Consider the following 72,089-nt stretch of genomic DNA (forward strand, 5'->3'; position numbering starts at 1 on the left):
TCAGCAATGAGATATCTACTGAAACAGTAGAACAATCCCACCATTTTTCCTTGGCAATGAAGTTGATGTTCAGAGCGGGGCATAAATACTGCTACAAAATAAAACTAAACAAAATAATTAATTACAAAACACAATTACAGAAAATGATTAGCAAATTCGGAAAGAACAATCAAATCTCCACACTAACGTAATGTAGTTGCAATAACTCTTATCCCTGAGTGGCTTCCGGGCCTTGATAAGTGGTGATCACTGTGTAAAACAAAAAAAAAAACAAAAAAAAACAATATGGCGTAAGTATTATTCAAAATGTTTTCCTTGAGCTTCCACTGCACAACATCTAAGGATATTTTCTTCCAGCATTTGTTCAATTTTTTTCTTAAAAGCTTAAATTTTTTGTACGAGGAGCAGAGCAGGTTTCACTCTCCGAGATTGGCCACAAAAAATAATCAAAAGCGTTTAGATCAGGTGATAAAGGAGACCCTTCTTCTTTGCTTAACCCGGATGGACAGTTGGTTCTACACCATTGCTGCGTTACATGAGCAGTGTGGGTTGTCACACAATCTTGTTGGAGAGTCCAAACTTCATCACTGTACACAGAATTACACTATAAGGTCAGTGCACCTTCAAGAATGTCCTTCAATATAATGTTCTTAGTTAATCTTGACCTCTTGAGGGAGAAAAACGAGTGAAGATTTCACTCTCTCAGAAATGGCTGGTCAGAACATCACTGATGCTGGTTTCTGCATTCTAAAACCTTTTCCTGCACTATCATGAATTGTCTCATGACTTCTCGCAAGGACTATATCATTCTGATGAGTATGGAACTGTTAAAGTGAGAATAGTTTTTCATGATTTTAATGAGCGTGACCTCTCTGATAAGGTTTAACAAGAGTTGACTTCTAATAAGTCCCTTTGCAATTGTAGGTGCAGAGAGAAGCTGTCGCTTTTGGAGCTTACAGTGTAACATCTGTAGGTCACTTTGATATATTCTTTGCATAGTCCTTAGTGATGTTTGTTCTTCTTTTGCCATTTGTTTCATGGATCTTCTTGGATTTCGCATTTTGATGTTTAGGTGGTCTGGAGGTGTGGGGACAGCCTGATCTTTGTCTATCTTTTCTCAACGAAGGTCCCAGGTAATAACAAATCGTCCTTTTTTTTTTTATAAATATTCCGCCCGTTTTGAGATTTTTCTCTAACATCAATATTTTTGGTGGACGCAAGCCTTTCTTATGCTGCCCTTTGATGAATCTTCGTTTCAATTCAACAGACATTGTTAAAAGTTAATACATTTTGTTTCTGAAAAATAAGAAATCTTATATTACATTATCATATAATGCCAAAAAAATTATATTACGTTATCTTATAATGACAATAAAATTATATTACATTATCATATAATGATAATAAAATTATATTACATTATCATATAATGATAATAAAAATATATTACATTATCATATAATAATAATAAAATTATATTACATTATCATATAATAACAATAAATTTATATTACATTATCATATGATGACAATAAAATTATATTACATTACCATATAATGATAATAAAATTATATTACATTACCATATAATGATAATAAAAATATATTACATTATCATATAATAACAATAAAATTATATTACATTATCATATACTAACAATAAAATTATATTACATTATCATATACTAACAATAAAATTATATTACATTATCATATAATGACAATAAAATTATATTACATTATCATATAATGATAATAAAATTATATTACATTACCATATAATGATAATAAAAATATATTACATTATCATATAATAACAATAAAATTATATTACATTATCATATAATAACAATAAAAATATATTACATTATCATATAATGACAATAAAATTATATTACATTATCATATAATAACAATATAATTATATTACATTCCCATATAATGACAATAAAATTATATTACATTATCATATAATGACAATAAAATTATATTACATTATCTTATAATGACAATAAAATAGTAAATTTATTTTAATATTATCTTAAAAATAGTTCTAAAATTTTGTAACAGAACTTATGCGCCACGTGTTCCATCTCAGGCCAGGAGTAAAGGTCAGACCCAGAAGCTTGTCAAAACATGGAGCCTCCCCAAGACGAGAGCCATTCATTTTAATTGATGCCAGACGGGATCAGAGTGTTAATGATGTAAAGATAGAAGCTTGGTTTTAGATGCATTACAATAAATCAGCCACCTCTTTCCCCATTGCACCACGTGCTCAAGATCAAAAGAGAGAATATGAGAGAGAACGTGGTCGTTTAAGGCCTTTGAAGTGTGCCATGGTTGGTAGTGACGTCAGCATAAATGTCTACGAATGATCTTAGGATGTCATTTGGGAGATCTATCATATTTATTATTGATATTTCCTTCTTAGATGTATTTTTATGGAGTATTTTTCACCTTTTTTTATCAAATACTTTATTTATCATTTATTTGGATTATTTGGATTAATATTCTCGTTGTGGATGTCATTCTCACAACGTTTCAGCCGATGTAAGCTTTGTTTTTACATGCGTCTTGCTGAACTTGGGAATCTGTACAAAATTTGGAACAGAACACTTTATTTATATATATTCAAGCAAACATTATTAAATGCAATGGAGACAGCTTGCTTTATGATTTTTTGTTTTAATTTTTCGATTTTCCGTAAAATCTTTTTTATATCAAAATCGAAAATATTAATAAAGGTTCCATAGTTGTTATTGTCACGAGCGTTTTCGATTCGTCTACGAATCATCTTCAGGTGGTGAGGAAGTAAAAGTGCGAAGAAGAGAAAATGGAAATTAAAAAGCAAAAAGTAAAATATACGTTAGGCGATGGTAAGTTTAAATATAAAAAGTCAATAAGAAGTTGATTAAAAATATAGGTCGATTAAAAATTCGAGTATTAAAATCAGCAAGTTCGTGAGCACTATTGGCAAAGTCCATCTATTACGCGCTAACGCAATACATTTTAACACATTGCTGCTTTTCTCGAATACAATATTATTTACAGTATGGAAATGAGTTCTAATGTATGACGCTTCAAGAATTTTAATTTTTAATATTATTGTTTTCGTTGTATAATTTTTGTGTTGTCGACGGGGACCTTTCTAAAAGCGGAGGCGGGGGGGGGGACAGTTGTGTTCTTTTATCAAATGTTGATATATAGCGCCAGTATTGTTTAAATGCATGGTGATTCGCCGGGACAACGTTGTATGCCCAATGTATGTATCAGTCATATATTTATTTTTGGAGTTACACACTGGCCAAGATCAAAGTGTAGTATCTGTTCCGGCAGATACTGCACTTAAGATGATTTGTACCAGTCAATGGAGGGGAAACCCTCTATACTGGGACAATTATTATTTTTGGTAACCAGAGTGACCCCTTTTAGGGGAGCTGGTTTTTACCTCACATTAAAAACGGCCTTGTGCCTAATTTGCTCAGTGGGGGAGCAAATAAACACCATCTGTCCGGCAGATGCTGCACTTAAGATAGTTGGTACCAGTCAATGGAGAGGAAACCCTCTATACTGGGACAATTATTATTTTTGGTAACCAGAGTGACCCCTTTTAGGGGAGCTGGTTTTTACCTCACATTAAAAACGGCCTTGTGCCTAATTTGCTCAGTGGGGGAGCAAATAAACACCATCTGTCCGGCAGATACTACAAGCAGGGACCATATGTGGGGGAAACCCCACATATAAGACCTTGGTCAATGTAGGGGCGACCCTTCATACCAATTGTCACTATCCAGCTCCCCTACTCCCCGGGGAGTTGGTCCCCCATTTCCCCTTCACTCCTCACTTTAAAAATCGGCCTTGTGCCTAATTTGCTCAGTGGGGGAGCAAATAAATACCATCTGTTCCGGCAGATACTGCAAGCTATGACTAGCTATGACTAGCAAAGACCAGATGTGGGGGCAACCCAACATGCCTGACCTTTAACCAGCTCCCATTTCCCACCTCTCGGGAGCTGGTCCTCTTTTTCCCTTCCCCCTCCCTTCACTCCTCACATTAAAAATTGGCCTTGTGCCTAATTTGCTCGGTGGGGGAGCAAATAAATACCATCTGTTCCTGCAGATACTGCAAGCTATGACTAGCAAAGACCAGATGTGGGGGCAACCCCACATGCCTGACCTTTAACCAGCTCCCATTTCCCACCTCTCGGGAGCTGGTCCCCTTTTTCCCTTCCCCCTCCCTTCACTCCTCACATTAAAAATCGGCCTTGTGCCTAATTTGCTTGGTGGGGGAGCAAATAAATACCATCTGTTCCGGCAGATACTGCGAGCTATGACTAGCTATGACTAGCTATGACTAGCAAAGACCAGATGTGGGGGCAACCTCACATGCCTGACCTTTAACCAGCTCCCATTTCCCACCTCTCAGGAGCTGGTCCCCTTTTTCCCTTCCCCCTCCCTTCACTCCTCACATAAAATATCGGCCTTGTGCCTAATTTGCTCGATGGGGGAGCAAATAAATACCATCAAAGTGTAGTATCTGTTCCGGCAGATGCTGCACTTAAGATAATTTGTACCAGTCAATGGAGGGGAAACCCTCTATACTGGGACAATTATTATTTTTGGTAACCAGAGTGCCCCCTTTTTGCCTACTTTAAGGGGAGCTGGTTTTTACCTCACATTAAAAACGGCCTTGTGCCTAATTTGCTCAGTGGGGGAGCAAATAAATACCATCTGTTCCGGCAGATACTGCAAGCAAAGACCATATGTGGGGGCGACCCCACATATAAGACCTTGGTCAATGAAGGGGCAACCCTTCATACCAATTTTCACTATCCAGCTCCCCTACTCCCCGGGGAGTTGGTCCCCATTTCCCCTTCACTCCTCACTTTAAAAATCGGCCTTGTGCCTAATTTGCTCGGTGGGGGAGCAAATAAATACCATCTGTTCCGGCAGATGCTGCACTTAAAATAATTTGTACCAGTCAATGGAGGGGAAACCCTCTATACTGGGACAATTATTATTTTTGGTAACCAGAGTGCCCCCTTTTTGCCTACTTTTAGGGGGGCTGGTTTTTACCTCACATTAAAAACGGCCTTGTGCCTAATTTGCTCAGTGGGGGAGCAAATAAATACCATCTGTTCCGGCAGATACTGCAAGCAAAGACCAGATGTGGGGGCAACCCCACATGCCTGACCTTTAACCAGCTCCCATTTCCCACCTCTCGGGAGCTGGTCCCCTTTTCCCTTCCCCCTCCCTTCACTCCTCACATTAAAAATTGGCCTTGTGCCTAATTTGCTCGGTGGGGGAGCAAATAAATACCATCTGTTCCGGCAGATACTGCAAGCTATGACTAGCTATGACTAGCAAAGACCAGATGTGGGGGCAACCCCACATGCCTGACCTTTAACCAGCTCCCATTTTCCACCTCTCGGAAGCTGGTCCCCTTTTCCCCTTCCCCCTCCCTTCACTCCTCACATTAAAAATCGGCCTTGTGCCTAATTTGCTCGGTGGGGGAGCAAATAAATACCATCTGTTCCGGCAGATGCTGCACTTAAGATAATTTGTACCAGTCAATGGAGGGGAAACCCTCTATACTGGGACAATTATTATTTTTGGTAACCAGAGTGCCCCCTTTTTGCCTACTTTTAGGGGAGCTGGTTTTTACCTCACATTAAAAACGGCCTTGTGCCTAATTTGCTCAGTGGGGGAGCAAATAAATACCATCTGTTCCGGCAGATACTGCAAGCAAAGACCAGATGTGGGGGCAACCCATCATGCCTGACCTTTAACCAGCTCCCATTTCCCACCTCTCGGGAGCTGGTCCCCTTTTCCCTTCCCCCTCCCTTCACTCCTCACATTAAAAATCGGCCTTGTGCCTAATTTGCTCGGTGGGGGAGCAAATAAATACCATCCGTTCCGGCAGATACTGCAAGCTATGACTAGCTATGACTAGCAAAGACCAGATGTGGGGGCAACCCCACATGCCTGACCTTTAACCAGCTCCCATTTCCCATCTCTCGGGAGCTGGTCCCCTTTTCCCCTTCCCCCTCCCTTCACTCCTCACATTAAAAATCGGCCTTGTGCCTAATTTGCTCGGTGGGGGAGCAAATAAATACCATCTGTTCCGGCAGATACTGCAAGCTATGACTAGCTATGACTAGTTATGACTAGCAAAGACCAGATGTGGGGGCAACCTCACATGCCTCACCATTAACCAGCTCCCATTTCCCACCTCTCGGGAGCTGGTCCCCTTTTTCCCTTCCCCCTCCCTTCACTCCTCACATTAAAAATCGGCCTTGTGCCTAATTTGCTCGGTGGGGGAGCAAATAAACACCATCTGTTCCGGCAGATACTACAAGCAAAGACCATATGTGGGGGCGACCCCACATATAAGACCTTAGTCAATGTAGGGGCAACCCTTCATACCAATTGTCACTATCCAGCTCCCCTACTCCCCGGAGAGTTGGTCCCCATTTCCCCTTCACTCTTCACATTAAGAATCGGCCTTGTGCCTAATTTGCTCGGTGGGGGAGCAAATAAATACCATCTGTTCCGGCAGATACTGCAAGCAAAGACCATATGTGGGGGCGACCCTACATATAAGATCTTGGTCAATGTAGGGGCAACCTTTCATACCAATTGTCACTACCCAGCTCCCCTACTCCCCGGGGAGTTGGTCCCCATTCCCCATTCACTCCTCACATTAAAAATCGGCCTTGTGCCTAATTTGCTCGGTGGGGGAGCAAATAAATACCATCTGTTCCGGCAGATACTGCAAGCAAAGACCAGATGTGGGGGTAACCCCACATACCTAACCTTTAACCAGCTCCCATTTCCCACCTCTCGGGAGCTGGTCCCCTTTTTCCCTTCCCCCTCCCTTCACTCCTCACATTAAAAATCGGCCTTGTGCCTAATTTGCTCGGTGGGGGAGCAAATAAACACCATCTGTTCCGGCAGATACTGCAAGCTATGACTAGCAAAGACCAGATGTGGGGCAACCCCACATGCCTGACCTTTAACCAGCTCCCATTTCCCACCTCTCGGGAGCTGGTCCCCCCTTTCCCTTCCCCCTCCCTTCACTCCTCACATTAAAAATTGGCCTTGTGCCTAATTTGCTCGGTGGGGGAGCAAATAAATACCATCTGTTCCGGCAGATACTGCTAGCAGAGACCAGATGTGGGCGCAACCCTACATACCTGACCTTTAACCAGCTCCCATTTCCCACCTCTCGGGAGCTGGTCCCCTTTTTCCCTTCCCTCTCCCTTCACTCCTCACATAAAAAATTAGCCTTGTGCCTAATTTGCTCGGTGGGGGAGCAAATAAATACCATCTGTTCCGGCAGATACTGCAAGCAAAGATTATATGTTGGGTCGACCCCACATATAAGACCTTGGTCAACGTAGGGGCAAACCTTCATACCAATTGTCACTATCAAGCTCCCCTACTCCCCGGGGAGTTTGCCCCCATTTCCCCTTCACTCCTCACATTAAAAATCGGCCTTGTGCCTAATTTGCTCGGTTGGGGAGCAAATAAATACCATCTGTTCCGGCAGATACTGCAAGCTATGACTAGCTATGACTAGCAAAGACCAGATGTGGGGGCAACCCCACATGCCTGACCTTTAACCAGCTCCAATTTCCAACCTCTCGGGAGCTGGTCCCCTTTTTCCCTTCCCCCTCCCTTCACTCCTCACATTAAAAATTGGCCTTGTGCCTAATTTGCTCAGTGGGGGAGCAAATAAATACCATCTGTTCCGGCAGATATTGCTAGCAAAGACCATATGTGGGGACAATCCCACATATAAGACCTTGGTCAATGTAGGGGAAACCCTTCATACCAATTGTCACTATCCAGCTCCCCTACTCCCCGGCGAGTTGGTCCCCATTTCCCCTTCACTCTTCACTTTAAAAATCGGCCTTGTGCCTAATTTGCTCAGTGGGGGAGCAAATAAATACCTCAAAGTGTAGTATCTGTTCTTCAGATGCGGCACTTCCATTTCCCGTTCTCTTTCAGTGGAGGAGAAATCCTTCATGACTGAGACAATTTTTATTTTTGTACCTTTTCTCCACGTTAAAAAACGACCCTGGTGTCTAACTCTGTCCCGTGGGGAGGCATTGTAAATAGGTACACCCACACACACACACTCTCTCTCTCTGTATGCAAAATCCGATCCCGCATTTTGCTAATTTCCTACCCTCTGATGAGAAGGAAAGTATTTCTTCGAAACTCCGCGGGTTAAGGACTATTCACTTATTAAGTGTTTCCTTTTCAGATTAAATATATTTTTAATTCTTTTTCAAAGTGTTTTTTAACATTTTTTATAAACTATTTGCTCTTTTATATATATATATATATATATATATATATATATATTATTTGTTTTGCGATACTTTTTGCATGAATTTAATTATATATACGAAAGTGCATTTTTACCTAAATGCGAGTTGGGAATGATTCTTTCTTTGATCAAATGGTACCCCCAAATGGGAGCGGCATATGTATTATTTTTAATATATATATATAAATATATATATAGTCGTCCACATATAGTACTGTTTCGCTGTCTCACAGCTCATCAGTGCGACTAGACAGGCAACTACCTCAAGCCAGGATTGAAACCCGACTGCCTGTACGACAGTCAAGGCTCCTAACCATTACGCTAATCGGCGGCTGCTGTGCAAGTCGTGAATTAACGATGTTTTGACATCGTCCAAAATACATAAGCTATATATTAGTGATGGGACGATTCTAAAATGTTTCCCAATTCCAACACAATTACTGATCTTGTTCTAAATTCCTGAATCCAATACAATTATCGATTTCGATTGTGATTCTTTTAAAATTTTAAATTAAAGATTTGTTGTTTTCTTTGATTTTTGAATTACTGTAAACCTTTGTGTAATGTCTGTATATATTTTCGCAAGCATCAAAAATACACTTCATAGGGAAATGCGTGTATTACACGAGTAGACCTTTCTAAATATTTTTTCGTAAATGTTTTTTGTAAATTTTTTTTCGTAAATGTTTTCCTTTTTAGTTGCTTGAAACTGGTGAAACAACTTAAGATTTATTTCTCTTGCATTTGGACGCTAGTTAACTAAATGTCATTTGAATATTTTCATAAATAATTGAAAATACTTGACAGTTTAGAAACAGAATGGTTAACAAATAACAGTCAATATTTAGAAAACCACTGTTAACATCAGAAGAACGGGGCGGGGATGTATTGTTAACTATTCTGCACGTTCCCTCTACCCTCTACCAAAGAATGTTCAAGTCGTTACAATGATGAAATATTTGGTTAGTTACTGCCACTGAAAATATGACAAATATGTAGTAGATTGATTTGTTTTAATGTAAAAAAACACAAAAAACAAAATACAGATACAGAACCAAACACAATAGACCACTTGGAAGATAACATTGGACGCGTTATTGCCGAAATACAGCCTAATTTAAAGTGTAGAGTTTGTTATAATTGGATGTCTAGATTATACCATATATGTATGTGCAACCACGAGGTCAGATGCCCGAAATTGTGTTTAAATTATAAATGCCAAAAATTAATATTTTAAATTAACCACATATTTGTATAATAAAAATATTTTATGTAATTTATTTTAATTTAAAGCTCACCACCTCCTAAAAAATACCTTATATTTTTTGTCTTAATTTTCATGTAATTTTGTTTTCATGGGGATGTTTTTTTTATATCATTTTGTTTTCATGGGGATGTTTTTTAATATCATTTCGTTTTTCAATATATATACATGTGTGTGTGTATGTGTGTATGTGTGTGTGTGTGTGTGCGTGCGTGTGTGTATGTGTGTGCGTGTGTATGTGTGTGTGTTCATAGTAAAATTATCTCTTTAATATGAGAGCTTATTTTATCCTTGAAACTTAACCATTTCCAAAGGCATAACTATTTTCAGAAAACTGTACTCGAAGTCTCTCTGCAAAACGAGGACAGTTCTGTGAGAGTTGCAATAAAGCAACGCATTCTTCATCCAATGCTCAAGCCTCGTAGAAAGATGTTCCAATTAATTAACTCTTCCAATTTAACTAATTAATTATTGACACTAATTTGCGAAAGAAAGATAGCATTAAACTGATTATCTTCGTCCTATTTTTTTTTTCATTTTTTTTAAATTTTATTCCCTACCATTCCTTAAAATAGAGCAAAGAATTTCTTTTTTTAATTTTTGGAAAATGTTTCTTTACGAAAAGGAACAAAGTTGCCAATACAATAGTATTTGCACCCTGGGCAAGATCTAAGGTGAACCTCAACCCCCTTGAAAATTTTAATGATTCTCTGTAAGAAGTGCAATTGAATGGGATTCAAATGTCTGATAATACTGTAATGGTTTCTAGGAACAACTCTTTATTGTACACCATAAAGATAAGTATAAGTCCTAGTATTGAGAAATATTATGATAAAAAAGAGAGAGTGTGAATATTATTGGATGCCCCAAATCCCATTGCCCCATAATTTTAATCTAAACCATTCCACTTTTTCATACTAAACCTGACAAATTTCAATGATGATATTATTCTGACCCTTAAAAACGTCACTTATGACTTCACTCTAACCTTTAAAAACGCAAATCATGACATCATTCTAACCCTTAAAAGCACAACTTATAACTTAATTCTAACATTTAAAAACGCAATTTATAACATCATTATAACCCTTACAAACTCAATTTATGATATCATTCTAAACATTAAAACATTTATTTATGACACCATTCTAACCCTTAAAAATTTCAAATTATGACATCATTTAACTCTTAAAAACGCAATTTAAGACATCATGCTAACCCTTACAAATTTCAATTTATGACATCATTCTAACCCTTAAAAACTCAGTTTATGACATCATTCTAACCCTTAAAAACTTAATTTATGATATCATTATAACCCTTAAAACTCAAATTATGACATCATTCTAACTCTTAAAAACTCAATTTATGCCATCATTCTAACCCTTAAAAACTCAATTTATGACATCATTATAACCCTTAAAAACTCAATTTATGACATAAATCACAGTTTTTTTTTTACTCTGGTTCACCCCAAACAATGCACTGACATAAGGGGCTACTACTTACCATGCCAGCTAGCGGCATTCACCATATACAGATTGAACCAACTTCAATGTGATGGAATTATGGAATTCACAAGCAGTCCCCAGTCGCATGTTTATCCCGGTCACAGAGTTGACAATGTTAGGTTTTAAGTGTTCTTAAAGGAAGGTGTCGACATCCTCTTACATACAGCGCCTGGTATTCCCAAATTGGCCACCAATCTGATACTGACCAGGCTCAACATGGCTTAACTTGGGTGATCTAATGAAAGAACTGCAAAGACGTAACATGGTCATCTTTCTTTACTGGAATATACAAATGACTGGGGATCGCTTGGGAATTTAATATTCTCATGACACTTTCTCCTAAGGAGGAAACCTGTTCATATCACTTAAGGTGAATGCTGCTTGCAAAAAAAAAAAAAAGATAAGACATATCTCTCAATAGGATTACACAAGAATCTCCATAATCAGGCAAGAATAGGTAGGCATAAAGATGTGGATTCTGAGGTCATGTTACACGTGATAATCTGGAGCTTAGTATCAGAAAAGTTTAATATCTTGCAGTCCAGTGTAATTGGTCAGCTTCACTCTCTTCACAGAAGTTTCTGGAAGTTGCTGAATGTTTTTAATGTTTTTAATTAATAAATACATTGTCTTTATTCATGTGTTATATAAAATAATCAAACAAAGCATTTTTCTCACATTTTCCAGTTTTTCTTTCAGATACAATGCACATGCGCACATTACAATGCAGCCTAGACCTTTCAGGCCAAAATACTCAACAAACGCAACAAGAGCAACTAAACAAGCGACCACATATGCACATAGCTTACTGAACTCGTATATACACAATACCATACATGGAAATGTTAATATACACCCACATTTACAATGCATATCCCATCTACACACCGTTTAACATGCAAATACATGTGAACCAAAATAAAGGTGTCCATTCGAGTTCTTAGAGATTAAACACTTTACATCACTTAGTACTCTCAGTTTTTATAAACCATTCATTTTTTACTAGCCAGGTGGTGGCACCTGGCCTTGACCAGTCGTAAAATATGCTTAAATATATTTGAATTCATGCAAATTTGAATATTATATTGTACCTATTATATAGTAATGATTACAAAAGATTAAAAAGAAAAAGGACTTAGGTGCTATGAGCTAGAATCAAAGCCAAAACATTTAGTGCTCCAGTTGCATTTCCCACTGTTTGAGCTATCAAGAGATAGATAAGAAAGGTTTAAAATTAAACCACTTCAATCTAAGAATGAATTTGCGCATGCGCAAAAGAAATAGAAATATGTTGGGAAGTTGAAATGAACATTATTTCAACTTGCTAACGTATTTCTGTATGCGTTATTCATCCATCCAAACAAAAATTTTACTCGTTATCCTTGGTGTGTGATTGTTATTTTCTGTTAATTTCAATGTTATGTCACCAGTAGTTAAAGAGTTTATCGGTTAAATATTTGCAGACATACATACATACATCTACTGTTTTATTTATATGGATTGCCTTAATAAGATGTTGATAAAAATAAATTATTTTTGGGTAGATATGTTTTTCTTAATAAATCAAAGTTTAATACGGGGTGGTACTTATACGTGGGTCTTTTTTAGTATCACTTCTTTTACAGTTACTTTTATATACATGATTTTCACTTCTTTTCATTGTTGAAAGAAATACGGAGACGTCTGCTGGGAGTTTCTTTAAAGTTATATTTTTGCAAATAATTAACTCACATAGGAGAGAGAGAGTTCTCTTAGTTACTTATTTAGTTAACTAAGACGAGTGATGCACAGACGGATATTGGGGTAACATTGTGCATTTGGTGATTATTAAGTTTCTGACAGCATTATCGACAGTGTGTCTCGTAACAGCTTCCACATACAGATTTGAAAACCTTTATTTTTTCTCATCTCGAAAAACGTGACGTCAGTCATTAATTCTACTCATATCTTTGTTTTGTCTAAATGATCTGACCTGCTGTCCATTGCCCATCTTTACGTTGCCCATATTTGCCCATATTTCATTCAATCCTGAAAATGATTTGGGTCATCATGACATGTACTGAATGTGAGCCTTGTCAAAATTCACACTAGCTGACTCGATCGCTATTGGCATAGGGCCCCTAATATATGACGTTATATCAAAATATTTAAAAACTTGGCACTTCTACAGAATTAGGACGAGATTTCAGAGTTGATAAATAGAGCGTTCAGATAAAAAACAATGGTTTCAACTGATTTTTTTTTCAATTCTAATAAGTTACAATGGTAGTTTCCAAATTATGCAGTCGAAATTACCTGAATATTACTAAATTATTAAACAAAACAACCTTAATCATGTTAGCAGATGAAAAATTGCCGCCAACTTAAATCAAATAAAACCGGAAAATTACCTCCCTTTTGAACTCTCCTGTGTCTTACGATCGTTTTCATCAAATTCTATTTTTTATATTTTTTAATAAATAATTTTCTACCTTATTGATTTTCGTAATTTTTGGATATAATCATCTTAAAAATACGAAGAATACATAGATACAATTGTTTTCATGTGAAAATCAGTATTACGATTTCCGAAATTTCGTCCCAATAGTGTAGAAGCGCCAATACCAGATGCTCTATATCGGAGATTGGCTAAACATCTTTGCTAAAAAATAAATGGAATACAGATATAAAGATGACTTTAAGAAGTACTTCAATAAAACCTACTAATTTACACACGTGTGGATGCAATGGAACAACCACTAAAATTTTGTTCTCAATCATGTAGACAAGCTCTCTGAAGAGAGACTGTGCAATTTTTTTTTTCAATAAATATAAAAAAGTCTGTTCGATTTTTAGAAATTATTAAATATTTGGAAATCTTAATTAAATTCCTCTTCGTTCTAGTAACATAGTTTTACCTAAATACTCCAATATTGTTCTTTGTGTTTTATCTTACGGCATATCAACCCTTTTTGATTTATTTAATAAGTAGAGTAGAAAGTGCACCTTTGTTTTACATTTGTAACTCTTGCTTTTCTTATTTAAGAAAATGTTAAGTCCTCATATTCCATGTGCAATGTTTCTGACAAAGGAGAAAAACTGCTGTTTTGTAGATTAATCACTTATTGTTGACAAGTATTATTTTTTTTTTTACTTTTTCGTATTATTTTGGCTTCCAGACTTGGAGCGATTTCCAAAATAAAATTACCATACTTATTTTAAACGACTAATTGTATACAATTTGTTGAACATAAAGTGCTATTTTACCTATAGATGGGGAAAACTGCAGTTTCGTACATTTATCAATGTTATAAGTGCGTAATTGGTATAAAATAAACTCAATGAATTCAATAGGAATTGGACTTGTATAATAACAATGTATTTTCTTTTGGTGACTTAAAATCAGGTACTTTTGTTGATGACGACAATAGGGAGAAAAAGTAATTTGCATTAAAAGTGTCAATGCTTTGAAGTCAATTGAGTGTGACACTTGTTAGGTCATTCAGGCGGACTCTCCTTGAAATTGCTCCCATGTTTGCTGAAAGACATTGGAACATTCAATTTGGATTCATCATACCGAGTGCCAATCCAACTGACTGGCTTCTGCCTGGCAGAAAAGGGGCACTCAAATGCACGAACAATCAATTTGTTAAGCAATCATGATCGACAGTTCTTCAATGCGACGAACGGTTCTATGGTATTTTCAGATAGAGATCCGAACTCAAAAGCGGCGTTAACAAAGAGGATAATCTCCCTTGAAAGCTGCAATAAATCCTTCATTTTTTTATTATCTTTTTTTCTATCATTCTTTTTTTTTTCTCTATCTCTAGTTCTTCAATTGGCCTTTGTTCACTGTACTTAGTTAGAGAAGTCTGTAATAAGAAAGCATTAGATGTCTGTTTCCTCAGGCCCGGTTGAGTATAGCAAAGATTTACAGGGAGGAGAGGGAGGAGAGAAATTGGGAGAGGAGAGGAGAAAGAGGAGGCGGTCAGTTGTATACACAAGCAGAAAGGGAGATAGCTCCATCATTTCTGTTTGATCAGTTGTGTGCTGGTCAATGAAAGGAGATAAACCCTTCAGGTTTGTGGCATCAATGATGGAATTCTCTCCACGGTTGTTCCACCAAACAAGCTTGCATGAAAGACTCCCCAAGAGCATTGTCCACGTATCGTAACAAACCATACAATCAATCAAATATGGCAAAGATATGTTAGATTATAGTCAGGGTAATGGGCAAACGTTGAAGAGAGAGAAAGAGAGAGAGAGAGAGAGAGAGAGAGAGAGAGAGAGAGTGTGTGGGGGGGTCATTAGGTTTTTATCACACAAACAATCTGTCGGTAATGGTAATCTAACGCGAAAATGGCCATTCTACAAGAGTTCTTCCTTTTTCATGAACCCTTTTAATCAGTGCAAAGAGATTGATTTTTGCAATTATATATATATATGTAATATATATATATATATTACATATACATGCACATATATATAGCATATACATGCTTATGCATAATTATATATATCCATATATATATATATATATATATATATATATATATTATATCCATATATATAGAGAGTACTAAATGATATATATATATTTATACATATATATATTTATACATGTATATATATATATATATATATTATATATATATATATATATATATGTTTCACATATATATGCATTATATCTATAGACTATAGAGAAAGCGAGAGAGAAAGAGAAAGAGCAAAAGAGGAAAAGGGATGAGGAGAGGAAAGAGTAATAAGGATAGAAAAAGCAGAGCGGGTGGGAATTCCCATTTTCTATGATTCTTTTTCCTCCTTACTTTTCTATTTCTATGAATGGAAAGAGTTATTTGCTGAGTCAAATCCAGGAATTTTTATCATGAAGATTCATTAGTAATGTTGTGGGATATATGGCTAATAAAGGTGGGTATTTTCTCTATTGTGGAAGTACTAAATTGGTCACTCACTGTTTTATATCTAAAACGACCAAATAGTTTGGTTTGCTTTGACTTGATTTCTCTACTTTATATTTGCCTTCTCCAATGATATCAGTTTATAAAAGAAAATACTTTATCATTGAAAATTGTGTTATATAATTGCACGTGATAATCTCTACTATTAATAAAATTCTAAATGTTTATTTAATTTATATGTGTATATATACCAATAAAACTTTCGAACGGATGCACCGAATTGAAAAATTCTTTTTTCCCTGAAAGGTGTAAGTCCCTAGATTGTCCGTATCTATATATGGTTCGTAATGAACAACGCTCAATCACACAAAAATACCAAAATAAGGGTTTGGGGGCCATTTCGTTTTCGTCGAAAAAGTTACCTGCCCATGTCAACAGAATTTAGCACTGTCTGTATGCAGTCACGGTAACATCTTTCAGCATATGGACAAGACTTGTGGCGCAATGGATAACACGTCTGACAATGGATCAAAAGATTCCAGGTTCGAATCTAGCTAAGGTCATAATAATTTTATCCAATGTTTAATCTTAGAGTATTTTTGTTTTTTCAGTGATTTTTTTTTTTACATATGGGAATTTGCCATACTCCGAGTTCACAGGGTAAGCGTTGACGGTAAGATGATGTTGAGTGTACTTGATGTTGAGTGTACTCGATTTTGTGTTTGACTTGGTGTTGTGTGTGCCAATGCGGCACAGCGGCTAACATTTAATAATACACACACACACACACACGCAAACTCACACACACACACACACACGCAAACTCACACACACACACACACATATATATATATTAGTGATGGGACAATTTCAATAATTTCCTGATTCTGATACAATTACCAATTCCGATTCCGCTTTTTATAAATCTGTAAATATTTAATTATAAATTTTTTTTCTTCTGATTATCATGAAAACACATGTTAAATGTGCATATATTTTCCAAACGTTAAAACGTGATGATCTATAGATTTTAACTTTACTAGTAGATTAAAATCAATAAATATTTGTTATTTTATTATTACTACCGGCAGTGGAAGATTTTGTTCCAAACCAAATCAAATCAAATAAAAAAATAATTAAAAGAATCGTTTTAGAGCATCGGGAAATAGGTACAACTTTGTCCTATTCTGATACCAATTTCGATATCGCTAAAATTTCTGTCTTTCCGATTCCTGATTCCGATTCTGATTAATCGTCCCAACACTATTATCTATATCTATCTATATATATGTGTGTGTGTGTGTGTGTGTGTGTGTGTGTGTGTGTGTGTGTGTTTTTAGGCAGCAAAACATTATTTAAGCAGATTTAATTAAATACGACAGAATTTTCTTTTCTTTTTTTTTTATAGATTTCCCTGATTTTTTCTCGATGCGGCGAACAATTTTCTTTGTTTCGGTTGATGGATTTTATAATATGGTTTGAAGTGTTCTTGTTTCAACTGCTTTTGATTTGATCGTTAGTGATAATTTCAACAAAACAGTTAGTGATAATTTCAACAAAACAGTTAGTGATAATTTCAACAAAACAGTTAGTGATAATTTCAACAAAACAGTTAGTGATAATTTCAACAAAACAGTTAGTGATAATTTCAACAAAACAGTTAGTGATAATTTCAACAAAACAGTTAGTGATAATTTCAACAAAACAGTTAGTGATAATTTCAACAAAACAGTTAGTGATAATTTCAACAAAACAGTTAGTGATAATTTCAACAAAACAGTTAGTGATAATTTCAACAAAACAGTTAGTGATAATTTCAACAAAACAGTTAGTGATAATTTCAACAAAACAGTTAGTGATAATTTCAACAAAACAGTTAGTGATAATTTCAACAAAACAGTTAGTGATAATTTCAACAAAACAGTTAGTGATAATTTCAACAAAACAGTTAGTTATAATTTCAACAAAACAGTTAGTGATAATTTCAACAAAACAGTTAGTGATAATTTCAACAAAACAGTTAGTGATAATTTCAACAAAACAGTTAGTGATAATTTCAACAAAACAGTTAGTGATAATTTCAACAAAACAGTTAGTGATAATTTCAACAAAACAGTTAGTGATAATTTCAACAAAACAGTTAGTGATAATTTCAACAAAACAGTTAGTGATAATTTCAACAAAACAGTTAGTGATAATTTCAACAAAACAGTTAGTGATAATTTCAACAAAACAGTTAGTGATAATTTCAACAAAACAGTTAGTGATAATTTCAACAAAACAGTTAGTGATAATTTCAACAAAACAGTTAGTGATAATTTCAACAAAACAGTTAGTGATAATTTCAACAAAATCTTATAAAAATTGTGTTTAATATTTGTACTAATATATTAAAATTATTTCGCAATTTAAAACAATGAATATGAATAAGTACTCAAAAAGTAAACAAAAAAAAATAAATGAATAAATATAAATAAGTAATAACTAACATAAAATTAATATATAATTATACCAATAAATAAATAAATGCTGTCTTTATCCTTCTTTCCCTACCAGACAACTCAGAAAAAAAGAATTGTAATATATATATACTAGCAGGTCGCCTACAATATATATATATATATATATATATATATATATATATATATATATATATATGCGAGCAAACAGTTAATAAAACATGTTAAAAAACACTTTGAAATGAGTTAAAAACATATTTAATCTGAAAAGGAAACACTAGATAAGTGGATAGTCCTTAATCCGCGGAGTTTCGAAGAAATACTTTCATCCTTATTTTATATATATATATATATATATATATATACATCGCTGTTTGTTTGTTTGTAAATAAACAAGCAGCTCGAGCACTATAAAAGCGGTGGGCGAGTGTCTATTTAAATGGACATTTGATGAGGTCATTTGCGAGTACCGATCTCATGGGCCATTATTAGAACTGTCGACTATCAACGTGATGGTTGTAGATTCAATCCCTGGCTAGGGAAAGGTATTGGTTTAGCTGCACTGCTGAGCTGTGATACAGCGAAACAGTACTGTATGTGGATATGTGGATGACTATATATATATATAGCAGAATGATTTATGAGGAGGAATTTACTAATCAAAGAGAAGTAAACTCCAAAACCAAATATAGTTATTTATTTTTTAATTCCCAAAATAAAAAAGTTCGATACAATTACTGAGGGTGGTAAAGCTTAGGATGAATAATAATAAGAACAGATTTGCAAAGTGGAGTTATACAAACGGTTTTTATTGTTCGGTGGAATAGTCTAAAGATGGGTGCTCCTTAACCCGTGTTGAAAGTCGACAGTTCTAATTTCTGGCCCATGTGATCAGTACTCGCAAATGACCTCATCAAATGTCCATTTAAGTAGACGCTTCCCCACCGCTTTTATAGTGCTCGAGCTGCTTGTTTATTTACAAACAAACAGCAATATATATATATATATATGTATTTTTTCAGAGACCGTGTCAGCAAGTTTAATACGCAATGGTAAAGAGTCCGATCATTTTAACGAGGCGGACATGGAAACGCATGCTCTTGAGAAAGCCCACACTTTTGAAGAAGCCCCACTTTTTCGAAGGAGCGCCCAACAAAATGACCATCACTGATGAGATCACCAGTGTGATCATGAAATCAGGGAGGGATGTGATAACTGTATGGAGAGTCATAGTAATAAGTGCCCATGGTTGGCATGTGTTTGCTGTAGAGAAGCACTAGTACTCGAACCTGGAACCCTTCCAATACAAAATAATATGTATGCAAATTTATGAGTTCGAGGTTACAGCATAAAAAAAGCGGATAGTTTTGTGCAAAAGGTGTCTTTCATTTTGTGGACGTTGTTTCATATGAGTGAGTTTGTTATCTGTTGGGAAAAAGAAGAAAAAGAAGAAAAAAAGAAAAATACGAAGAAGAAAAGTATTACTACTGCTTGGGTGAATAAGCAAAGAAGTCGTGAAAAGAGAAAAGACATTTGAGCCGGCCAAGTACAACAAGGAAAAAACACCGAGAGTTGGTGCAGCAAATTGAGAGTTGGTGTGGAGAATTGAGAGTGAAGAGGAGTTGGTGAGAAGTTCTGACCATTCTTTTCTGTTTTCAGTCAGGGAAGCAGGAAACTGGAAGGGAATTCCAATGTCTAGAAAACTAAGGGAAGAAACTGTTAGAATACAAGGTTTTCTGGCATCTAGGGACCTCAATAGTAAAGGGGCGGGATTTTGCTGCTTCTCAGGTTAGTTGGGACTATGTATGTCGAGGGGGGTACAAGTATTACGAGTTGTTTCAGACCACATTGAATTAAAATATTTTGGAATTCCCTCCTTGTTTCTTGCTTCCTTGACTACTAAACTGCTGAAAATTCAATGTAATGTAAACAGACATCTCACTGCTCAAGTTCCCACAGTTTCCTGCTAGACACAATCCTAAATAGTAACCCGTTATGTTCCAAGTGATCATATGCCTTGTTTGGGGTGAAAAACAGTAAAAAAAAAATCTTACTGAAAAAGAATTAAATATGTCCACTAAAATATGACTCAACTTTATGCGAAGGACACACTGAAACATATAGAGAGTTGCTAGGTCGACTGACAAACAGAATGTGGTATCTTGGAGTTCCATCTCACCTGCTCATTTTTTGGTGCAGTATACAGTTGTCTCGTTTGAGCAGATCTACTTGGGAACTGATTAGTATCTTCCTGGCTGTCGATGTGGGCAGAAATCAGTAGGTTTAGAGTGTGCATGTCTGGTGGGCTAATCAACTGTGTATTAATACGCCAACCAAATTACAACTCGACATAGTGCAAGATAGTGTGCATACATATAAACAAAAAATAGTTCTCGTGTAAATGTCACAGGTTATTAATTAAAAAATGGACAATTTAGTGAAGTTCAAAGGTTAATTTTTTTCGTATTTGTAAAATAATTTTTACTGAATACAACACTTGTAGTTTGAATAGATGAAATGTTTCTTTGAAAAAATCAATCTGAAAAATTAAAGAAAAGTATAACGCGATGAGTGTTTTTCTTTCCTTCTTGTTAATTATTATGATGTCTGATCTTCTTGCTTGGATAAGTTTATCAGTTTGTATCTCTGTTATATTGAGGTACCAAAAAGGAGTTTGTTGTGTAATGTGTACCATAGCACCATACGGGATATATGTGTGTGTAATGGTTAACCAACATCATACAGCAGATATGTACTTGTGACGAAGAGTTCATCGGAATGTGTGTACATGTCACTAAATGTCTATAGTGGTTCTTCACTATCTGAATCCTAAGTTATGTTGTTGCAGTCTATTTATGCTTCAATGCTATGATCGGTTAAATATTCATATGCATGTGTGTGTGTGTGTGTGTGCGCGTGTGCGCGCGTGATACATGTATTATGTATTTTTTTTTTTTTTTTTTTTTTTTTTTTTACAAAGGCATCACCACATTATCAAGGCCCAGAGGCCACTCAAGGATAAGGGTTAAAGAGTGTACAGTAGAAGTTGGTCAATATAGTAATCATTAGTAATGAAAATTTGGTAAATTTGTTAACTTATATGGAACGGCTCATCAAGAACTTATTTACTTTAGACTTGAACAAAACCATATTGTAGTCAGCTGGAAAGCAGAAAACGGAAGACAATTCCACAAGCGTGCAGTTCTAAGAAAGAAGCTTTGTTCATGGAATCTACGTTTAGGTTTAGCCACAGATAAAGAGTGGGGGAAATTATTGATAGTGTTTACAGCTAGACGAGTGTTTCTTGTGAAAGTTTGGCGAGGGGGGACCATAGATTGAAGCTCAGTTGAACACTTTCCATGAAAATAACGATACATCAGAGACAAACTCGCAACATCTCTTCTGTGAGATAGAGGTTGCAAGGAGGAGAAAAGGACATCTCCTACGAGGCTACGAAGTCTATTTTGAACTCTATCAAGGCAGGCCAAGTCCTTTCTAGCAGCTCCTGCCCAGATGTGGCAACAGTATTCCATCCTTGGACGTACCTGGCTCTTATATAGATAGAGAATAGCATCAGCAGTGAGATATCTACTGGATCGATAGAAAGATCCCACCATTTTTCCAGCGGCCTTGGCAACAGATTTGATATACGTGTTCCATTTAAGATCAGGAGTAATGGTCAAGCCCAGAAGCTTGTCAAAACTTGAGGCCTCCTGAAGACGAGAGCCATTCATTTCAATTGATGACAAATGTGGATTAGAATGTTGATGATGTAAAGAGAGAAGCTTGGTTTTAGATGCATTAAAAGTAACCAGCCACTCCTTTCCCCATTGTACTACGTGCTCAAGATCAGAGGAGAGAGAATTGGAGAGAACTTGGTCGTTTACTGTCTTAGATGTGGTACCATAAATGGTAGTGTCGTCAGCATAAATGTCTACAAATGATGTAAGGATATGATTTGGAAGATCATTAATGTAGATCAGGAAAAGAGTTGGGCCCAGGATGGATCCCTGAGGGACACCGGCATTAATACTGTGAGCTTCTGATTTTTGCCCCTCAACTACTACTCTTATGAACCTATCAGAAAGAAATGATTTAATAATTGAGAAGACTTTTCCAGCTATACCATAGCTAGCGATCTTATGAAGTAAACCTTTATGCCATACCTTATTTTCATGTGTCGTTGATCTTGTCTGCCTGGAATTAATCTTGTTTTTGGAGAGGAGGCTGGAACCTGTTTGAACGAATATGCATTCACTTCCAAGAACGTTGATTGTATTTTATATAGTTTTTTATTCGCTTTCCAGGTGTCGATCGCAGAAGAATGGAAAGTGAATATCTTTGCTTGAGTGGTTAATTCTAGGTCTCCATTCTAAGACACGTCAGCTCCCTCCCAGATAAAGGGTGCAGACCTGTTAAACCGTCCGTCCTTCTCAACGTCCAAATTCCAACTCCAAGGTCTTCTCAGCTAACCTGATCACATGGTCACATACACGTAGTTCCATCAGCTGACCAGATGCTTTCGGTAAACTTGTCTATGATATACTTTTATTATATTTTTATCAACATTCTTCTCTTGTTTATCTCTCCAGTTAGATATATAGATAGATCAAGATAGATAGATACAGAAATAGATAACTAATAAATACTTTCTTGTGTTCAACCTACTACATAACATCTCCATGTCCCAAAGGATTTTGTGGTTTTTGTTTTCCAGTTTTCAATCTCCGGTTTATGCTTGTACTATTTATCTGTATATTCCAGATGCAGATTAATTGAAAACATGCCTAAATATAAACGAAGCTTCTGTGAACAAAGATGCTTTTCCAGAACTACTCGCTTGTGGAGCACTGTTCCGCTTCCCTGCTTCTCGGTTGAATACAATATGGTAGCCTTTAAATCTAATCTAAAAAGCTCTTGTTGAGCCGTCCTTATAAATAATCTAATTCTACCCAATTTAAACCATTAACGATTGATATACTATGATCTTACATTCATTAACCCTTATCCTCAAGTGGCTACCGGGCCTTGGTAATTGGTGCCTCCCAAGTAAATTAAAAAAAAAAAAAGAAGCACCGTAGTTTCAGTAGGATTAGATCTAGGAGACTACAGCGATACAATCATTTTATATATACAGGGTTCGTATTACAATTCACAGAGGTACGAAAAGGTTTTCAAAAATAAAAAACAACAGAAATATAACAAATAAATGTTATGAAAGGCAAGATAAATTACTTTTCTACCTAACTGGATAGGTTTTTAGTGTTTTTTATTCTAAAATTTTTATTCAGTTTGAAAAACGAATGATGTTGAGCGCTACAAAAGAACAACAAAAAATGGCCACGATATCTTTGAAGTCTCAGCAATGACTTATAAACAAGAAATAAAACTAAACAGGGGTAGAAACCCACCCAATAAATTTAACAGTGACATTTATTGGGTGAGTTTCTACCACCATTTTGTTTTATTTCTTATTTTGAAGTGATTATCGAGACTTTAAAGATGTAAAGAGATATCGATATCGGGCCATTTGTCCCTGTTCTCCGGTAGTGCTCAATACTACTCGTTTTCTGAATCGCATAAACATTTTAGATCAGATAAAAACACTAAAAACTTATCTAGTTAAGTAGAAAAGTAACTTATCTTTCCTTTGAAAACATTTCTTAGTTATATAACTGTTTTTTTTTTTTGTCAATTCATTTGTACCTCTGTAGATTGTAATACAAACCATGAAAACAGTAACCGAAAAATAAGACAAAATTATTGCATTCAATATTGTCTTTTTATTTCTATTATCAGCTTGCTTTTCACTCATACACAATTCATCCGGTGCCCGTAAACCTCACATTGTCACAACCTTCTAAACCCCAAACCTATCTATACACTATGCACAATGCTTCAAGCAAACTATAAAACCCTCTTATGAAAAATATGTATTAAAAAAAACGAAGCAAACATATAAAATTATTGTTCTAAAATGATAATCTTTTACAAAGGAATTCAATTTTCATTGATGTTAGAAAATAAATCCTCTTTACTTCACTTTCAAAAATGGGTTGAAAGAAACAGTATTTGAATCATTATGAGAAACAAAGAAAATCATTTTAATAAATAACATTTCCTAAAAAAAAAAATGAAATGTAATAATAAATGATAAAAAATACAAAGCATTGGCAGATACAATTGTTTAATTATTCATATTCATCCATAACCTACAATCGTTCATAGCAGCTAATCAGCATAGTGGTGAGAAGCCTTGACTGTCGTTTGGGCGGTCGGGTTTCGATCCTGGCTTGATGTAGTTGTCTGTCTAGCCGCACTGATGAGCTGCAATACAGCGAAACAATACTGCATGTGGACGACTCTAGTGCTCCCTTTCTCTGATTGAACATAATGGGAGGTGATATACAAATAGCCATTAGCATATTAAGCGATGCTCTTTGTGTAAACAAATAGAGCTTAGGCATTTGGACAATATTAATTCACTACTCGCACAGCAGAAGCCGAGTAGCATAGCGGTGAGAAGTCTTAACTGTCGGTTGGGCGGTCGGGTTTCGATCCTGGCTTGAGGTAGTTATCTGTCTGGTCGCACTGATGAGCTGTGATACAGCGAAACAGTAATGTGGATGAATATATATATAGGCTTCCTTCAGTCTTATAAGACTATGGATGCGCGTTAAATTTTTTGTGGCAAGAGTTGGGCAATCCCCAACCACACCTCTCCTGAGTCGACATTGTTGAATACCAGTGACAAGTGGAGGTTTAGGATGACTAGAAACAAATCCCGAGATAAGCAGAAAGCACATATGGCGCCTAGAATTCCCAAATGGTCACCATCTGGTACTAGCCAGGCTCAACGTTGCTTAACTTCGGTGATCTGATGAGAACCGGTGTGTCAATGTGATTATGCCATACACAATATATATATATATATATATATATATATATATATATATATATATATATATATATATATATATATATATATATATATATATATATATATATATATATATATACAGTCCTGGTCAAAATCATAAGACCACTTAAGAAAGTAAGCGTTTACGCATATTATCGAATCTTTAATCAAACAAATAGTTGAAACCATTGCCAAAAGGGAAAATATGATGGAAAAAAAATAATATCTTCTTCATTCGAAACATTGACCCTGATTTAATAATTATTTTTTAAAAAACAAACATTTTCACCTGGTCAAAATGATAAGACCACTGATAATTTATCTAACAAAAGGTGATTATAAATTACTAAAAAGGGTCTCAGTATTTAGTATAGCCTCCATTATTACGAATTACTTCAAAAATTCTCTTCAGCATGCTTGCGACTAAGTTTTTTATCAGTTGCGAAGGAATTTTATCCCATGCACTGAAAACTGAATCAGAAAGTTCCTTTATCGAATCATACTGGGTTCCATCCTTGAACACTTCTTTTGCCATCCATCCCCAAAGGTTTTCAATGGGATTGAGGTCCGGAGAACATGCTGGATGATCTAACAATTCTATATTATTTGAAGAAAAGTATTCTCCTGCTTGTCGAGAAGTGTGTATCGCAGCGTTGTCTTGCTGGAAAATCCAATTTCTTCCAAACAGACGTGGACCTTCAGTCCTGATAGAAGCATTTTCAAGCATTGAAATGTTCTTCAATGATGTTTTCCGGCCTTTCACTACTTGCAATTTTAGGGTCCCAGCTGACGAGAAAGCACCCCAGATCATTAAAGACCTTCCTCCACTAATTGTTCACAAGTTTAAAAAGTCTCTTTGGGCAAATTTTTATCATGCCAATAGTGTTGAAATCCATCTGGACCATCTAGATTAAAATTTTTCTCATCGGAGAAAATTACATTTTCCCACTTCTCTTCATCCCAAGTCTGGTATTTGCCGGCATACTTAAGTCGGTTAGTTTTGTGCTGTTCAAGAAGACGTGGTTTCTACAGTCGCTTTAAATGATTGAAACCCTTCATTTTCAGATGCTTTCTGATGGTTTTAGGACTGCATTCTGCTGCTGTTTGGCTTTTCAATTGACGAGCTCATACTGGAGTTTTTTTTTTAAACTTCTCCTGATACGGCGATCCAGTGATGGGGTTATTTTTTTTGGTCGAACTGGATTTTTTTGTGTGCCCATATTGATCTGGATTTCTTAAAAAATTTGTGATGACCGTTTTGCTACGATTCACTTCGTTTGCAATGGATCTATGGGAAATTCCACCCCTATTAAGCTCAAAGATCCTTCCTCTCTCAAACTCTGATAATGGTTTCCCTTTTGCCATTTATAATTTAGTGTTTTTTATTCACTAACAAGCTGCTTTTAGTAACATAGAAAACTTTTCGTATTCATTTTTTCAAAACTAACCGATTTTATCAAAGTGATCTTATCATTTTGACCAGGTGAAAATGTTTGTTTTTTAAAAAATAATTATTAGATCAAGGTTAAGGTTTCGAATGAAGCAGATTTCATTTTTTTCCATTATAGTTTCCCTTTTGGCAATGGTTTCAACCATTTGTTTGATTAAAGATTCGATAATATGCATAAACGCTTACTTTCTTAAGTGGTCTTATGATTTTGACCAGGAGTATATATATATATATATATATATATATATATATATATATATATATATATATATATATATATATATATATATATAAATCCCCGAAACAGTGTTTCATGGTAAACAACTGATGATCCCTTGAAAAATAAAAACAATATATATATATATATATATATATATATATATATATATATATATATATATATATATATAAATCCCCGAAACAGTGTTTCATGGTAAACAACTGATGATCCCTTGAAAAATAAAAAAAATTGGTATTATAGTAAATTTGAGAGAGTTGATGCAGTGATTGCAGGTGATTAAATGACTTACTGACTAGATGTTTTTTTTAACGAATGATAAAAAGTAATTTTTTGTATAGTTTCAAATGTTAACAACTTCAAAGACTATATATATATAAAATTGTACAAATAGTTATGAAACAATTGTACAAATAGTTATGAAACAATTGTACAAATAGTTATGAAACAATTGTAACTCATAAAAAATGCACAATAAGATGTTCTCTTTTTATATTTTGTTGTCTTGATTTTTGCGAAAAAACTATATGCATGCTTGATTATGAAAACTGGTAATCATGAAGCTTTAATAATTGAGTCAATACATTTTGACTTCGATTTTATTGGTATATGAATATTATCGGAATTTTAATATATTGAAATTTCGGTTAAAATATACTAATGCATATATATACTAGGCATATATATATATTTATATATATACATATATATATATACATGTATATATATATATATATATATATATATATATATATATATATAAATATTAGAAAAATGCGAGCATGAAAAGTAATATGGTTAAGCTTAAACATGGAAAAGTAAAGGACTCGTTGTTAAAACTTGAAAAGAAACGTGCAAGATATTCTAGTAAAAAGTATAATACATTTATAACTTAAAATATTGCAACATTAAGAATTTTGTTTATAATGTTATAAATTGAATTTTAAAAAATTCTTAATGCTGCAATATTTTAAGCTATAAATTTTATTATAGTTTTTACTAGAATACCTTGCCTTCTCTTTTTCGAATTTTAACAACTAGTCCTTTATTTTTCCATATTTAAGCTTAACCACATTATTTTTCATGTTCGCATTTTTCTATTGTAATCTATGATTTTTCAAAGCTTCCAATAAATTTATGTGTTCTTTGTTTAATTTCAGTCGTATTTTTTGACCCCATAAATACATATGTAATAACACTGTACGACACTCGTCTGCTTTCAATAAAATCCTCCAATTATCTCCCTTTAATACTTTCATTCTCTCTTTCACTTGTTACTTCTCTCTCCGAATTAATCGCAACAATAGTCGCTGAAGTAATGTAGGTGCTATGAAAATCAGTCATAAAAAGCGTCACACACTTCCTTACATATTTTTACGATTTTGAACACCAGTAAATTCATCATAACTTTTGTTTTAATGAAAGAAAATTAAAAAAAAAATTTTACAATATAGCTAAGGAGTTGATCTGTAAACTGTAATAATTGTTTGAAATTTGGTCGAAAAACGAGTGAGTGGTAAAGCTTTAAAGCAGTTCTAAGTGACTAAAACTGACACTTAACCATATATTCAAACACGTTAGTGTTTGAATGATATATATATATATATATATATATATATATATATATATATATATATATATATATATATATATATCATATATATATCAGGTCATGTCATATGCTACTGGTACCATATAACCCAGTACTACCTGCCTCATGGTCGGGTCACCGGCGACTAAACTGGTTCCCCCACCAGACTTGTTTGTTTGGTATGGAGGATTGCTAGTCTCCCTGAAGGATTAAAAACAAGACCTTCTAAAGGGCGGATGAACCCTTTTTCGGGGTCAATGGCCGACTAGCATCGTGTGTGTTTGTGTGTATGTATGTGTGTGTTGGGATGGAAAGGGCTCCCATAAGTCGTGGTGAGAGTAACCTTTCTAGGAGAAGCAAATCTCTGATTTAAAACAAAACAATAAAGCGGGAGACCAGTACCCGCATTAAGCTGGTCTGCAGTTTAACTTGTTGCTGGCTATCTTGCTCTGGCTTGTTGCTAGATCTCAACATTTTGAACAGAGAGAGAGACTTAGCTGTCGTACAAAGCTAAGACTCTGTAACATCATCTGTGTATAGATACTCCCTCGGGCATTTGTCTATTAAAATGGTCCTGTGGTGATGGAAGTCATTTTTTGGGCTCATGGACTTTAAGTGTCTGAGGGAGTGGCACTCGTCGGCCAAGACGTTGCAATCATCATGTATCTATATATATATATATATATATATATATATATATATATAAAGTGATTGTATGTGTGTGGAACAGTCTCAACTTTTAATCCACAGACTTGAAACTTGATATATATGGGAGGTTTGAACCCCTGGAACCAATTCAATTTGGTTTTCAGCTCGTAAAAATAGCTGCTAGGGGGTCAAAATGGAAAAAAAGACACTTGACAGGCATAAGTTCATTAAACGTGTTACTTCTGTACATGCGCAAATATACATATATACTTTTAAGAACATTATTTTCTAAGTTTTTATATGTGCATGCATTTAGCGCAAATGGTAACGAATAATGTTGGAGAGGTATATGTTTTGGTTTCGATTCTAGTTGATGACATCCAAGTCATAGGGTTATTCTTTTTATTTAACTTTTAAAATTACTGCTATATATTGGGTACAATATAATAATAAATAGAGAATTGACTCTATAATAATAAATCTGAAATCTGCATGAATTAAAATATCCTAGTTAAGCGTATTTTATGCCCGAGCAACACCGAGTGGCCTGCTAGTAATAATAATAATCCTTACTATCATTTCTCTGGAAATCAGTCATAAATGGCCCAAATAATTTTATATATTTTTTTAATATTTTGATTGGACACAACATAAGAGTCCCCACAACAATCACGATGACCACCACCACCACAATAATAATAATAATAATAATAATAATAATAATAATTCTGATTTCGTTTATTAACGTCTCTCTGGAAAGGGATGGGATTCATTTCCAGAGGATTTCCCTCAATCCCGGCTTCAAACCAGGAGCTTCAAAGATCTAGGGTTTTCCTAAGGATTTTTGTGGTTACCTATAATGGCAAAGGTCTGAAGACCGCCTAAAACATCGGGGATTGTAGTTTTTTCAATTGTCCTTCCAGACGACTTTATACTACTCCTAGTGTACCAACTACAACCGGGATTATTTGTGTTTTAACCCCGTGTATACGCCTTATCTCCAAGGCCAATGGAGCATAATTGCTCCACTTCTCATTCTCCTTCTCTCTCACATTTCTGTCCCAGGGTACTGAAAACTTTACAATCTACCAGTTTTTATAGACTTTGTCAATGACAACCAAATCCGGACGATTATGTTCCAATTGCTTGGTCGTTATGACACTTTTGTCCCACCATACCTCTACCTTGCCATCCTCACTTGTTCTCACTTCATCAGGCACCTCCTCAAACCATTTTCCAGCACACTTCACCCCGACCCTCTTACACACCTCCCAATATATCTGGAGTCCCATGCGATCATGTCTTTTGCGGTACTCTCTCTGGGCCAGTCCACTACATCCTGCTGCAAGATGCGCAATTGATTCTGAGGTCTTACCACAAATCCAGTATTCTGCAGCAACTTCCTCTCCTAGAACCACTTTTTTGAACAATCGTGCTCCTAATGCCTGCTCTATAATAATAATAATAATAATAATAATAATAATAATAATAATAATAAAAAATTAATTAATTAATTTTAATATCTGTTTAATATACTGGCATGTGTTGAGCAGCTTTTAGAAATTGACTTTCAAGCTAACCTGTCTCTGGCCAGGTCCTTATTTATCCCTCTTTCATTCTAGTCTATTTTTATCACTTCCTCCCATGTTTTCCTTGGCCTTGAACTGGATCAGCAAAGTTAACTGTTTTACATTTACTAATTTACGCATGGCCAATCCAACGAAGCCTCCTGTTCTGCAGGAATACCTATATACAGTAAAGATTTGATCTTCCATTTCATCATCAGATTTTGTTTTATATAATAACTAGCATGGGTGTCCGGCGTTGCTTGGGTGTTTGGAGGTATGTTGAGAAAAAAAAAAGGGGTAGTAGGCAGGCAAACTCGAACCCGTACCACGAAGGAGGAAAAGAATGTGAAAAAAAAGTGATGTGTTTGCTGTTACATCCATCGCCAAACTGGAAGTGACGTAGGTTTAAATTAAGGCTAGACTATTAAAAAGATGGAATGACTTTCGAAAATATTGGCGAAAAAAGCGACCCCTTTCTGTAGAAAAGTGCTCAGTTGAGGGTGAAGGAATTTATGTTTTGGGCCAATTTTTCGATATTTGTCGTCCGAAGGGTCGACCTTTAAAATGATACCGATCTCGTGAAAATCCGTGGCCTCTGTCGAAAGTTTAAGGCATACATACATACATACATACATTTAAACGGACAGATGAGATTTATATTATGATAAAAACAACATCATTTAAGGAGGAATACTAGAAACAATTGTTTAATTATTCATATTATCCCATTAATAACAATCGTTCATAAAAATAATAATAATCCCTACAAGGATTTATCTGTGAACATCAGTCACAGATGGTCCAAATAACGTATTATTTCTTTATATTTCGATTGAACAAAACATAACAGTCACTCACCACCAGCGCCACAATCATTATCATCAACATCATCATCTGAATAGTAATACTACTAATAATAATAATAATATGGAAGATGAAGAAAGTCAAGATTACAGCCGCACTAGGAATTATCTTGAAAACTTCAAAAAAAAGAATGGGAAAAATCAAAGGTTAGGCTGAAAAGATGCAACAGATAGCCATGATGAAAATGGCTGAAATCTTATGGAGAATCCTAGAATGCTGAAACCCACATAAACTATGAATGCTAATTAGTATGAGGGGCGTGCAATAAGTAATGCCCCTGACCTACTTTCCATAGGAGTACAGCAACGAAACTTGGCACAGTTATTAGTCTTTCTCTACATAGGAAAAACCCAGAGTTATGCATTTCTCCCATCGGTTGATGCAGCTCTGGAGACCGTTTTTGTAGAACACTCCAGGTTGGTCCTCCAACCATGACGTGACTTCAGAAATCAAGGCTGCATCATCTGGGAAATGCTTTCCTTTCAAAAACAACTTCATGGCTGGGAAGAGGTGAAAGTCAGAGGGTGCAAAGTCATGTGAGTAGGGAGGATGGGGGAGGATTTCATAACCACACACACGTGCTTCTGATCTGGTGACATGCGAGTTGTGGACCGGAGCGTTGTCCTGCAGGTGGAGGGAAACTTTGCTGATCTTGCCCCGCTTCTTGAGTTTGATAGCTTCCCTTAATTTCCTCAAAAGTGAAGCATAATAGGCTCCTGTAATTGTGGTACTCTTTGCCAGGAAATCTCTCATCACTACTCCGTCCTGGTCCCAGAAGATTGTGAACATGACCTTGCCAGTGGAGGGCTGCACCCTTGCTTTCTTTGGAGGTGGTGAGTCCAAGTGCTTCCACTTCATTGATTGGGCTTTGGTCTCTGGATCATAGTGATGGACCCAGGTTTCATCCTGTGTAATCAGTCTTTTGAAAAACTTTGACTCATCTTCTTGGCACATCTCCAAATTCATCCTCGAGCACTCAACGCATTCTCGCTTCTGGAATGATGTGAGCAACCTGGGAATCCATCTGGCAGACACCTTATGCATACGCAAATGGTCATGAATGATAGTTTCCACAGACCCTGTACTAATCTTGACACCTTGGGCGATTTGGCGAATAGTAATGTGCCGATCTTCCAAAATGGCAGCCTCAACTTGACGGACAGATGCCTCATCAATGGCAGAAGGGGAGCGACCAGGTCTGGGAGCTGTTTCCACAGACTTCCGGCCATGTTTGAATTCACGATGCCAGTGTTTTACAAGATCATATGATGGGGCATTATCACCATAAGTTTCTTTCATTTCATCAAAAGCCTCCTGTGGTGTGTGTCCTTTCAAATACAAAAACCGGATCACTGCTCGGCATTCAACAGGCTCCATTTCACACCTGACTCAGTTAAAACACCTGTAAAACAGAAACCAAAATTAGTTCAGAACTGTAATTTGCCACATAACCCGTAGAGATATAAATCATTGCACATGCAAAATTTCAGCTAGATCAGACAACTGGAAGTGGGTCAGGGGCATTACTTATTGCACACCCCTCGTAACTTGAACACTGCAATAGAAATGAAACAAAAACAGAATACGACTGCAAGGAACCAAGAAAACTGTAATCACAAAAAGTTAAATATGTCTCCTCTCTCTCTACAAACATGGTGGCATCTACATCAGGTGGCACCACATCAAAGAGTTGTGAAGGATCCAGAAGGACCGAGGAGAAAGAGTACTAAGCACACCTCCACTGGAAAAGTGTGGATAGCACTGGGGCCTTGGGGAGGATTTTTGCCACTCAAACCCCAGGGAATATCAATGGCCACAGCCAGTGAGAGATCAAAGGTAAGCAACTGTTGTGATAACGTGAAGTCATCTGCTCTAGTTATCAAAAACGGTGGAGAGCAATGGAAATCTGGAGAGCCTTGTCGCTCAGACAGCTGGTACTGCCATGGTTCCTTTGCCACATGTAGCTGCAAGTAGGCAGACTTAAGGTCCATAATCGCAACTCCTCCCATCAACCGTCTCCACTTCCTCACCTTTTCACCACACACATCTATTATATTGCTCCCTGTATGACAAGCCACAAAACGGTTCAATACATGGAAGTCTAACACTGGCCTGACTTTCCCTTTTGTGACCTAGAACACTACCATCAATGGTAATACAACATTTCCTTCTCCCTACCGAGGTGCACGACTTATATGATCTTCACCGAGGTGCGCGACTTGACACAAAAAACAACTTCTTAATCAACTGCTAACGCACACGTCACTGTAACGTCTAATGACAACGACAACCTTCTCACTCGACCTGCTTTTTATACCACTCTCTCAATCCCTCCTCTTGCGCATGCGCCCGGATATTCCTGACAACCTCGAGACTTCCGCTTATAAAAACACAAGTTTTGTTGTCGCGCATGCCTACACAAGGCACAAACACGTGGGCGTTTGTTTTGTTGGTAAGTACTACACCTTCTGCTATCCATCTTTCTACCTCCTCAAACTCTGAGGTTTTATCACTTTCTAAGAAATTCTTATAATATGTCACTCTCTTCCATAACACTGAAGGCTCTCCCTTCCATTTCCATCTTACTGTCTATTTTTTTCCATCGAAATTTGCTTTGACATCTTTGTCCACATTTTTGCAAACATTTAACCAATGGGCAGCTACGACACATTCTATCTGTTCTGCATCTAATTGGTTTTCTTTGCTCATCTCAAGGTAGAGAGCCAGCACATCTCTATGGAGAAAGAGAGGAATAAAACTCGCAGGATTTTGCACTTTTTCTAGCTTAGCTACCAATTGTACCTTTTTGATCAATGCAACCACATCAGCTTCTTCACTAAAAGTCAGTATCACATCATTTCCCAATCTCAGTAGTCCTGATTCCATGATCTCTTCATGTCGAAATAGCTTGTGGTTAAAACAATCAAGTGTTAACTGTTCTATACTAGCCATGACGGAGTGTTAACTATGATGTGCTTCCAAGTAACAGTTTCCAGGATTAAATTTGATACTTGTCAAAAACTTGCTACTCCAAAATTTGACGCTCCACTTTCAAAAACTCTCAACTCCAAAACACGACGCACTGCTGACAAAACTTGCTACTCTATTATCCAAATCCAAAATCAATTCAGTCTCTGAAAAATCAGACTTTTTATTTCAAACTGGAAGCATCTCATTTACATATTAGGTGACAATATCGCAAGCATATAAAGAGAAAAGGTGGCCCTTTTTCTATCATTTTTCTTCATTCCTTTTGCCTGCCTGGGACCCTACAGGCTGCACAAAAATAGCTTAGTACCAATTTTTAAGGCGTTTAATCACATAAAAGTACCTTATCTTGTTTTTGATAACATTTCAGACTACAATCCTATAAAATGAAGAGACAAGCATCCAAAACCCGAGACGCCAACATTCAATCCAATGGAAAAAAACCCATTGACGCATTCTCTACAAACCATTTTGTGGCCTACCAGGGCCAGAAGCGGCAAAAGGAAAAGGACTCCATGACTCACAGTCCAACTTCATCTACACACACACACTACAAGACCAAAGGTAACACACACACATACACAATGCCAGGTTCTCAAATACACAAAGACGCTCCAAGATTGCCTCTACCAAGGCTAGGGACCATGCTAAAGTTCAACTAAACTTATTTACTTACAGTAAAAATGCCGATGCTTTCGTTTTTTAAATGTAAGTGCATTTTGTAATTCTCTCGCGAAACTTCATCACACTGAAAGAATCTTTCGAAATTTATCTAGTCTCTATATTTTTTAGCATGACATTTTTTTAGTTTACATTTTCGTTTTAGAACCAAAACTTATATCTCCCGAGAATTGTCTTTCTTATATTTCCATAAACTGATTAAAAGCTAAACTTTAAGAAACTTGTCAAAAATATAAATGAGATTTGAGCAATGCTTTAAATTTTGAAAACTGGTAGTTTTACTTCAACTTGCTGATTTTCTTGGGTGAAAATAGAGAGAAAGCATTTTGTCAGAAAATTCCTAACTGAAGCAAATATTATTATATAGCAGGTCTGTATAACATGGGTGGGCAGCTGAATAGCGCAACGGTTAGAAGCTCAGACTGTCATTTGGGTTGAGCATATTGGGAAATGATATACAAATTACCATGAGCGTATTAAACGATGTTCTTTGTGTAAACAAATTGAGCTTAGGTATTTGGACAATCTCAAAACATTGTTAATTCATAGCAGCAGCCAAACAGTGCAACGGTTAGAAGCTCAGACTGTCATTTAGGCGGTCGGGTTTCGATCCTGGGTTGAGGTAGTTGCTTTACTAGTTGCACTGTGAAACAGCAAAACAGTACTATATGTGGAGGACTATATATATATATATATATATATATATATATATATATATATATATATATATATATATATATATATATAGTCCTCCACATACAGTACTGTTTCGCTGTTTCACAGCTCATCAGTGTAGCTAGACAAGCAACTATATATATATATATATATATATATATACGTGTGACTTAATGCACTTTTTTTTCTTTTTTTTTACATGGAGGTCACCATTTATCAAGGCCCGGAAGCCACTCGGGGATAAGAGTTATTGCGTGTACAGTAATCAATGGGATAGTAGTGTAGTAATCATTAGTATTGGAGATTTGATTGAGTGTCTTACTTAAGGGGGCGGTTTGTCAGGTAGTTGTTTATGTTGGACTTGAAGACATCCAAGTTGTAGTCAGGTGGGAAACAGGCAAGCAGAAGAGAGTTCCACAGGCGTGCACTTCTAAGAAAGAAATTCTGCCTATGGAATCTACATTTTGATTTAGGCATAGATAAAGAGTGGGGAAAATAAATGACAGTAGTTTATGCTAGACGGGTGTTTTTCATGAAAGATTGGCGAGGGGGGACCAGAGATTGGAGCTCAGACCATGGAAATAACGATAAAACAAAGACAGGCTCGCAATGTCTCTTCTGTGGGAGAGAGGCTGCAGGGAAGAGAAAAGGGCATCCCCCACTAAGCCACGAAGTCTATTTTGTACTCTGTCAAGGCAGGATAGGCTACTTTTAGCCCAGATGTGGCAGCAGTACTCCATCCTTGGACGTACTTGGCTTTTATACAGATAGAGAATTGCATCAGTAGTGAGATATCTTCTGGAGCAGTAGAAGGATCCCACCATTTTCCTAGCGTCCTTCGCAACAGACCTAATGTATGTGTTCGATTTCAGATCAGGAGTAAAGGTCAAACCCAGAAGCTTGTCAAAACATGGAGCCTCTCCAAGACAAGAGCCATCTATTTCAATTGATGCCAGATGGGGATCAGAGCGTTGATGATGTAAAGATAGAAGCTTGGTTTTGGATGCATTAATTATGAACTCATCTAGGGAAGTGGTCGGCCTTATGCCTGTTTCACTTGGAAAGAATATGTCCGGTTTCATCTCCTGTAATTGTCTTTCAACCTCTGGAAGGTTGGAACGTAGACCCCTGATGTTGGAGAAGGAGACATAGTAGTCGGGGTCTACGTTGGAGGATGAGGTTCTAGGTCTATTCGTGTGTTTTTTTCTGGAGATTTGTCATGTTGAGGTTTTGGGATTTGTGGAACAGGTCGATAGACTTGGTTGGAGCAGGACAGAGACGGAAAGTAAGAGAGAAAAAGATAGGAATTTTTTTTTTTTTTTGTAGCACATGATAAGATAAAGCTGTAACAATTACCCACTTGTATGGCATAGAGAGGCCCTACCAGAAACTACTGCATGGTCCAGAATCCATCCACCAAATGGCAATACAGCAGCCCCCGTACTTTGTACCTGCTGATAGGACAGCCTCCTTAGTGGTTACTCCAATGTTCAGGTCCCTGACTATCAGGTGGATAACATCAGCCCAGATGAAACGTTTACCTCCAGCACCCTTACTAGTGACTGGGCACAAGGATAAACATAGAAACAGAAAATTTCCGACATCTCAGGGTACTGTTCACGAAGTACTACCGACCTGTAAAGCAGCTTTTTCTTCACCCTTTGTCAGAAAAATCACTCATTGGAAATGAGGACTGAAGGATAAAAAAGGAGAAGTGAGAGTTACTGGAGCTGCCGATAACACATCCACATCTACTCTTCATCTATTCATAAATTTGCTCGTCTAGAAATAGTTATTATTATTATGGTTGTGGGTGTTTCTTTATGTGTATGGTTGTGTGGCTGTGTTTAGACATTCAGCAGCAGTTCAACAATGGGACAATTAACATAACATAGATAACTCTTCACGAATGACGAGTAACCATTTCTGGGTTTTAACAAACGGAAACATATACCTCTTTATTTTTGGACGTTTCCTTCACTCTTTCATGGTTCTGACATGTCACACTTCGGTTTTCTCCCATTTGTTTTGAAAAACATGAAAACATGAACTATCTTTTTATGTATAAACGTTTATTTCACATTCGAGAATTTGCAACAGCTACACCTTGCTAATCTCACGTCCTCCTGGCTTCCAGACGTGGAGATAATCTCTTTCCATCCCGCACTAGCAAGCTCCACTCTCAACTGGGGCCGTCTTTCAATTAAACACGACATGTACATATAAACCCTTTCTCTATCTTATTACGTCATCTCCCACGTAACCAAATAATCAAGATCACATGATGCCAATTGTCCGTAATTTGTTAATCTAAAAATTAAATGTAAGCTTAAATTTCTAACTGACATGTTTTGTTTCATAACATTCCTTTCTATTAAAACATTTTCTATGAATATTTTCCTCTACATAACATTTAACAATAATAATAATAATAATAATAATAATAATAATAATAATAATAATAATAATCTTTCAGGATTATCTGGTGTTGCCCCGACACGTTAATAGAATACTAAAATCTGTAAAAATACCTATATAAAAGCTAGGTACGTCCAAGTATAAAGTACTGTTGCCACATTTGAGCAGGAACTGCTAGAAAGACCTTATCCTGCCTTGACAGTATTCAAAATAGATTTTGTACCCTAGTTTCTCTTCCCTGAAACCTCTTTCTCACAGAAGAGACGTTGCGAGCCTGTCTCTACTTTATCATTATTTTCATGGCAACTACTCGTCTGAGCTCCAATCTATGGTCGCCTCCTCACCAAACTTTAATGAAAAACACTCGTCTAGTTGAAACCACTATCAATAATTCCCCCACTCTTTATCTGTATTTAAACCTAAATGTACATTCTATGAACAAAGCTTCTCTCTTGTGTTTGCCTGCTTTCCAGTTGACTACAATTTGGTCGTCTTCAAGTCCAACGTAAACAAATTTTTGTTGAACCGTTCCCTTAAGTAATCCAATTTACCAAATTTCCATTACTAATGATTACTACGATATTTTTCCATAGACTACTGTACACTTATTAACCCTTATCCTCAAGTGGCCTCTGGAACTTGATAAGTGGTAAATTCTTTGTAAAAACTTTTTTTTAAATTTTTACTGTTTAAAATCAATCGAATATAAAGTAAATATCAAATAATTCACTCGAGACTTTCTAGAATTTGTATCAAAATGATTCATTGTTTGTTATATAGCAAGGTAGAGGGAACGTCAATAGTTGAAGAATGCATGTGACAGTGATGTCATGTTAGATTAGAAAATACAACCCTATCTAATAGTCAGGTGCTGAAGAGTTAAGAAGGGCAAAACTAAGCTCTTGATGCTATATCCCACTAAATAAACAAATTAAACATCTATCTTATAAGTTGAATAAAAACTTGTTGCCGACTTGCATAAATCCCCTGAAATAAATAAATAAAAAGAAATACACTACCAAATAATATAAAATAAACTTTTGTTTATTTTCGTTAAAAGAAAGAAGGGGAAGACTTGAAAGTGTGAGAGAAAAAGTTTAACTATGTGTTGTAACGAAGTGAGAGAAAGATAGAGTCAAGCAATGTTCTTTGACGTGCGAGAAAAGCTGTCATTTCAGCTATTGTATTTCACTCAGCGAACCTGGCTGTTGGTGTCGGTTATCCCTCTTTCTGACGAGAGAAGTTCTCCGTGCTTTTTATATTTCTTTAGCGGCTCCCAGAGGCTTGCAAAAATCAGGTTTTAAATCGAGCCCTGACTGGTGAAAAATTCATATTTTTGATAAAAAAAAGTGCTTTCAGCTACGTCAGCCATTTCTCAAGTGTTCTGCTTTTTGACCCAAGAGGTTTGGTGTGGTTGAATGCTGTAATTCCCATGCAAATAAATGTATAAATTTTTAATGTGTGTGTGCCTTAGAAAAATAAAATAAGAAACAGCACAAAATAAATGTCAATGAAAACCCTTTTAACTTATATTTTTTGTTATTAAAATAATTTTATTTTCTGATGCACTGACTGTAATTTCATATAAGATTCGCAAATATCGACAGAGGTTTCCTCTCTAGAGCAACGGCCTTTGGCATATCAAAGCATTTGGAATAAAGATTTATTTCACAGGATTTCCAGCTATGCAACATCTGGAAATGTCTTCTCAACCATAGAATCTTTCTCTCCAATAGGTTCTCACAAGTAGCTATCAATGGGCAAAAGTTGAAATCTAAAAGTATCAATGCTGGCATGCCTCAAGGATCCATCCATGGCTCAGCTCTCCATCTGATCTCCATCAATGATCCAAATCGCATTCTAAGTTCATTCGTCAACATATACACAGATGATACTACCATCTATGAGAACACTATAAAGGCCAGCAGTGACTATGATCTCTTTGAGTTTCTCTTCTCCGACTTTTAGTACATGGTGCAATGGTGCTTGTTAATTTTAACACATCCAAAACTAAGTTTCTATTTTTTCACCACGAACGCTTTGATCCTCATGTGACCCCAATTGAAATGAAAGCTTTTGAGGAAGCGCCCTGTTTCAACAAGCTTCTGTGGAAAACCTTCTATGGAAGACTACTTTGTTGCAAGGTCACTGGAAACATGGTTGCATCATTCTACCGCTCCAGAAGGCATCTCACTACCGATGCAATCCCCTGCTTATATAAGAGCCAAATACGCCTGTTGCCACATCTGGAGAGGAACTGCATGAAACACTCTTTCTTGCCTTTGAAACCTAGTATGTGATATCATTTTCTCCTCCCTGCAACCTCTTTCTCATAGAAGAGACGTTATGAGTCTATCTCTATTCTGTCCATATTTTCATAGCAAGTGCTCAACTGAGCTTCATTCTTTCCCTGCCCCCCACCTACAAAACTTTCACAACAACAAACTCATCTGGCTACAGCCACTATCAACAATTTCCTCAGTTTTTATCTTTACCTAAATCTAAATAAAATTCCGTGAACAAAGCTTCTTTCCTAAAATTGCACGCCTGTAGAATTCTGTAACATGGGCCTGCTTTCCAGCTGACTACAACATAGTCATTTTCAAGTTCAATATAAACAATTTCTTGTACAGTCGCCTCCTTAAATAATCAAATTCTACCCAAATTTCCATCAGTATCGATCGCTATGCTGTTGTCTCACTAGAAAAAAAATGAGTCGAGTTTGTTTCCTTGTGATGGAGTTTACAACGTGTTGGGTTCCTACTTGTTAACACATGTGTAAACGTGTGTAACATACAGATGGTGGTGTTGTTCACTAGGAGTTCTCAGACAGACTATCATTAGAGATTGTTCACTGACCACAACCAGCAGTGTGCCCTGGAGTCTGAGTAACAATAAGTCTCCTACAATTTACAGTACTCTCCAATTCTTTATATAACCTTTGCAAATGATGTTGTATTCTCAAAACAGCCGCTTGCCATTGATTTCTCACTGGCAATGACCATTGATCATCACTGGAATTTGGGTGGAAATAAGTCTTCCCAAGGTTCCAGCCGTCTTTGTACTCATCCAGTGGAGGTCTGGTTAGTACTTTCTCTCCTCGATTTTTCTATTCTCTTTGATCTTTCTTGACTATTTTGTGTAGGGCCAGTCGATGCTGACGATACATTTTTTTTGGTGGGGATGATGGGGGGGGGAGGTAATTCACTTACAATTTTGCGGTTTCAATTATTATTGTTATTATTATTATTATTATTATTATTATTATTATTATTAAATATTTCCTTATTTTAAATACCTTTTTTTTTATTATTCACATTTTTTATAAATACTAAAAGTTTAGAAATAAAATGAAATTTTATCTAAAGCAAGTCATTTTACATAACTGATCCGTCCGGTAGTTGGGTTTCCGGGCTGCAATTATAAGTTAGCATCTTCGTTGTGATTTCGTGCCACTGATTGGCAAAAAAAAAAAAAAACTATTCCATAATTTTCACAAATATTTCAAACTTATTTTTGCATAATAAATATGTTGTTTAAAAACATTTTGAAGGACTTTAAATGCACTTTTTTTCCTGTTTTTTCTCTCTTTCTATTATGAGTGTCGTTTTTTTTTTCTTAAAAAAATTTTTTTTTTGTATTTGTTTCATTTTCCTTTTCACTTTATTTTTGCATTTAATTTCCAACTGACTTATATGACTGAAGCTAGATTAGATACTGTTTTTATAAGAGAGAGTAAGGAAATCAAATGGAATAACATCTGTTTTCAAATAAAAGGAAAACGAGGAAAAAATTTGAAACCAAATGAAGACCTATAGAGGCAAAATGTCTTTATGAATCAGTGCCCTCCCTTCCTCCTAATCAACTGACCTATTAAGGGGGAGACAATCGGCAAGGGGGAGACAATCGATGAGTGGCTCAAGAGGTCGTTGAGATGCGAAATCTTCTATTTAGATTGAAGTGAAAAACCCAAATTAACATTAAAATAGAAAATGCTTCAGAAATGTCCAGGAAATTTCAATAAATTTTTAAGCTGAAAATTTATAGCATCTATTTGTTTTTTCATTTATTCATAACAATCATTAACATTTTATTCCTCAAGAACAATCTTTTATTTTTTTACTCTTTTCTTAATTTGATGACGACTGCAGTGAGGCTTGGGAGAAATTCATAGTACATTGAGTTGGTCATCATCATCATATTATATGAATCTGAAGATTCTATTGTTGGCATTGGTTTCCCCAGTAGTCAAAACTCTTTCTAAAAAGACATTGAGTACTTACTGGATGGGCCACAAGAAGTTTGCTAACATCCTAAGTGAAAGTAACTTTTATGGAAGGAACTGGATTTGAACTTGGAACACCCAGGTGGGCAGTCTGTGTCCTTAACCAATTAGCCACCGTTACCCCCAATGAGTTAGTAATAATGGCTAGTATATTTAGGCAGAAAATTGTTTTTTAACCTCTTCCAAGTCTTCCAGGTTTTTCAGGAAAAATGCCTCGTTTTGAATAACATTTTAGTTAACTTCTAGTGAATGTTTAAAAGTCATAAATAAAGACTTATTTTCTCTTGCAAATCAATTTCCCTGCTGAGCGATTTGGCCACACACTGACCAAGGCCCATTGATTCCACCTGTCTCCTGAGGAACTTCTTTAATCCCTTTTGGGAATCACTGTTGGTCAGAAAAGAGCACCTGACAAGCATTCAACAAAGACCTCTCTCTCTCTCGCTCTCTCCCTCTCTCTTGCTCTCTTTTTCCTGTCCCTGTCCACTGGACGCTCAAATATCGACGATCTTCACCTCAAGATAACTGCTGGCCGATCTGTGACAGCTCAAAGAATGTTTTAACTTTTCCTTTACTTCACTCGGACACTGTCCAACATTCTGCCACCAAAATAACCCTTTCTTTGTTGTTTTTTAAAGTCTTTTCTTATTACTCTATGCTATGTTTTTGTACGAATATATTTATATAAATGCAATCCTGCATCCCTAAAAATGCTTAAAGTAGAAACGAACAAAATACAAAAAAAAAAAAAAGCTCCACCATCTTTCACTACCAAAGCTGTACAATTCTCTAGTCAGCTCGCAGATGCCAGAGTGATGTTGCAACCTAGGATAACTATCAAGTACCATGTTACAACGTCATCTAGTTTTTTTATTTTTACAAAGGAGTCACCACTTATCAAGGCCCGAAGGCGACTCGAGAATGGGGAGGCAGTGAAACAACAGCATAGTTACCACTAGTCGTTAAAATTGGGTAGAATTTAATTATTTAAGGGGACGGCTCAACAAGAACTTGTTTACATTGGACTTGAAGATGATCATGTTGTAGTCAGTGGGAAAGCGAGCCTGCATAATAGTGTTCCACATAGTTCTAGGAAAGAAGTTTTATTCATGGAATTTGTGTTAAGATTTTGACACAGATTTAGAGTGGGGGAAATTGTTTTCAGTGGTTGTAGTTAGACGAGTGTTTGTTGTGAAAGTTTTGTGATGGGGATCATCGATTGAAGCTCAGTTGAGCACTTACCATGAAAATAACGACGAGAGATAGACTCGCAACGTTTCTCCAAGTCATTTCTTTAGATATTTTATGCTTTAAATAATGTTGACACACCGGTTACTGTTGGATCATTGAAGTTAAGCAATGTTGAGCTTGGTCAGTATTAAAATGGGTGACCATTTGGTAATATCTGGTTACCTGTGTTAATGGGTAAATGAACTCTACAGCTAGCTATGGATAAATAGCATCGCTAACTTGTAGTGCCTAGTATGGAAACTATGGCACAACTCCTGAAGGAGACACCAATAAGGTGGAAGGAAACCAGGGAGGGGTTTCTCTTCCAGGAGTGATAACAAAAAAAAAAAAACATCATGATGATGATGATGGGGCTGATGATGGTGATGGGGCTGATGATGGTGATGGTCTTTTGCCCTTAAAAAAACAATGATGAAAATATAATATAACTCATTAAAAAACTGCTGGAAATGATTTACCTTATTCGTAATGATACCTTATTCGTAATGATAGTATATTTAACCAGAAAACTAATATTTGACCCTATTTTGTTGTATGAGACAATCACTGTTATTGTTATTGTTACTTACTAAAAGTTCTTACACAGGCTGTTATCAGAGATTACTAACTGATGGTGTTCCCTGGAGTCTGAATGATAAAAACGGCTCCTCAGATTTCCACTACTCTCTACCTCCTTTGATAACTATTGCAAATAAGTGTGTTATCACAACAGCCGTTTGCCATTGATTTTTCACTAGCAACGAACATTGCTTTTTCCTAGGATTTGGGTGGCAATAGGTCTACTCGAGTTTCTAGCACTCTGTGCACTCTTCCAGGTTTGGTTAGTGCTCTCCCTCCTAGGTATTCCCAGCCTCTTTAACCCTTCATGGCCATTTTGTGTGGTACCAGCTGAGACTGGTGCCGCCATAAAATAAATTATTATTATTATTATTATTATTATTATGATTAGTAGTAGTGGTAGTAGTGGTAGTAGTGGTAGTAGTGCTGTTATTAAAAATGATTCATTGAGAATGTCTTATCACTCAAATAAATGGAAATAAAAACATGAAAACAGTCGTCAGAACTTTCCTTAATGTTATTGATAAGGGAAATCAATTGTATTGAAAGTTAGTGAAAAACAAAAAATAATAAAGAGTTCTTTGTTGATATTAGACCACGAAATATGTTTAAATTTCATATTAATGTATGTGGCTGGTGTAATGGATGCCATGTTGGACTACAGAATTGGATCGATTTCTTTATTTTTACACTAAAACTGCTGACAAAAGCATGAACTTAGGGTAGCCTCCTAGGTATGGAAAACTAGCAACTTGTATTCGATTAATCGTATACAAAGAAGTATTTAGTTGTTATGTTCCAGCAGTAAATAACACGCAAAAATAACAATACATGAAAATTAAAAGATTATTTAAAACTTACATTTATACCAGAAAATATCTGACCAAACAGAACAATTTCGCACTACTTTTATGTCACAGATTAAAATCAAGACATAATAATGGAATTCTTACTTTTGTTACAAAATGCGAAACTTGAAAATTGAAAATAACACTCCAAATTTGTTTTGGCGGCATAAGTAATAAACCGTTATTTCATTTACATCACTGATTCGTTTTATAGTGATTTCCTCATTCTAAATTTTATGTCAAGTTACAATAATGTAACGTTACACACGTTTACACACATATAGACACTTGGCACGCAGCACGTTGTAGACTCCGCCACAAAGGGAACAAAGACAAGGAATAGGAAAGAACTTCAACTCGCTGTTTCAGGTTTTAATAAAGGACTTTTTTTTCCTCCTTCTCTCACCATGCGTGACTTCTCGTCTCAGCTGTGACGTCACCCACGTGTCTCGTGATCATCGGTCTGTGCACACGTTCTTCTTCTTATCTTTTACTTTTTCCTTGCCATGACATCACTTTGCACACAGCTTGGCATTTGCATACGGCTGCCATATTCACATCTACGATCTGTTACAATAAAATTTTAACAGACATCCTAAACAAAAATACCTGCTTACTCAAACCTCTCATTTTATTTACACTATGACTCTGATGGTTTATAGCTTTCCTCTTTACGATTTGACTTATGGTGACAACAGTGAAAAATGGAGTTTTTTTTTTAAATGAAAAATCGCCCCAGACAAGTCATGAAGACACTTGGTGTATAAAATACCACTTCAAGCTTAAAACTAGCCAACTATAAATGTTATATAGATAGATTCAGACCCATAAAACAGCAATTCTTCCCCCTTTGTCAGAAACATGGAATGCGAGGATTAAAGGATAAAATAAGGGAAGTGTGGTTAACGAGGCCGCTGCAAGTGAAGATCTACTTTCTATTCCCCATTGCTATTGTTAGAATTAAATTATTACATTCAAATACTTATTCTAAACTATAAGGGGTACTTATTCAAACTTATAACTAATGTTATTTTTTATTTTCATGATATTTAACACATGGCGATAATAGTAAAAAATCAGATGTTACTGTTAGTATTAAATAATAAAAGTTAAGGAAAAAATTATCCCTGCCAAGCGTTTGTTGTACGTTTTAGTAAATTTTGACTTAATTGTTACTTTTGGAATTAAAATAATTACTCTTTTGCCCGGGCAACACCGAGTATCCCTGCTTGTTTAGAGTACGAATTGTGTGTTGACATTATATAATCCAAACATACGATAAAACAAAACCTTAATATTTACTATTGCTTTAAATTTCTGTAACCGGACCAAATTGGCGTAATGGATCGGGAGAACAGAGTTCAATCCTCAGTCGAGTTATACCAAAGAGTTTAAAATGGTATTTGATGTTCTCTCATTAAAATTAAAAAAGGTGCATTCTCCACTAGACCTCGGTGTAGCGGCTTCTAGCAAGGGAGACTTTGATTCATACTTGATGATAGTCGGCTACTTTGTTTAGAATCTTAAAAAAAAAAAAATGGGGCTTACAGTCTTTTATTTTTTTTCTACATGGAGGTCACCACTTATCAAGGCCCGGAAGCCACTCGGGGATAAGCGTTATTGCGTGTAATGGGATAGTATCGTAGTAATCGTTAGTATTGGAGATTTGATAAAGTGTCTTACTTAAGGGGGCGATTCATCAGGAATTTGTTTATGTTGGACTTGAAAACATCCAAGTTAGAGTCAGGTGGGAAACAAGCAAACGGAAGAGAGTTCCACAGACATGCACTTCTAAGAAAGAAGCTTTGTTCATGGACTCTACGTTTTGATTTAGGCACAGATAAAGGGTGGGGAAAATTAGTGGCAGTGGTTTCAGCTTGACGAATGTTTTTCATGAAAGATTGGTGAGGGGGTGGGACCAGAGATTGGAGCTCGGTGAGCACTTGCCATGGAAATAACGATAAAATACTCGAGAATATAAGAGGAGAACTAAAGGCAAGTGGATCAATCTTGGAAAGTGAGTATCACCCTCCACTACACCTCAGTGCTAATGAAAAATCAGCCTTCGAGTCGCCCTCGACTATAATCGGCTAATTTAGAATGTCTTTGGGGTATTTGTATTTCTAAAGATTGTATAAAGATTTTCTTTTACAAGACATTTTTTTTATTTATATTTTAAACTAAAAGAAAATCTATTTTGTGTTTATCAATTAAAAAAGCAGCAGTAACATTCCCTTTTTTTTTTCTTTTTTCAAAGAAATTATCAATAAGTTGAAATTATTAATTTGTGAAAAACTTTGGATGAAAAACGAAATGAGTCAATTGAATATTCTTTTACTGGAATTATTGCAGATTTTACAGCAGATATTTCGTTTCAAGAGACAATTGATTACTTAAGAAACAGATGTGCATATTTAACATTCTTTAGAATCTGATTACGGCATAAAACTATTTTATCTAAAATATCAGATTTTCACAAAGAGTCAAAATATGTAGGGCAATATTTGACAATGTCTTAGAGAGATTTCTGCCTGCAATTATTAGTAAAATAGTTAAGTATTTGAGAATCTCAAACCTTAATAGATAAACTGGTTTTGGAGCTTATGTTTCTGAATTTTTGAGATGAAGATTGATTATTCGTATTTTTTTTTTGATGCTTCAGACTACTTTTCTAATCTAAGTGTTTTTTTTTTTTCACGAGGTTTCGATCGATGTAACTTCCGACCTTCTTTAGATGTATCTTGTTGAACTCTGGAATCTTTGTGTCAAACTCGAACCCTTTATTTAATTCACAGGGGTAGTATGTTCTTGCTCCATCAGAAATGACTGGGTAGAAGTCCTAAGTAATTCACAATTATATATATTTATTTCAAAGGAAGAAGTAGTAAAAATCTCGACTATTATAAAAAAGGAACTTGGTCTGTATATGTGTGTGTGTGTGTGTGTGTGTGTGTGTGTGTGTGTGTGTTCCCGTATGGACAAAATAGCTGAACCAATTTTTATGAAATTTCACACAAACGTACTTTATGTATCTGGCAGTGTTCTTAGATAGGTTTTGTATCAGAATATCTTCAATAAGTATTGATAATCGATAATCGAAAAAATGCGATGAAAGAAGGAATGAGCGATTTTGGCCAAAGTTAACACCTAACAGCACAAGTGCATTTAAGAAATTTTATTACCACACAAGCAGAAAAGCCCAGCATATAAAATCAACAGTAAGTTCTGTAATATGACAGGAATGCGTTCGATATGAATGCTTCTGTTTAAAACACAATTGAGCCATGATACTTGGCTTTATCATTTTAAGCTTTAATTCAAATCATTTTTCTGTAAGGGCGTTTCATAAACAGAGCATGCAATAAATCAGCTCTCGTGTTATCCGTTCATTATTGCAACCATCCTATTTGATAATTAGGATTATAATGACACACTTATACCAAAAATGAAACGAATTACAATAATGAATTAACTGTGATATTTGTTTTTCTCCACGAGCATTAAAAAAAACAAACAAACACGTGAGTAAACGCTAAACACTGAGGTAAAATAATTATCTTATACCAAAACAATAAGATTTAGCATGTCAAGTTCCTCAACCAACAATAGACTGACCCGGCACAAATGTTGCCAAATCAATGGACAGATTTATTCGGCAAGTCAGGCTCCATTCTGAAGGTCCCATATGCAACGTTGACGACGATGTGAAACTTAGATATTTTTTGTTATGGGCTAGTGTTGAGGGACAAGAAATAAGACACATCTGTTTTGTGGCGTGAAGAAAAAAGGACCATCGAAGCGCACATTAAATACTTTAGGCAGTATACGAATCCAAGGTCGAATTTTCATGTGGCAAGATACGAAGTGCTGCAGTGCGAACAAAATTCAAATTAATCGTTACACTTATTCTTGAAATGACTTCGCCAATAGCCAAACAAATGATGGAATACACCCTTTCCCCTTACAGTTGATCTCTTCATATTCGGCAGTTATCTAAACTTGGTGCAGAAATTCTTAATCAAGGAAAGTAATGATCTGACTATAGCAAACGCGCTACACATAGTAGAGACAGAAGCGGAAGGTATATAGAAGAGAGCAGTATGCATGCAATTCAGGCTAAGAATAATAAAAAGCTAAGATAGTGTGGATATTGTGGCGGAATACATCCTCAAGGAGAGAACCCAGCAAAAGGAAAATCATGCATAAATGCAACAAAAAAGGACATTTTGCTAATGTTTGTGGTTCTGAGATGGAAGATAAAAAACAAATTATAAAAGAATGACACAGTCACAATGGCACAAAAACAAGAGTAGTATTCACGGTACAAAATGAAATGTATTTGATTCTGTTCGTTGTCTACCTGGCGAATATACCATTCATGTGGACATTAGTTGTACATATACTATAACGAATCCTGATACCTCTAAAAGAGAAGATAAAACTGGAATTGGTCTCCTTAGTAGCCCAAGACATAATATCCCCTGTGACAGAACGACCAACATGGGTGAATTCATTTGTTTGTGTAACCAAAACGAATGATTCAGTCAGATTATACCTAGACTCTCATGACTTAAACACAGACCACATTACGTCACTTCAACATTTGAGGACGTGCCCGCTAAGCTAAATGGTTCAAGATTGTTCACAACTGTTGACATCGAATCTGGATACCGGCAGCCTGGACTAGAATTCAAGACGACTTTCAACATTTATAACACCGTATGGTAGATACATGTTCAACATGTTTTCCATGAGAGTAAAATGTGCGTAAGATGAAAGCCATTAGAGAGAATTTGGGTGACCTTGCAAGCGTCCTTTCTATATGTGATGATATAATCGTATATGGATTCAAATGAGAGAGTAGTGATTATGCACTAAAGCAACTAATGCTTAGGGAAAGAGAAAAAAATTGCAAGTTCAACTCAGAGAAATTTGTGGTAAAGTCATCTGAAATACACTTTTTCGGTCACATCATCTCGAAATTGATATTGAACCAGGTCCAAAGAAAGTAGAGACGATTATACAAATGCAACCACCTGACGATATAAAATAGCTCACCAGTTTTCTAGGATTGGTTAATTACGTAAACAAATTATTACCACGACTTGCAACCTTGATTAAATCTCTTCATGACTTCATATCTAAAAGAGATGATTTCACATGCAACAGAAAGTATTTGAGGAATCAAAGAAGAGATTGGGAGAAATACAACTCTCCAGTATTTGGACTATTGTCTAACAGGTGGTCATATGGACCGCAGATATAGGTGCCACTGTTACAAAAAGGAATGACAGTCGCATTTGCAAACTAAGTACTGTTAGGCCCAGAAACTCGATACACATCGAGAGTGAAATGTTAGGCATTGTTTTTGACTTAGAGATATTTCATTATTATGTGTAAGGAAGGGGGGGGTCAACAAAATCCACAGAGATCATAAGCCATTAGAATTGATATCGCTAAAGAACCTATCACGAGCAATTGCGACTTCAAGACTTGCAAGAATGCTATTGAAAGTGAAAGTATAATATTTCGTAGTGAAATATCTCCCAGGAAAACCAGTACCTATTGTAGACTGACTATAACAAGTATCATCTAGATCTAGCAAGCACATTGAATGAATTGTCCTCAATGTCCACAGTATGATAACTTCCTTTAATTTTTCACCAATCAGAATAGAGAAAATCAGAGTTGAGATGTTGCAAGACCATTACTAAAAGATTTGTAAATATGATAATATCTGGCTGGTCTATCAATCGAGTTTTGAAAATTGAGAGATGAAATTGGGGCTCACGATGGCATTTTTCTTAAGAGCAACAAAATCATAATACCAGCCTTCCTGCAGAGAGGTATATTGGAAGCATACCATGCATTGCATAAAGGAGCAGAATAAAACCCAATCAAATAAACAGATTAAAACCTCTGAATTTTTTTTATTTATTGTGGACTATTATCCCCAATAAAAAAATAAATAAATAATACTCATCTCAACAATGAATTCCAATTGAATAATATGTACCATTTCGGTACGGGCTCGACCATGGAAGATCAGATAATAAATAAGACATGAATTTATAAGACCAAAAAAAATTCAACCTTGATCACCCTTCGGGGGCTCGTGGCGAAGTGGATAGAGACATTGAATCTGTACGGTTCCAGGTGAGAATTGTCTGAAGATAGCGGTTTCAATCCTATCTAAAGCCGGCCAGAGGCTTACTTGGCCAAAACGTCGTGAGACGACAACAACTACGGAAGGCAGTAATTGCAGTGAATGCAGTCAGGAGATTCAGAGTTACTATCCGTCGCGGTTACCACCTGACGAAGGCCAGAGGAATAGTTGAAACAACTAAGAAAAGATGAGGATAATAGTCTGCAAAAAAAATTAATAGATAATACTCATCTCAATGAATTCCAATTAAATAATAGATTCTTTCAGTTATATAAGAGATAAATAAAGAGATTGAGGATATAGTGCTTAGTTGCCACACCTGCCTGAAGTATGAGGCAACTATCCCTGCCGAATCGATGAACCAGCATGAGACCCCTACTTATCCTTGGCAATATGTCAGCAAAGATTTATTCTCAATGACTGGGGGGGAATATCTGCTTGTAGTCGATCAGCACAGCCAAAGTCCATTCATACAACGCCTCCACTCCACCTCATCAGTATAAAATCATCATAAAAAAAAATATGAAGAACAAGGTGTACCGAAAGTTCTATACTCGGACAATGGTCCACAGTCTACAAGCAAGAAATTCCAAATCTTTTCCAGATCGTACAGCTTCCTACACAAGACATTGTCTCCACATTATCCGAAAACTAACGATGGTCAGAATATGCAAGAGAATACTGCTGAAAGCAAAAGAAACTGGACAAAACAATTGTCTCGTGATGATGGCATGCAGAGTGCCACCAATGTCTGCAAACATCAACTCTCCGGCAGAATTGCTCAATTGCCCGACAAATACGAACTTCATTAGTATCCAAGCAGCAACAGGCGATAAGCAGAAAAGAACAGCATCACAGCAGTACAAGGAGAGATCGAAGAGCTATTATGGCAAGCAGCATAACAGACAACACCCACCTCTACAAGTTCAATAAATACAGTAAAACTTCGGGACACTTTTTTTCAGGTTACGATGTGGAATACAACGTTTTTTCCGGCCCCTGGTTACGGTATTTGCCCCACCTTACGGTGTTATTTATAATGTTATTTGATTATATACACGTGTATTGTATACTGTACTGTATTTTGTTACTAATTTTTAATACCGCATCCCGGGGTTCTACTGTAAAATAAAAATAAAATAAAATTTTGTTAACGCGTCTAATTACTTGCCAAAATTTTATCATATTTTTATTTTATTTATTTATTGGCCACCAGGGACTTATTGGCCACCGTTTATAATTACAAATAAATACAAATTACACTTTATTTATGTAGCGGATATACTACTAGTTACTGATGATTAGAGCAATACTGTTGCATGCTGGGAAGTATACATAACCAATTCACCAAAGAGGCCAAATTAGAAGTTTAAGGTGGCCTTGGTAAAGAAAACATTGCTTTAGGTGAAAAGAATATTTTCAGCAGTCAGTCGACCAGAGGCTACGATTTTAATTGGTCAAACTGAAACCAAGAAAGGAATAAGAATGATATTATAAGTATTTACTTAAAAATGGCTTCAACTACCAATATAATTACCAAATAGTAATGACTTTCGCAAACACGTTGTAAACAAAAATAAAAAAGATTGAACTCAACGAATTTCTGTTTTCATTGGATTGTTATGGAGTCCATGACATGAATAGCGCAGTTAACGTGACGCTGGGTTGAACCACGGCCACCGAGATATAGAAGGCCGGCTAACTGAAAAATGCCTGCAGGCAATGTAGGTAATATTTGTCGAACTGTTACTGTCGATATTACATGACGGCATTTTTTAAAAAGAGCATTAAAACATGTTAAAAAAAAAGAAAAGAAAGGAACCCAATTCGATTAATAATGAAACTGAACTTTATTCAATATAAAATATAAATATTATCTATTTAAAATTACATATATTTTAAAGCATATATTTTAAAGCAATATACAATCCAATCATAATACCAGCCTTCCTGCAGAGAGGTATATTGGAAGCATACCATGCATTGCATAAAGGAGCAGAATAAAACCCAATCAAATAAACAGATTAAAACCTCTGAATTTTTTTTATTTATTGTGAACTATTATCCCCAATAAAAAAAATAATAAATAATACTCATCTCAACAATGAATTCCAATTGAATAATATGTACCATTTCGGTACGGGCTCGACCATGGAAGATCAGATAATAAATAAGACATGAATTTATAAGACCAAAAAAAATTCAACCTTGATCACCCTTCGGGGCTCGTGACTGAATTATGAATTTAGCGAACAAACAATTAAAGAAACATAAAAAAAAACAATCAATTCTTGGCTTTCAGGACAAGATCACAGTGTAGTATCTGTTCTGATACTAAAATTCACCTTTTCTGTCCTCGGCCGGTAGAAGAGAGATCTTTCATGTCTAGGACAATTTTTATTTTTGTTCCTATCCAGAGTGCCCCTTGTTGGGGAGCTGGATTTTCCCAACAAGCTTATATGTTGAAATATTTAAATATTTAAATGAATTTCAATATAGAAATTATACTTAAAGTTTTGATTTTCTGTTATTCTATGTTCATTTTCCCCCGTGTTTTTCAGTAAAACGTGTAGCGTATTTTCATCAGTTACATGATTAGGAATTCTATACTCCGCTATAGTCTTCATTTTCATATCAATGCAGAATACATGAATACGGAAATGAAGTTCACAGAACTACTAAAAGACAATCATACTATAATGTGAACATTGGTTAAAACTAAGAAAATATAATAAACATTTATTTTATTTTTTTATTTTTTATTTTTTTAATTTAATTTGATTCGTACTTTTATTTCGTACTTGTTTTTATTTTATTTTCATGCCATTTAAATTTATTTTTATTATTATATTTCCCACACTAAGTATTTTTATTTCTTGTTACATTTATTTTTTCATACATATTCAAATATTGCTTTTGGCCTTTTTTTGCCTCAAATAGTACTTTCCAAAAAGTTATTGTGATTAAATAAACCAATGAAAACCTTTTGCGTATGCGCGTTTTAGGGACCAACCATTCAATTAAAATCCGTTTACGCAGGCTCCACATTCCCCATGAAGTACCTTTTTATTATTTTTGTTGTTATAATAATAATAATAGTAATAATACTAATAATAATGATAATAATAATAATAATAATAATAATAATAATAATAATAATAATAATAATAATAATGGTGCTAGTGTAGTGTACGCACCGTGCTATATTTAAGATATGATTTTCAAGTTAAATTTTATGGTATCTTTTTTTTTTCATCAAATTGTAAGGTGAAAGTGCAGAATAGTTAGAAAGCCTCTCCCTATTAAGAATGGCTTTCTAAATAACGTTATTATGTCAATACGGCAAGTACACGCCATATATACCAAACAATATTTATTTATAAGATAAACACAAGAAAATATGTTAACTAAAATTCAATGTACTTTTTATTTTGAGTTCATATCCAAACTTTACTTAAAACTGATTAGTAAATGAATGCGTGAGATGGATTTGTGTTCGTATGAATAAGTGTTTGGGAGAATAAAGAATTTAAAGAATAAAGTGAGTATGTTCGAGAAAATAGAAAATTTCCTATTTTACTTCCCATTTCAGTCATGTAAATTATTTACAGATAAAATGTTATAAAACAAACAAACAGACAAACAAACAAAAACGTTTAAGTTTTAAATATATTTCAAATAAATAAATTACACCCGATGCTAAAATATTGAAATCATCAATTATTTTAGTTTAAACAATTTATTTAAAAAAAAACTGTTGTGAAAAATGCTTCTAACTTTAAAATATTTGGAAATACTCATGAAAAGTTTTATTTATTATTAAAAGAACAGGCTGAAACATATTCTCTTATAAAAATTGTGTTTTGCAGTTAAAAAAAATAAAATGAAATATTCGACTTCCTTCGTTAGATATAAGAATTCAAAAACAACTCACTTACTGTTATATTTTGTTAGATTAAAATTATTCGAATGTGCAATTATTATAATAATTACAAATTTATAATTATCCGAATGGAGAATTGTTTTTTCTCCTTAAGAGAATAAAAAACGTGCACAATCTAAGGCAGCGAAAAATATGTTTTATGGCCACGTGGTTCAACCGATAACTTTCTATACCTACATGTTGATCAGGAAATGACGTCACGTTGTCATGTTCACTGGCCTACCCTCTCGATAGCCTCGGTTGAACGCAACTGGTTTGTGCCATGTCAAGGAGTGCAAAGGGGATAAACAAAGGTTACCGATGACATAGATCAATCCCAGGACTTCCGTTGAAAGAGCGTACACCTGTGTTGTGAGACAGGTCAGTGAGTGCATTTTGGGTGCGAGCGTTTAATGGGAATTATAGCCCCACAAATATACGCTGATATAAAGAGAAACGCACATGGGGATTTTTGAGAGTCAGTCAGTCAGTTGAGAGTTTGGTTGAGAGTTTAGTCGGAACAGTTCGTCAAAACAGTTAGAAGGCAGTTAACTATATTCAAAGGAGTTTGGTCATCTAGGAAATATGAAGAAGAGAAAGAAAAAGAAAGAAATTAGAAATGGGTTGTGTGCGGAAAAAATTTCCGAAGAGTGTGAAAAAACTCCATGAATAAAGACCATCTCCACAAGTAAGCGTTGTGTTTTTTTTTAATGTTTTATTTATTTTTTTTTTTTGTTTGAAAAGGCATTTTGGTTCCATGTCAACGAGATGAGATGGAAGACAAGGAGAACAGACGTAAAAGAGAATGGACATGCAAATGCAAGGACGAGAATGGGCCGGCTGAACCCAGCATGCAGTCAAAAGAAAGGCTAAAATAAACATGTGGCAGCGAGAGACTTTTTAAGTGGTGACAAATGTAACGGCAAAAAAAAAAAAAAAAATTTGTTAAAAAGAAATGTCGATCCGGATTTTATTTACTTATTTCCAGTTTTATTTATATAACATTCATACTCGTGAGGCATCAGTTAGAGCTTGGTTGGATGGCCACATCTCTTGTTCGACGTGAAGTAGGTCCGTTCCATAGTCGGATTTCGTCGTGCTTTGCTTGATTTATGTTACTAGACTTTCTTGTGTGTGACGCGTTTGTTCATGTGGCAGAGGCTCAGGTTTCGAATACAAAGTCTGTATATGTCTAACTGATGAGTCCAAATGAGGGCGAAACTTGAGTCTTGGACTTCTGGTTTGTTGGCTGTCATAGCTCTTATGAGTTGCGATGTTGTATGGTCGTGGAAATAATTAAATAATCTCTCAAATTCTGAAAATTCTATTACTAATTGCTCGCTAGATTAGCATGTTGAATGGCATCGTCCTAGCGAGTATAAAATTCCTACTTATATATGTGTGTGTGTGTGTGTATATATATATATATAATATATATATATATGTTTGTATATATATATATACATATGTATATATATATATATATATATATATATATATATATATATATATATATATATATAAATTCAAGGTCATGAGAAGTTTATGAAAAACAATGTTGTTGTTTTTTTAAATTTAATATTTCATTTTTATATTTCAAACGGTCCTCTGGTCACAAAATGTTGCGAAATAAAAAATGAATGACGCTGGAAAAAAACTGGAAATTTGTTTTCTGGGCTGCGTTTATTCCTTGCGATAATGTTGGAAAGAGTTAGCGTGAATTATTTTTACCGTTTGTGAAAGAAAAACGTCCTACTTTTTTTTTTCTAATATTTGTAACGCATTAGTGATCATTTCAACCGGCAACAAACAAGACGCAATTAATTTCAATATGCATAATAAACGTTTACAAACTGTAACAAATGTGTTGAACGGTAAAAATATCATTATTAATAGTTATCTAATCATTATTAATAGTTATTATAATAATAATAGTCGAAACAGAAATAAGAGTAAATAAATCGGTCGATCTTGGCCTCCAGGACAAGATTACAGTGTAGTATCTGTTTTGATGCCACACTTCGCCTTTTCTGACCTCGATCAGTCGAGGAGAAATCCTTCTAGATTGAGGCAATTTTAATTTTTGTTTATATCCAGAGTGCCCCCGTTTTTAGGGAGCTGGATTTTCCCCACATGAAAAACCGACCTTGTGTCTAACTCAGCCCTCGTTGGGAGACCAGTAACTAGGAACATTAGTAATGGTTATAATAATAATAATAATAATAATAATAATAATAATAATAATAATAATAATAATAATAATAATAATGTTTATACGATGGAGATATTAATACTTATTTTAACCATAGTCTCATAGTCAAGCGTACGCATACATTTGTGTATGTACACCGATACTAACATGCATAGACACACATATATATGTATACATATATATACATACATACGCATACATATTTTAGTTTCCTTCTTTCTTGACAGACTATGGATACCAACTTTAAGGGTGTTTGCACATAGAATTTTTATGACAAGAGTTTTACAATCCTCAAGCATACTTCTCCTGAGTCGGCATTATTAAATACTAATGGCATATGGAAGCCAGGACAACTGAAACAATGCTGAGATAGGCGGAGAGCACATACAACACTTAGAATTCAAAAATAGTCGCCCATATGGTACTAGCCAAGCTCAATATTTACTTAACTCTGGTGATCTGACGAGTGTCAACGTGATTATGCCGTACAATACATGCATACATACCTAACATGATATATATATATATATATATATATATATATATATATATATATATATATATATATATAAGTAAATAAATAAATAATAATACCATTAAAACATTAATCTTAAGAATTAATTCCGTGATATGTCAGTTAGCATATAATACTATATGTCTATAAATCTATCAAAGTGAAATTGTCTCTGTGTGTGTCTGTGCGTGTACATTTCCCTACCAAACTACCCTGTCAATTTTCAGTCTACGGACTCGAGATTTTACACAAGATTGGGAAATTCTTTTTAATCAGTTTTCGGCCAGAAATTTGGCTGTCAAGGGGTCAAAGTTCAACGATTTGACCTTTGAAAACTTTACCAAACTTTTGGGCCAATTTTGGGTCTAAACACTTGAAATTTTAGATGTAGAGTACTTGGACATGGATCAAACTTCTAATTTAATTTGAACCCAAAACAATAAATGTTAAGAGGTCTAAACGTTTGAAATTTTACATAAAGTGTATTCAGGCTTGCAGCAAACTTTTTAATCAGTTTTTAGGTGAAAATTTGGCTGCCAAGAAGTCAAAGTTGAAAGAGTTGACCTTTGCAGATTCTACCAAACTCCTCAGCCAATTTTGGGTCTAAACACTTGAAATTTTAGATGTAGGTTACCTGGACATGAGTCAAAGTTTTTAATATATATATATATATATATATATATATATATATATATATATATATATATATATATACAACTACTTCATTTACTTAAATAAATTTAATATACAAAAGTATAGATTTATGCGTAAACTTTAAGTATTTACTTCAAAAGTGCTTAATACGAAGGTAGAGCTAGTTAGTAATTTATAAAATATATATGGCGATTAAGCTACACTGAATATTCTGCGTTTCATCCACTATAGGATTCATCAGGCTTATGCGCGAATTCTGTGGTTGCTTCTTGTTTTTATATATGTTGAGAATTTCTAGTTAGCCAATCAGCTTTCTAGTATCCACCGCGCCCCTTCCTATCAGCCAATGGGCATGCATTTTATCGGACAAAGGATCTGTTTTAGAACTAGGTTAGTGGTTTAAGGTAAATCTTTTCCTTCCTTTTTTTTAAAGTTATCTTACAGTTGTTGCGAAAATTTAGAGATGATAATTAAAGCACATAATAACAAAATACTAAATGAAAACAATGTAAACAACAACAAAATAAAAAGTAGACACCATGACAGAAATAAAACCAACACTAGCAGAAATAATAATAATAATAATAATAATAATAATAATAATAATAATGATAATAATAATAATAATAATAATAATATTAACAAACCAACACCGGACAAGAACAACCATACCATAAATAAAAATACTAATAACGAACAAGATAAATGCAATTGTAGACACCGCGCACTTTGCCCAGTCGAAAATAAATGTCTAACAAAAAGTGTAGTTTATCAAGCAACAATATTTGTGAAAGAAAACCCGAATAACAAGAAATATTACATAGGCATGACTTCCTTAGATTTCAAAACCCGATACTATGACCACAAAAGTACACTCAAAAATAAAAAAAACACCGTATAAAAATAAACACTAGCGAATAAATACTGGGAACTCAAAGAAAGCGGACATTCGCCGGTAGTGGAATGGAAAATAATGAGACAAGCTACCACGTGCAGACATTTAGACGACCCATGTAAATTATGCCTCCATGAAAAATTTTCTATCCTGTACTTTAAAGAATCTCAAAATCTATTAAACTGTAGACGAGAAATAGCAAACAACTGTGTTCACAAAATAAAACTTACTCTAGGATAGCGATACAAAATAGCTTTAAAACTAACAATAACAATAGAAAACAAACAAATAAATAAATTAAACAAACATGAATATGCATAAACGATCACACATATATGTATATATATATATGTATATATATGTGTGCATGTATGTGTGTACACATAGGTATATTTATATATGTATAAAAAAAAGGAAGGAAAAGATCTACCTTAAACCACTAACCTAGTTCTAAAACAGATCCTTTGTTCGATAAAATGCATGCCCATTGGCTGATAGGAAGGGGCGCGGTGGATACTAGAAAGCTGATGGGCTAACTAGAAATCCTCAACATACATAAAAACAAGAAGCAACCACAAAATTCGCGCATAAGCCTGACGAATCCTATAGTGGATGAAACGCAGAATATTCAGTGTAGCTTAATGGCCATATATATTTTATAAATTACTATATATATATATATATATATATATATATATATATATATATATATATATATATATATATATGTGTGTGTGTGTACACATTAAGTTGTAAACAGTACATAGGGCCCGAATAAAGTCGGGCTGCACTGCTAGTATAGAAATAGAAATGCATAAAAAAGCTTAAGTGCCTTTGGTAGCAGACAGGAAATAGATATGAGGAAGGAACCCTATATTGTGATAGAGCTTATGAAGATCGAAGTTTCGAGATATAGTGCATATTTTCTCACCTTACATTCTTCAAACAATGGAAACACAAAGCTAGAAACATACTAATCATATACTGCTGATTTCATATCTCGAAGATCCACTCTTATATAAGGCATCCATAATGTCCGTGTGCTCGTAAAAAAATGTAGAAGTTTCTTTGTATTTGCGGTAATTCCATGTAATTAGTTTTAAGTATTGTCATTGAATTCTTCACCACAATATTTGCAATAATTTTTAGGTAAGTAAAAAAAAAATCTTTTTCAGATTCAATTTGATCCGTGACAGATTAATGAGATATTTTTTGAATGAGACATGCAAAAATAATTGTGTCCGCAACCAAACTTAGTTCATTAGAAGATTTAAAATCTAAAACAACAATATGATTTCAGGCATTACTGTAATTCTTGTATGAAAATGTTTTCTATGACCTGCAAAATCGCGTCCCCTATTTATTGTTAATTATAAAAGACACGTAAAAACTTAAATGTGGATAAAAAAAATTTTTAAAACAGTTTTTTTTCTACTTTTTAATCCTTTTTACATATTATCTCAAATACAAATAAAGTTATGAATTTTTAAGGTGCACACGGACTTTATGAACACTCTGTACATATATTTTCATTTTTTTTTTCAAAGTTTTCAGCAGATTATTATTAAATGAACATAATGTGATCTATCAGATTATAAAAAGAAAATGGAGGAAAAAGTCAGTATTTAAATATAAAGTTTCTAGTAAAGTGAACAACTCGACGTTTTTAGGCCAAATTTCACGTATTTAGCGCCCCCCTTTTTTTTTTTTAAACAATTTGGCCTATTTTGGAAGTTGGTTTGGAATTTGCCTTTATCCGATTATTTTATATAAATACTAGCAAAAGTACCCGTCGTTGACTGGGTTCAAAAACAGCCTACAGAAAATGGACTCTAATTTATGAAAGTATGATAGGTTATGAAAAGGAAGGGTTGTAAATTTGGGTTGAATTTGGGGGTATCAAAACCAAAGTAAAATATGATGAAAGTAAAAATAAAATAGATAAACCCCATAATTTATTATACCATACCTGTTCACACTGAAACACTTATCACAATATTCTGTGGATCTATATCAAAAAACCTTGGTAAACTTTGTGATGATTTCCATTCTATGGAGGTCATACGCGAACGAACACCCCATAATTTTATTATACCATATTTCTTCAAACTGATACGAAAAGTCTTTATTAAAGTTTGTGCCTATTTCCATTCTATGGAGGCCAGTCGCGAACAAAGACCCCACAATTTTATTATACCATCCCTATTTAAGTTAAAACATACTTATCAAAGTATTCTTATGTACATCTATATCCAAAAATCTTGTAAACGTTTTTTTTTAATTTTTAAATTTTTTATTTCCATACTTTGTGAACCACTGTTCTGCCAGATCAAACATACCCATTCCTGTGTCTCGATACATCTTTTATCATTATATGTAATCAGTTTTTTAAAATAGTCAACCATATAGGAGCCTATTCGTGACCACACACACACACACACACACACACACACACACACACACACACACACACACACACACACACAGCTTTATATTATAGATTTACGGTTATGTGTTGCCTGGATGATTTTTTCTTTTTTTCTTTTCCAAGTTGATTTAGAGGTATTCAGGTCTGTTTAAAAGCAATATCACATTTAAAATTGTCGTCGACAACTAGTTTTCATGACATTAAGACCTTCCTAATTCAATTTATTCTGTATTGTTTTCACCGGTCGCCATGTTTGTTTTCGCGCGTGCATTTTAATTTTTGTGTGCAAGCAATATAGGAATTACCACTTGTACACACACACACACATATATATATATGTACACATGCGCATATATATATATATATATATATATATATATAAATATATATATATATATATATATATATATATATATATATATATATATATATATATATATATATACTAGCAGGTAGACCCAATGTTACTTGGAATTAAATGATGATCAACGAATAGTTCACACTCCTATATTTTGTTTACATTTTTATTGTCATTGAAATCATCATTTATCAATTGAATTGGTTTATTCCCTGCTTTACTTGGGGACCCATCGCGGTGCACTGGGAGGAAGCTTCCCATGCCTCCCTGCAGTGATTTTGTTCCCAATACATTTTAGTCTACATTCCGCTATAGAGAACCTACTGTTGACTTTATAAATTTACTTTTATATATAACGGCTTGAATTAAAGTGCAAAGATTAAGTATCATGGTTCAGTTGTTCTCTAAACAGAAACATTCATTTCGAATGCGCCTCTATCATATCAAAGAACATACTGTTGATTTTATATGCCTGGCCTTTCTGCTTTTGTAATTGATAATGGTTTAAATTTAAGTTTAAAATGAAAAAGTCAAGAATCCTGATGGATTTGTGCTTTAAACAGAAAAATTCATTTTGAGCACGCCCCTGTCACACCAATGAACCGACTGTTGATTTTATATATGGAGGCTTTTGTTGTAATAAAACTTTTCAAATGTACTTGTGATGTTAGATTGTGTAAGGTATTAAATTTGCCAAATTGCCAGCTGTTTCTTTCATCGGATTATTTTGACATAAAGTTCCTTATATATATATATATATATATATATATATATATATATATATATATATATATATATATATATATATATATATATAAGGGACTCTCCCTGGTCAATTTCAACGTATGAGGTTCTGCCAAGTTGCTCGGAAATCCACACAGATGATTTGTTTATAGTGGTGAAGGCTTTGTGTAGAACCAACCACACTTTTTGGTATTACTGCTAACCTCTGTCAGTGCAGATAACTTCCACAAGACAGAGTATACAGTAGACCGCAGGTTTTTACATCAGAGTTTCCTTCTCCTAGACACATGTCTTAATGAAGACTAGGATTGCATCTATCCCAGTCAATTAATGCGCCTCCAGATAACAACCTAGAAATTTCGCGGTACATACAGCGCCTAACCTTCCCAAATAGCCACCCATCTGGTACTGGCCAGGCTTAACGTTGCTTAACTTCGGTTATTTGGAGATATATCTATATAATTATAAAACTCAAATGACCTTGTAATGAGTGATGTAACCCGCTTTCCGGTTTACGACATCCGGTTGCACATGCACGCATAAACATTAACCCATAACAACGTAAACAAATAAACACAAATCGCTTCTTTTGCAGATTTTGACCTGTGCACTGAAATATTAACGTTATTATTTCGAAATTATTATTTAACATGGGAAGAGTTTTGCAACTATTCTTTATTACAACTATACTGTATTTTTTTTTTACAACTAAACAACTTTAACCCGTTGACAGACATAAGAACAATTGTAGTAAAGCCAAGACTACTACTACTACTACTACTACTACTACTCTCTATCCGTCCCTTTTCCTTCCTTTCTTCCTTTTTTTATTTTTTGCTTACATTTCTAAATACAAAATTGTTGTGTGAGAACGGTGAATTTGTTGACACATTTGCTAATCTGTTTCAATATAGTTATTTTATTTTATTTATTTAGGTTTTATTTTTTTGCTTCAGGTTTTATTTATTTTTTTTTGTAGTTTTTAAGTTTCTATTACTTGTTTTAAGGATTTCAATATGGGTCTTTCATTCTTAGATTTCGCATCGATAGGTTCATGTGCGTTTTTGCTGCTAAATGACTTTCGTCAGCGTTCGATTTGTAGGAAAATCATGTTTAATTTTTCGATTTTTGAGCGATTATTCGGAAAAATAGGTAACTTTACACGAATAGAGAGGATTTTTTTTCATGTTTGAGTGATCCATCCGTGATTTTTCATTTTAATATACTTTCATAGAAATGTTTCTGTTATGTAAAAAAAAAAACTTTTTTCTTTACGTCACAAGTGTCATGCTCATACGTGAATTCCATAGCTAATATAACATACTGACCCAACGAGTCACGGGTAGTCTAGTATATATATATATATATATATATATATATATATATATATATATATATATATATATATATATATATATATATATATATATATCATAGATTCTCTCGTCGATTTCCACGTATGAAGTGCTTACAACTTTGTCTATTTAACCTTGTGTGTGAGTCGTGGATGATTTTTCAATCCAGCCAATGATCTACAAAGAAGTCCACAAATTGTGCAAGAGTGTTGATTGTTGGAGTATATGGTAAGAACGGTGGACGATACTTTATTTCTTTCCCTAGTTTGACGCAGTTTAACAATGTTTGATGCTGCATTTATCATTTATCATAGCGAAATTGAAGCTTGTGGATCTCCATTCATTACGATCAAATGATATATATATATATATATATATATATAATTCACAAAAAGACTTTCATTAAAATTAACCATAGGAAATAATGCTATAGATAATTTCATTTTAAATATTTCATTCTCATAAATTTGATATTTAAATAAAAATTAACAGGTTTGCCTTATAATTTTATTTTCGACTAAAAGTAATAAATTATACTTGATTACCATCATCACTAAACGAGGATGTTAAATATATTTTAACATTTTCCAATTTTTCCCCCTTGCGATTAATTTTATGTTCTTCAAGTTCCGTCATTTCCGAGTAAATCAAGACGAATTAATAAACCTGATGGAACTCAAAGACAGGGACACAATTATGATCTGGATTTGAAGAATGTGGGAAGAATGTTTCCATGTTGTTAGAAAGAATGTTTGCTTTGTTTTACAATCGAATCACCATTTATCAAGGCCAAGAGCCACTCGAGGATAAGGTTTAATGAAACTGATATGATTATCAAAAGAATGATGGGGGAATTTATAGGAGCACTGACAACGATCAATTGTGTGAAATGGTTAGTAAATAAGCCTTTTTTATTTTTTTAAAGAATTTGTTTACCTTAGATTAGAAGCGAACTTGTTTGTTTTGAGTCAAAGGATCCCCCCCCCGTATCCATGTTATCATATGTTATTGCTGCTTATAATAAGATCGCCTAGCATCGTGTTCATAATTTGTTGAAAAATGGCAGGCGCAACCTTGACCACCAACGCTAACCTTTCATATCTGTAAAGACCTCGATAGGTATTTATATAGAGTAATTGAGCACTCTCATTTTGATTCCCCGACAAAAGGAGGGTGGACCTGTAAATTCACCCTTGTCGGTCCGTTCGTCTGTTCACACTTTCTCAATAACTACACTTTGGAATTTTTTGAAATTTTGCACAAACATTAAACATGATATGAGTAAAAAAAGTAACAGAACGGATTTTCAGGGAAAACTCCGGTTGTCCCCCTAGTTAAAATGGCTAAAATTGACACTTTTGTGCTTATTAAAAAAAAAAATGATGCCTTGGATTTTTATAAAACTTTTTGAAAAGTTGTAATTAACTGATTTTCTATATAATTTTGTTTGTCTATACTTCACAATAATTCTTGGGTGTGCCGCAGGGGTTCTTTAAGGGCTAATAAAAACACTCCATTTTGGGGACTATTTTACCATATTTGTCCAAAATTTTCTGTGTATATCTATTTAGCAGTATTGCATGGTGCTGAACTCAAATTTAAATATGTTAAGGCCTTGGGAACTTTTGGGGCTAAAGCAGGGGACAAATGATGAACTTAGTCATTTCTTTTTTTGCATGGTGCAGAACTCAAATTTACATATGTTAAGGCCTAAAACTGCATTGTTTGTTCATTTTCATCAGGATTTGACGTCCTCTGGGGGACTTTTGGGGCTAAATAAGGGGGGCGACAAATACATGGTTCACTTGTTCACTAAGGTCGATTTTTTTCCAGCGATACAAATGCCATGCTGCGTTTTCTTTTCAAAACTGGTTGTACGTTTTGCTTTAATCTTAATTTCGCATGAAATACCATAGAAAACAGATATTCGAGGCACTGACGGTTTCGTCTCTTTTGTATGGAGTGTCTCATATAACTTAGGTGTTGATATGTATTGAATGCATTTTATATTAAAAAATACATTTATTGCTCATTTCTGGTTTGGTAAATATGACTTAGGTATTGGTGTTTTGTGAACACGGTACCTGGAAGATTCTGCCACGTAAAATTCGCATGTGGAAGATTCGTCCGTTTTTGTTAAATAGGAAAATTTGTCCATTATTGTATAAATATCGATTGTAAACACATTTTATGGCCGTTCTTAAAGGAGATATTGATTTTAAAATAGACTACACTTCCCTTTCCTGTAATACTAAAAAAATATATTTTTATTTATTTACTGTTGTTTTAAGACAAATGAAATCGATTTTTCTAAGTGTTCGCTTTCTACTTAGCTGGATAAGTTTCTAGTGTTTTAACTTATTTAAAAGCGTTTATTCAGTTCTAAAAATAAGTAGCGTCGAGTGTTATGTGAGAACAAGAGAAAAAAATGCCCCTCGTGAGAAGATCACATCTTTAAAATCTGGATAAATATTTTTAGTCTCATACATTTTTTAACGAGTTTTAGAAATTTTAATACGAAACAGTATCCATTATAAGGTTTATTTTGATCTTCATAATTTGAATTGAGTTGTCTCCCCCTAATTTATAAATCATGGCAGATAGTAATAAATAATACTAGAGAGTTATATATTATGGTTTTGATTCTTGCTGATAGCACTCAAATCACATATATTTTTTACTTTTGAAATCTATATATTGGGTACAATATAATAATAAGTATAGAATTGGCTCTGTAATAATAAATATGGAATATGTATGAATCAAAATAATATTTAAGCGCATTTTACGATCGGGCCACACTGGGTATCCTACTAGTATCACTCGTTTTCATTTTGAACATGTTTATATCTTAAAGAAAATCAATTTCCTTGATTGGATGATTTCAGTCTTGGTAAGTATTTCTTCTGTATTGATACTTTATTTTCAACATTTTTCATATTTGAAAGAAAATTTCGTCAGTCGTTTCTAAAATAAATTAAACGTTAGTTTTCATACATTTTGAATTTTGAGCACACTTTGTATCTCTGATCCTGCCAGTCAAAACTAGATCTCGTGTAACACTCTTCACTTAAAATTCCATTCATAAAAGTTTAAACCGCAGCTCAAATCTCAAGTCTCAAATGCATCTTCTTTTTGGTATCTTTTAGCTGCCAGACGTGTGGGTAATGCTGTTCTTAGATTTGATCGATAATGATATTAATATAAAAAAAAATGGCTCAAAGTGATATTTCTCAAATCCACTAACATCACATGCATGAGAATCTGTTTAATCCACAACTCTGCAAATCCAAGAGGTTTCTGTTGAGTTACAGACAAGCCCCTAGCCTCCAAGATCAAAGGATTATAAGTTCAAGTCAATATTCTTTATACAGTATCTATTCACACACTTTTAAACCTTGGAGGCTTCTCTTAAAGTACCCTTTTCGCGATTTTACTCTCTCACACACACAGAAAAAAAAATAGAGAAATCAATCTTGAAAGTATCATTGTTTTGCTTGTATGATATTCATATTGCAAACCATAGCAAATATAATCCGAGAGTGTTGGCTGAGATAATACACGATTTCTTTCTGATTATTAAAGGATAAAAAGAAAATAAGTATTATGCGCTGAGATAAAAATATATTTCTCTTATTCTTCATTTTAAGCCAGCATAGCTCAGAAAACCTAACCAACGATTTCGTTTTGGTTCATTCTGAAAAACGAAACACATTTGCAGACATATTTCGGTCAGAGTTTTAAAAAATCATATTTTTCAGAGCAAAAACTTTTCAGCACGTGAAATGGTTTTTAAGAGCTCTATTTATTATGAGCACTTTTATATGAACACAAAAAGTATTAACAGGACTTTTATCCTATATATATAAACTTATCCGGATTACTATATATATATATATATATATATATATATATATATATATATATAGACAACATATATTCTCTATGGCATATTTCATTAAATAAAATATACCTTTTTTTTGTCTATTAATTCTATTGTTGATCCTTTCCAACTTTCGAATAACAGTCTTCACTTCTGGTGTGAACTGGCTGATGTAATCACCATGTTTATTATAAGTTTGAGTACTTTCCAATCCTTCAGGATTCGTCGTCAGGGATATATATATATATATATATATATATATATATATATATATATATATATATATATATATATATATATATATATAACTACTTCATTTACTCACATAAAATTAATATACGAAAGTATAGATTTATGCGTAAACTTTAAGTATTTACTTCAAAAGTGCTCAATACGTAGGTAGAGCTAGTAAGTAATTTATAAAATATATATGGCGATTAAGCTACACTGAATATTCGGCTTCTCATCCACTCTACGATTCGCTCGATAAAATGCATGCCCATTGGCTGATAGGAAGGGGTGCGGTGAATACTAGAAAGCTGATTGGCTAACTAAAACCCTCAACAGCAGAGGACCATATAAAAACAATAAACAACCACAGAATTCGCGCATAAGCCTGACGAATCCTAGAGTGGATGAAACGCCGAATATTCAGTGTAGCTTAATCGCCAGATATATTTTATAAATTACTATATATATATATATATATATATATATATATATATATATATATATATATATATATATATATATATGAAGCTGAACGTCTTTGTGTGTGTCTGGTCACGAATAAGCTCCTATATGGTTGACTATTATAGAATACTGCTCCCATATAATGATAGAAGATGTATTGAAACACAGGAATGGGTATGTTTGATCTGGCATAATGATGATTCATTAAAATTGTGGGGTCTGCGTACGCGCATGGTCCACAAAGTATGGAAATAAAAAATTTAAAAATTTAACAAAAACGTTTACAAGTGTTTTTGATATAGATGTACATAAAAATACTTTGATAAGTATGTTTTAACTTAAATAGGGATGGTATAATAAAATTGTGGAGTCTGCATTCGTGCCTGGCCTCCATAGAATGGAGATACACACAAACTTTAATAAAGATTTTTCATATCCATCTGCGTAAGTATACTTTGATAATTATGTTTCAGTTTGTAGAAATATGGTATAATAAAATTATGGGGTGTTCGTTCGCGCCTGACCTCCATAGAATGGAAATATGTCACAAAGTTTACCAAGGTTTTTTAATATAGATCCACAGAATATTGTGATAAGTGTTTCAGTGTGAACAGGTATGATATAATAAATTATGGGGTTTATCTATTTTATTTTTACTTTCATCATATTTTGCTTTGGTTTTGATACCCCGAAATTCGAAGCTATCCCTTTACAACCCTTTCTTTCCATAACCTATCATACTTTCATAAATAACCTATCATACTTTCATAGAGTCCATTTCTTGTAGGCTGTTTTTGAACCCAGTCAACGACGGGTACTTTTGGTAGTATATATATATATATATATATATATATATATATATATATATATATATATATATATATATATATATATATAGTAATTCTGGTAAGTTTACATCTACAGGGCAAAGTAATCCGGGTAAGTTTACATCTATAGGGCAAAAATCCAGTGAATACTTTTTGTGTTCATATAAAAGTGACTCATTTTCTATTCTAAGTCACGCTCATTCGTTATTTCATCTGAAGATCTTAGAGACTATTTACGTCCGTTTAAAGAGACCTTCTCTCTGTAAACAAAAGGATTGTCTTTTGGGTCTGGACGTGATTAGTCTGAAAGGTGCTTCCTCTCCATTGTACAACCCCCCCCTAAAAAAAAACACTCGATTCAGCTTTGGAAAGTGAGGGCGAAACCCGGTCGGCTGACTCTATCTCCTTATTTAGTTAAATTTATTTTTTCAACCTCCATTAAATGTTTTCCCTCCGTCCTCCTTTTTACTATGGATACAAAAAACTCAGTCTTTCTTTTTAACAGCTATAATAAAGTTTTGTATCCCTAAAAAATAATATATATATATATATATATATATATATATATATATATATATATATATATATATATATAATTTCATATATATATATACACATATTTTATGTATCTTCTTTCAGTATTAACATCAATAGTGCTTAATGCCTGAGCAGAGCTAGCTAGTAAGTTTTGAAAATTTATATGTAATTAAGTTACACAGAATTTTCCTTTTTACAGGGAAGCTAAAATTAAAAAAATTTAATTTTATGTGTACAGGGTGGAATGATAAATTTGTTGCCCTTAAGAAAAAGTTACCGCTTTATTTTAAAACTTTTGCTGAAAAAATCAATTCCATTAACTTGCTTATGTAGACGAGCTGACATCTATTCAATGTAATTGCCTTCAGCCTCAATCATCGCCTCGATATGGGTCCAGAACTAGGAGCATGCCTTTTCCACAAGTGCTAGCAGGAGCTTGGCAAATACTCGGTGGATGGCGGCGATCATGCTGGCTTTGGTGTTGTAGGAGGTCATGTTGGTGATGTTCTTGATGTATGATCAAAGTAGTCCATCGAATTTAGGTTGGGGGAAGAGTGAGGCCAGTGAGAGAAGGGTACAAAGTCGTAGCACTCCTTCTGAAGCAAAGCCTAGGTATGTTTGGATTTGTAGGCCGGCGCTGAGTCCTGCTGCCACACTCAGGGTCTGCCAGCGGCCACCTGGTTGCACCAGGGCATCCAGGTACACTTTCAAGCCGACTTCGAAGATGTAAGGTGGCATGATGTAGTCCTCATTTGAAACTCCACCAAAGACCATAAACATGACCAGAAACCTCATTGAGCTGTGCCCTGAAGGATTAAACTATCCGGATTTGCATTTTGAAGGTGTTATAACTTGGATCGGTAGAGTGCATAAGTTGTACAGTGGTGCATCTCTGATCTTGCTTATTAAACATTGTGTCACTTTCAGACATGATAGAAGGCTCCTATTGAGATTTGTAAACAACTGACCAACTAGTCTGCAATAAAAAAAAGAAAATCGGTTTTCATCAAACGGAAATGGAATAATGTCGTCTTTTCTAGAGCGACAATTTTATCGTTCCACCTTGTATAAATGCAAAAAAAAAAACTGAAAGAAATTCAGAAGTAAGTCTATTTTCATACAAAACACCTGAATTATTAACACAACTACTAAAACGCTTATCCAACTGCAAGATAAACTCATCATATACAGTACTGATTCGTTCTATCACAACTCATCAGTGCAGCTAGATTAGCACCTTTACCTAGACGGGGATTGAACCTACAACCATCGCATTGATAGTCGGCAGTTCTACCCATCGGCCTATGGGATCGGCACTCGCAAATGACCTCACCAAATATCCAATTGAATATACACCCACCCACCGCTTTTACAGTGCTCGAACTGCTTGTTTATTTACAAACAAACAAACATCGAATTACGCCAAATAAGTAGCAAGTGAAATACA

General features: G+C 34.7%; 1 pseudogene; it reads right to left on the minus strand.

The window, feature by feature from the left end:
- Positions 1-25,273: 25,273 nt before the first annotated feature.
- On the minus strand, positions 25,274-25,389 carry LOC145246910 (5S ribosomal RNA; annotated as a pseudogene).
- Positions 25,390-72,089: the final 46,700 nt, after the last annotated feature.

Source organism: Euprymna scolopes, chromosome 24 (genome assembly GCF_053919585.1).
Source record: "Euprymna scolopes isolate OS-2025 chromosome 24, ASM5391958v1, whole genome shotgun sequence".
NCBI lineage: Eukaryota > Metazoa > Mollusca > Cephalopoda > Sepiida > Sepiolidae > Euprymna > Euprymna scolopes.